General features: G+C 37.2%; 1 protein-coding gene and 1 long non-coding RNA gene across 3 annotated transcripts; one reads left to right on the plus strand and one right to left on the minus strand.

The window, feature by feature from the left end:
• The first annotated feature begins 3980 nt into the window (after positions 1–3980).
• On the plus strand, positions 3981–44888 carry gipc3 (GIPC PDZ domain containing family, member 3). Its single transcript, XM_061883330.1, has 6 exons — positions 3981–4268; positions 20315–20500; positions 20597–20777; positions 40563–40672; positions 43380–43461; positions 44053–44888. Exons 1-6 carry the CDS (start codon positions 3981–3983, stop codon positions 44202–44204), a joined length of 999 nt encoding a protein of 332 aa, XP_061739314.1. The 3' UTR covers positions 44205–44888.
• On the minus strand, positions 10593–58629 carry LOC133540598 (uncharacterized). Of its 2 annotated transcripts, XR_009803675.1 has the most exons (4): positions 51160–58629; positions 51015–51080; positions 44009–44164; positions 10593–11137 (listed from the first exon to the last, which is right to left on the minus strand). It is a non-coding gene; the product is annotated as an uncharacterized LOC133540598 (long non-coding RNA). The 2 variants fall into 2 exon arrangements; XR_009803676.1 differs by lacking the exon at positions 44009–44164.
• Between the last annotated feature and the right edge of the window lie 4010 nt (positions 58630–62639).

The raw sequence follows: 62639 nt of genomic DNA on the forward strand, positions 1-62639 counted from the left end.
TGTGATTACAAGTGGAATTATTCATTACTTATCGTGTTAAGCAATGTCAGCTCAGATTTATCGGAGAGCCAGATGCAGTCATCAAAAGAGCCACATATGGCTCTAGAGCCATAGGTTCCCTACCCCTGGATTACGCCATTACTAAAATAACCGATAGTTGCAGCTCGATACGCAGCTAGAAAGCAAAAACTGTGTATGAGACATTTATCTATTTTAAAGGGGAACGGCACTTAAAAAAAAAAAAGCCCATCAAGACAGAACACGTTTTTCTTTTTATATGCAATCGTAAGTCGTAAAACACGACAAGTACACTATTCCGCCCTAAAAGCCCTCTTAAGAAACGTCCAATTTACATGTCGTATCTTATCAACAAAGTATTAGCGATATTATTATAACCGCTAACACAGACCAACTACTTCTAGTGGCGTCGTGATATCAGAGCGCTAACTAAATCGCGCTGCTCTATTGATATGTTGAGCCGGTGAGCTGCTGCATGGCTTCTGAGTTGGTGAAAGTTCATTCTTGACTATGTATTCTGACTGTCATCTGGATAGTACAAGGTTGTTGCCATAAATCGAGAAGTTGGTCAACTTTGACGTTCAACTTAGACCATTTAGTAGTAGATTGGACAGTACAGTACATATTCCGTACAATTGACCACTAAATGGTAACACCCGAATAAGTTTTTCAACTTGTTTAAGTCAGGGTCTACGTTAATCAATTCATGGTATAAATATATACTATCAGCATAATACAGTCATTACACAAGTTAGTCATCAGAGTATATGCATTGAGGGTTTGGTTGATATCAGCACTTCAGTCATCAACAATAATATCATCTGAGAAATGGCCATTGAAACCGTGTAGGTCTGACTTCGTAGGATATGTACAGCGAGCAGTGAACATAGTGAGCTCAGAAAGCATAAGAACAAGTATATACATTTGATTATTTACATTTAATTAATTACAATCTGGGGAGGTGGGATGTGGTGGGGGGAGCATGTTAGTCCAGGGTTGTAGCTGCCTGGAGGTGGTCTTTTAGTGTGGTTTTGAAGGAAGGTAGAGATGCATTTGCTTTTACACCTGTTGGGAGTGCATTCCATATTGATGTGGCATAGAAGGTGAATAGCGAAAAAGACACAAAATTAGCGCTTGTTCGCGGCATTTTTATAACTTTGTGAGGATTAAGATTAATTTTCATCTTAACGGGAAAGATAGAAACATCCCATCAGTCGGCATCGCAGTGAGAGTAGACATTGTACAGTAACTGATTTAGTTTAATTTGTTCGTTGTTTATGTTTCTTGTTCTAAGCTCTGGAACACTCTGCCGCTCTTAAGACCCACTTTTATTCTTTGGCTTTTAACACTACGTGAGTTGTGTGGTCCTCTGTCCTCTGTTGTCCTCTGTGTTTTTTATACACTTTGATTTCTATTTTACTGTTTTAATTGAGTTTACCCTTTAAAATAGTTTTTAATCATATTTGTTTTTATATTGTTTTTATTGGTTTTATATTCATTTATTTTTTGTTTTTATTCAGTCATTGGTGGAGCATAATATATATATATTTTTAATATATATATATATTTTTTACAATTGTTTTTAACATGGCTGTGCAGCGCTTTGGAAACGTTATTGTTGTTTAAATGTGCTATATAAATAAAGTGGATTGGATTGGATTGGATTGTTCAGCACTTTGCAATGGTGCTCTGTTAATCCCACAGCTTCTAATATGTGTACTGTACTTCATCCTCCTTATACTCAGGCTCAAAAATAAGGTTTTAGGTCATGAAGGAACTCTCCTGACGGAATAAATAAAGTACTATCTAATCTAATCTAATCTAATCTAATCTAATCTAATCGAATCAAGTGTCCCAAAGTAGTCTTTGTTGTCTATACAGCGGTAGCGCAACTGTAAAACCGCATGTTGTTGAAGGGAAATTAATGCGTAGGCTGGAAATGAGTAACATATGTAGATATTACATGTTATTATAAATATGACTTACTACATACTTTTTACTACATACTACACACTGTTACTACATTATATAAAATGTTGGAGGTTTTTGGATGTTTTTTAGAGCGCTACACAGGCGGAATTGAGCGAATGCCGTTAGCTCCATTGTTAGCTGACTTTTCTAGGGACTTTTTGCTAGTGTTTATTTACAAGGTAGAATGCATAAAAACTAGAGATGTCCGATAATATCGGCAGTCCAATATTATCGACCGATAAATGCTTTAAAATGTAATATCGGAAATTATCGGTATCCGTTTCAAAATTATTGGTATCGGTTTGAAAAAGTAAAATTTATGACTGTGTACACGGACATAGGGGGAAGTACAGAATGCCAATAAGCCTTTGTGTGCCGGCTAAATCACATAATATCTACGGCTTTCCACACACACAGGTGAATGCAAGCATACTTGGTCAACAGCCATACAGGTCACACTGAGGGTGGCAGTGTAAACAACTTCCACACTGTTACGAATATGCGCCACATTGTGAACCCACACCAAACAAGAATGACAAACACATTTCGGGAGAACAGCCGCACCATAACACAACAGAACAAACACCCAGAAACCCTTGCAGCACTAACTCTTCCAGGAAGCTACAATATACACCCCCAGCTATCCACTAAACCTCCCTGCCCCCCCTACCTTAACCCCGCCACACCGAACCCCGCCTACCTCAACATCCTCTTGCTCGCTCAGGGAGAGCATGTCCCAAATTCCAAGCTATTTATTTGAGGCATGTTAAGAAAATAATGCATTTGGTGACTTCAATAATAAATATGGCAGTGCCGTGTTGGCATTTTTTTTTCCATAACTTGAGTTGATTTATTTTTGGAAAACCTTGTTTAATTCATCCAGCGGAGCATAACAACAAAATTGGGCATAATAATGTGTTAATTCCACGACTGTGTATACCGGTTTGGTTGATGTCGGAATCGGTAATTACTGTGCGATACTACCCGTCGAGTGCAATACGTCCGACACTGATTGTTATTTATTACTTCGGTACTCTTGTCTTGTTCTGTACATTGTACAGTGTTTTGTATTTCTATAGTGTTTCGCATATTGTACAGGATTGCTTATTATTTTTAGTGGATAGTAGTCTGTTTATTTCAATTGTTAGTTTTATTCCCTTATTACTACCTCTTGTGTTATTTATTTCACCCCATATTTGTTCCCACTACCGCACCTTAAATTGGAGTCTTAAATCTTGTTATATGCAAATATAATGACAATAAAGTCCATTCTATTATATTTTTATTCTATTCTAATTAAGAGTTGTACAATATCGGAATATTGGATAGCGGCAAAAAATTCATTATCGGACATCTCTAATGAAAACATAAAAATGTGTTCTCGTCTTAAAAGGGGATCTTAACTGCAAAATTCCCCAAAAAGTGCACAGTTTTTGAAGCAGGGTTTGACGTATGATATACGTACCCCGGGGTCACATGCTATGCGACTTTTTGAGAAAAACTGAGTTCAATTATAATTATTATTATTATTTTTAAAGGCAGAAAGGTAATGTCATGGCCAGTTGGTGGCCAAGGATTCACCCCAGCAACAGAGAAGGCACCTGTACCCTCTGAGCAAAGATATCAGCTTACTTCCTGTTCTGGGGCGATTGTTTCCAATTTTGCAGCCGTAGTCGCATCATTAATACACGATTCTTGCATTTTACACACTCCAGCTGCAGGCTGATTGGAGAATGTTTGTTAAAAAAAACGTTTAAATTGAATGTGTTTGTGTTCTCTCAGGTGCAGATGTGACACATACAAACGGCAACTCGCAGGGCGTCGGGTTTCTACACGGACGTTCGTGTTACCAACTATCATCACTAATTCATCCGCGCTCTTCTCCCCGAAGCTTTGGGCGGTCGGGCAACTAAATAAGGGGGGAGGTCAGTGTATTTTTAATCTTTATGCCAGAGCAGTTGCACCATCAGGGCTCCCTGAGGAGTGCGCAGATGCAGAACAGGGAGGCTATGAGCCCGCAGGACTCCAAGGCAGCAGGGGCAGAGGCCATGGAGGGTAACAAGGCCCAGAGCCCAAGTCAGGGGTCTATGGAGCCCACGGCCCCGCCGCTCCCTCCCTCTTCGCCGCCGCCAACGGGACCGCCGGAATACCCACGGCCGAGGCTGGTTTTCCACACTCAACTGGCGCACGGAAGCCCGACAGGCCGAATCCATGGGTTCACTAATGTCAAGGAGCTGTACGCCAAGATTGCTGAGGTTTTCAACATCTCTCCCTCGGAGGTACTGGACTGGTTATGTATGCAACCTGTATTGTTACTATATTTCATTCAAACTAAATTCAAGGGCTTTCTTTTAGAACAATGGTTCTTAACCTGGGTTCGATCGAACCCTAGGGTTTCGGTGAGCCGGCCTCAGGGGTTCGGTTGACTCATAGTGTAAATAAAAACTTCTCCCTATCGGCGCATTATGGATACGGCAACAGCAGAAGTCACACTGATTTTCAGGTGTCTAATTTGTTGTGAATTCATGCACTGTGTTGGTTTTGTTTCTTTTAACAAGGTGATGGTCATGCATGGATCATTTTGTGCACCAGTACAAAAAAACATATAACTTTGTCTTGTATTTGAAAATGTATGATTTTTTTTTCACTAAAGAAGGGTTTGGTGAATGTGCGTATGAAACTGGTGGGGTTCAGTACCCCCAACGAGGTTAAGAACCACTGTTTTAGAACATTCCGACACCTGCAGGTGGGTCAGTTTCCACAATTACCTTCACATGCGTCATCTTCAAGGTTTGAAACTCAGGACGCAGGATGTAACAATTACCGATACAATGATAAACACGGTGACATTCTCAATGGTTAGTATTACCGTTTAAAATGTCAACCATCGAACGATTGTAACTGATTACCACACGTTAAAGAACTTAGTGCCCATTTCTTAGAGAAGCTCGATGGCCTGCTGATCGCTTGCTATTAATCAATCAATCAATCAATGATTATTTATATAGCCATAAATCACTAGTGTCTCAAAGGGCTGCACAAACCACAACACAAACCACAACGACATCCTCGGTAGCTGGCTTGCTGACGTGCAAATTGCTTGCGAGCTTAAATGCTTACATGAGTACAAGAAACATTTAAGTTTTAAAAATTAAAATTGGTTAAAATATGACAGTGTGTGTATAAGTACTTTTTAACAACATTCAACAAGAGTGATAATATTTACAACCGTGATCATTTTGGTCACATTAAACATGACATTTTTGTATCGTTACATCCCTACTTACTTACCTTTCACATTTGTACGATACCAGTACTCAACGGTACCACTTTTTGCTACTTTTATGTGGAAATAAACAAAAAAATATTTATGTATATTTTGTAATATTGAGTTTTTTTTATGTAACATCTAACAGTGAGCTGATAATAATAGCTGTGATGTCCATTTGTTATATCTTGTTTTCTTACACTTCTCAGTCTCATTTGCAAGTATTATATAGTACAGTGGTTCTCAAATGGGGGTACGCGTACCCCTAGGGGTACGTGAGATTTTTTTTTAAATATTCTAAAAATAACAACACTTCAAAAATCCTTTATAAATACATTTATTGAATAATACTTCCACAAAATATGAATGTAAGTTCATAAACTGTGAAAAAAAATGCAACAGTGCAATATTCAGTGTTGACAGCTAGATTTGTGGACATGTTCCATAAATATTGATGTTAAACATTTCTTTTTTTGCGAAGAAATGTTTAGAATTAAGTTCATGAATCCAGATGGATCTCTATTACAATCCCCAAAGAGGGCACTTTAAGTTGATGATTACTTTTATGTGTAGAAATCTTTATTTATAATGGAATAACTTGTTTACTTTACAACAAGTTTTTAGTTATTTTTATATCTTTTTTTCCAAATAGTTCAAGAAAGACCACTATAAATAAGCAATGAGCAGTTATACAATTTAGTAAATCAGAAACTGATGACATAGTGCTGTATTTTACTTCTTTATCTCTTTTTTCAACTAAAAATGCTTTGCCCTGATTAGGGGGTACTTGAATTAAAAAAAATATTCACAGGGGGCTACATCACTGAAAAAAGGTTGAAAACCACTGATATAGTAGACTGCATTACAGATGTGACATTATTGAACGGATCAAGCCTTTTGAACAGCTCTCTGAATAAGAATCATCTTCTTTAGCCAAGTGTGTAACACACTAGGAATGTGACGTGATTCTGTGCTCTTTTTTTTAAATCCAAAAAACAAGAAAAAACACATCAACGAAAAGGGAGCGAAATACCGTGACAGCCATTTGCGGCACCATCTTGGTATGAAAAAAGGTGCAGACATTAAAGAAGACAAGGACTTGAAAGACAATAAAAGATCACAGAGATGATTAATTGATTAATTGATACTTTTATTAGTAGATTGCACAGTACGGTACATATTCCGTACAATTGATCACTAAATGGTAACACCCGAATAAGTTTTTCAACTTGTTTAAATTGGGGTCCACGTTAATCAATTCATGGTACAATGAGCTGACATTTCAGAGGAACTATTTCTACATACAGCTACAAAAGTAAAACACAACAAATAATAAAATACATATATACATTTTCTGTTCCCTTATTTGTGTGTTTTTTTTGTTGTAAAAATGCACATGTGCTACTAAGTTTTTATAAGTTACAGAAAATTATAAGTAGTGCTATGATAGTCACTATCAAAGCATGGGGATATGGCACCTTTTAATGGAATATTTACAATAAAAACACAACAAAAATTGAAATATATTTAACGTTTCAGAATAAACCCCACAAATCCAGTACCAGTGGTTTACATTTAAATTATTTGTATCGATATCTTATATCATAACTGCTACCAGTGATTGTTAAAAATAAAAAAAGAACTACAATAATAAACCAGTCTTTTGAACGGCTCTTTGAAAGGAATGGCTCCTCATGAATTGATTAACGTGGACCCCGACGTAAACAAGTTGAAAAACTTATTCGGGTGTTACCATTTCGTGGTCAATTGTACGGAATATGTACTGTACTGGGCAATATACGAATAAAAGTTTCAATTAATCAATCAATCAATCAATCAATCAATCAATCAATCAATCAATAAAGATCTGACCCCCCTTCAAAGAGACATAAATCCTATCTCCACTTTGCATGCAGTGCAATGTATAGGCAACAGAGCTATAAAGATGGCCGATACGTTGGAAGTAAAGTTTCAGAATGTTGCTGCAAAACTGAAGATAGGATTTTCATTTTTGAAATTATATACTACGAATTCATGGCAAGGATGCATTTTTGTTCCCAGTTTGTCTTTGGTGTGTTTTCATAGTCAGGAAGTAGTAGTTAACGTACAGTTCGTACCAGCTGTTTGTTGTAGTTATAACAACAATTTTGGAAATATGGAAAATGCCACGTAAAATTGCTAATGCTAATTAGTAGCATGTATATGGTTTCCATCCATTTTCATTCACACTCACATTCACACATCCAAAGCCTTGATTTTGAGCACTTTATGTCAGGCATGCTTGCTTTATTGGCATAAAAAAATGGCCACCTACTAATTCACCTGTTTGCACGCCAAATGCTTAAGTTGGTGCATAGTCACGTGCAACAAAGGTATCAAAATATGGTAGTTTGATTTTTCATGAATCAATACTTGCTAGTCCTGAACAAATTTGGTACAAAAGTACTGAAATTGGTACTCATCTTTACTCAGGACTAGGGTTGTACGGTATACAGTATAGTACCGCGATACTAATGAATAATTTTTGGTATTATACTGCCTCTGAAACGTAACGGTTCCGGACCACCCCACGCCGGCGTCGAAGTCACTCGTGACATTGTTGGTTTACGAGCAGAGGAGCATGTTCGGTCGCACACAATCACGGAATACTTACAAGCAGAGACAGTGTGTAGACAGAAAAGGGAGAACGAACGTATTTTGCCTTAAAAGCTATAACACTGAAACGCCTTCTGGAAGAAATGCTTTAAGACATTGGTGTCAAACTCTGGCCCGCGGGCAAAATCTGACCCGTCGTGTAATTTAATTTGGCCTTTGAGGCAATAACAACTTAGCATTAGAGCTGGCCCGCCGGTGTTATACAGCGTCAGTGCCGCTGTAACACCGCATTCACCGCTAATACTCATACTTGCCAACCCTCCTAATTTTCCCGGTAGACTCCCCAAGTTTAGTGCGCCTCCCGAAAATCTCCCGGGGCAACCATTCTCCCGAATTTCTACCGATTTCCACCTGGACAACTATATTTCAGGCACTGCCTTTAGCGTCCTCTACAACCTGTCATCACGTCCGCTTTTCCTCCATACTAACAGCGTGATACATAATATTTGTGGCTTTTACACACACACACACACACACACACACACACACACACACACACACACACACACAAGTCAATGCAACGCATACTTGGTCAACAGCCATACAGGTCACAATGAGGGTGGCTGTATAAATAACTTTAGCCACATTAAACACGAATGACAGACACATTGCAGGTGAACATCCGCACCGTAACACAACAGAACAAATACCCAGAATCCTTTGCAGCACTAACTCTTCCGGTAAACTTCCAGCAAACTGACCAATATTTAACGTTTTATTCCTGCATTTTCTCTTGCTACTTCAAGGCTTGAATGTTTGGTTCATTCATTATTGTTATTTTATTTTCAAATTTACTATTAGCCTGTGGAAACATTTTTAAATTTACCTCAGAAGATTGCAAATAGAAAAAAAGGCATTACATTTTTATTTAAATTTTATTTGATATGCCATTTATATTTTTTTATTATTATTATTATTATTATTATTTCAAACTGGATTTTGCATGTCACGAAAGTTATATAAGCCTTGCTTGTTCAATATTTAATGCAAAAATTGTTTGGGTCCCTATTAAAAGGTTAATTTGTTCAACCTTGGCCCGCGGCTTTGTTCCATTTAAAATTTTGGCCCACTCTGTAGTTGAGTTTGACACCCCTGCTTTAAGACATGGTTAGAGTGTGAATGATGTCTGTCTACCTGTTTTGGCCCTGTGATGAGATGGCGACTTGTCCAGGGTGTACACTGCCTTCTGCCCGAATACAGCTGAGATAGGCTCCAGCACCCCCCGCCACTCCGAAAATGGATGGATGAAGGGATAGCTAGCTAGGGGCTAACGTCCATCCGCCGTCGGCAGTGTTTTATCGACTTCGAAATCTCTACTCCTCGCCTCCATGGCGTCAAATAAAGTAAGTTTCTTACAAGTATCATCCCTTCACGATGAGGAATAGCTAAACATGTTTCACTACACACCGTAGCTCACCGGCATCAAAATGTAAACAAACGCCATTGGTGGATCTATACCTGACATCCACTGTAATGATATCAAGTACAGGCACGTATCTAGCCGATTGTCACAGTTAGTTTGTGACGAATCCCAAGATGCAGAGAAAGAGGCAGGCATTGAATGAGAAAACATGATTTAATATAAATACTAAAACAAGAACTGACCAAAGGGGTACAACAAAAAGCGCGCACGAGGCGGATAACCAACTAAGAGAGCTAGCATAGGAGCTAGAAAACAAAAGGAACTTAGCATGGAAGCTAGCAAAAACAAAAATAGGCCTAGCGTGGAAGCTAGCGGGGAGCGAGCAGGAAAACAGAAGTTGTACTTGTAATATGAAAACTAACTGGAAGCAGGGGAAAAAAAAAGTAGGCTACAAACATCTAACAAATATAGCTTACCGCTACGCTGCAAAGACACGACACGTACGACACGACAGGAGCGACATGCAATACGTGACAATAATCCAGCACTGATTGGAGGAACAAAACAGGTACAAATAGGATCGGGCTGATTGACACCAGGTGTGACCAGGTGCCAATCAGCCACAGCTAAGGGGAAACAGCGCCCAGGGAGAAACACAGGAAACAGACAAAATAAGAGCGCTGACAGGAAACACTACACACACACAGAGGAAACAAAGACACATACAGAGGGAAAAACTCAAACATAGACTAACTGTGAGGGGCAAGACTGACACCGATACTACTATGATTATGTCGATCATTTTTGGCATCACAACATCTTCTTTCGTTTAAAAAAAAATGTACATTATGTTTATAAACTCAAGAAACATTTCCCTGGACACATGAGGACTTTGAATATGACCAATGTATGATCCTGTAACTACTTAGTTGGTATCAGATTGATACACAAATATGTGGTATCATCAGAAACTAATGTAAAGTATCAAACAACAGAAGAATAAGTGATTATTACATTTTAACAGGAGTGTAGATAGAACATGTTGAGAGAGAAAGTAAGCAAATATTAACAGTAAATGAACAAGTAAATTATTCATTCGTTTTCTACCATTTGTCCTTAATAATGTTGACAAAATAATAGAATGCTAAATGATACAATATGGTACTGCACATGTGAGCAGACTAATTATGAGCCTTTGTTTGTTTACTTACTATTAAGACAAGTTGTCTTGTATGTTCACCATTTTATTTAAGGACTTAACTGCAATAAGAAACATGTTTAATGTACCCAATGATTTTTTGTTAAAATAAAGCCAATAATGCAATTTTTTTGTGGTTTCCTTTATTTAAAAAAGTACTGAAACGTCTCAAAATAATTTCAGTACCGGTACCAAAATATTGATATTGTTACAACACTACTCAGAACACAATAACTGTTATTTATTGTTAAATAAAACATATGTACTGTACACTTATTGACTATAACCTAATGTTACAAAAACTAAAGCAAGCGCTGCATAAAAATGTCTGCCGTTAGCAAAAAAGTGTGCGAGGTTAAAGTTTGCAGGGGTGTACAATGATGGTAATGATAGAGGAGTTCCACAAGAGCTCTCAAACAAAAATACTGTGTTAAGTAACGCGTGATAAGCCGGAAACTCTTCTACATTAGTTTCATGCATTGACTTATAAATAAGGTCATGCACTTCCCATAATGCAATATTTTTGCCTTGAACGTGATTGTGCTATTCAAACTTACCAGCAAATGATTTGAACCATAAGCTCTATGAGGTGGACGTCCAGCAAATATCAGGCTGGTCAGCCATTTTTCATCAGACAAATTTGCAGAATTTGTCTGTCCGCTCCCTAGAAAGACATACATAATATGTTTTTATTGTGATTCTAGCAGGCTAAAATGCTTGATTTAGCACAGGGGTCGGGAACCTTTTTGTCTGAGAGAGCCAAGAAGCCAAATATTTTAAAATGTATTTCCCTAAGAGCCATATAATATTTTTTTTAACACTGAACACAACTAAACGTGTGCATTTTTAAGTAAGACCAACATTTCCAGAGTATAGTAGGTCTCTTATTCTTTGTAGTAATATTGTTATTCTGAAGTTAACTGTCGAGGATGCATGGCCTGCGGGCCTGCAGCAAAGCGTGATGTTGCCAGGACCGGCCTCGAAATCAGCGACAGGTACGTAGAAGGCCCACCTGGGCCTTTTTATCAAATCACCTGTCGCTCTGTTATAAGCAGCAGCCAGGAGGAGAGACAGGGTTGGGACTGGAGCCAGAGCACGAGTGAGGACGAAAGAGAAAAAGACAATTGCTAGAAAGCAACTGAGAGAAAATATTCCTTGGCCAAATTATTGAGAAAAATTTAAATAAAACAATATTGTAACAGTAACAGTACACCAGGGCAAAGCATACTCCAATCAGCAGAAGTCCTGTTATCATTATTCCGAATATATACAGTCATAGTCAAAGGTTGAAATGCACTTGTGGAGAACATGATGCCGTGGCTGTTTTGAGTTTCCGGTGGTTTCTGCAACTCTTATTTTTTGTGATAGTGATTGGAGCACATACTTTTTAGTCACTAAAAATATTCATGAAGTTTGGTTCTTTTATGAATTAATTATGGGTCTACTGAAAATGTGACCAAATGTGCTTGATCAAAAGTATACATACAGCAATGTTAATATTTGGTTACATGTCCCTTGGCAAGTTTCACTGCAATAAGGCGCTTTTGGTTGCCATCCACAAGCTTCTGGTTCAATTTTTGACCACTCCTCTTGATAAAATTGGTGCATTTCAGCTAAATTTGTTGGTTTTCTGACAAACTTCATGAATGTTTTTTTGTGACAGACAAGTGTGTGCTCCAGTCACTCTATCACAGGGAATTGGGAGTTGTGGAGATCGTTGGAGACTCGGGACGGCCATGACATTATGTCCTTCACAGGTGTATGTAAACTTTTGACCACGACTTTAGATGTCTTCAATGTCCTCGACTGAAAGAATTGCAAGGCACACGACCCTCCATTTCTGTCTAGAGTCCATCTTGTATCCAGCAACAAACGTCCCATCAGGACAATTGGTTCCCAGTAGGATTGTACAATATATCCGTACTGATAAAGAACCGCAGTACGAATGAATTAAAAAAGGTATTTCGTTGCTTCTGAAAAATACAGTTGTTGTTTTTTTGGGACATCACAGCACATCGTCGTCATGTCGTAAGATTGCTGCTAAAACGAGCAGATGCGCATATTAGACAAGGCACACGCACTTACAAGCAGAAACAGTGTGGAGATAGAAAAGGGAGAATAGATGCATTTTGGCCAAGGAACGATAACGTTGAAGCCATTGACACTCCGCAAGAGGTGCTTAGCTCTTGCTCTGGTTAGCCATTAGCGAGTTAGCCGTTGGCTGTCTAGCGGCTAACGTCCATCCACAGTCAGTAATGTTTTAGCTACTTATAAATCACTATTACACGCTGCCATGGCGACAAATAAACAAAGTTCCTTACAAGCATCATCCTTGCAAGATGAGGAATAGCTAAATATGCTTTACAACACACTGTAGGAAAATACAATAGCTAACCGCTGACAGCAAGCTGGCGCTCCTTAATGTAAACAAATACCATAGGTGGATCTATACAAACATCGACTGTAACGATACCAAGTACAAGAGTCGTATAAAGTCGATACTACAGTGATTTGGTCTATTTTTTTATCACCACATTTTTTGTTTTTTTATTGTCAATAAACCCTGGCATGGTCTGGACTACAGGCAGGCCAGTCCAGTACCCGCACTCTTTTACATTGAAGCCACGCTGTTGTAACACATAGCTTGGCATTGTCTTGCTGAAATAAGCAGGGGCGTCCATGATAATACTGCTTGGATGGCAACATATGTTGCTCCAAAACCTGTATGTACCTTTCAGCATTAATGGTGCCTTCACAGATGTGTAAGTTACCCATGTCTTGGGCAGTCATACACCCCCATACCATCACAGATGATGGCTTTTGAACTTTGTGCCTATAATAATCTGAGTGATTCTTTTCCTCTTTGTTCCGGAGGACACAACGTCCACAGTTTCCAAAAACAATTTGAAATGTGGACTCGTCAGACCACAAAACACATTTCCACTTTGCTTCAGTCCATTTTAGAAGAGCTCAGGCCCAGCGTTTCTGGGTGTTGTTGATAAATGGCTTTTGCTTTGCATAGTAGAGTTTTAACTTGCACTTATAGCGACAAACTGTAGTTACTGACAGTGGTTTTCTGAAGTGTTCCTGAGCCCATGTGGTGATATCCTTTACACACTGGTGTCGGTCTTTGATGCAGTACCGCCTGAGGGATCGAAGGTCGCTTATGTTCAGTGATTTCTTGAGATTCTCTGAATCTTTTGATGATATTACGTACCGTGGAACGTGAAATCTCTAAATTCCTTGCAATAGCTTGTTAAGAAATATTGTTATTAAACTGTTCGACAATTTGCTCAGACCTTTGTTCACAAAGTGGTGACCCTCACTTCATCCCTGTTTGTGAATGACTGAGCATTTCACCCACCTGTTCCCAATTAGCCTGTTCACCTGTGGGATGTTCCAAATACGTGTTTGATGAGCCTTCCTCAACTTTCTCAGTCTTTTTTTCCTCTTGTGCCATCTTTTTTTAAACATATCGCGGGCATCAAAGTTTTCCAGTTCGAACGTTAAGTATCTTGTCTTTGCAGTCTTTGGCCGTGCGCAACCCGAGGGTCCCTGGTTCAAATCCCACCCAGTACCAACCTCGTCACGTCCGTTGTGTCCTGAGCAAGACACTTCACCCTTGCTCCCGATGGGTGCTGGTTGGCGCCTTGCATGGCAGCTCCCTCCATCAGTGTGTGAATGTGTGTGTGAATGGGTAAATGTGGAAGTAGTGTCAAAGCGCTTTGAGTACCTTGAAAGTAGAAAAGCGCTATACAAGTACAACCCATTTATTTATTTATTTATTTAACCCTAAAATAGGATCTTGGTGGTCTGAAGAACCCCCAGGAGGGCAAGCCCCACACTAACCAATAATAAATAAATTACTTATTAACATTAACGCAACTTCTTGAACATAAAAAAGCATGAGAATGTTTTATATTTTGAACGTTATTTTTAACACTGTGATTACAAGTGGAATTATTCATTACTTATCGTGTTAAGCAATGTCAGCTCAGATTTATCCGAGAGCCAGATGCAGTCTTTAAAAGAGCCACATATGACTCTAGAGCCATTGGTTCCCTACCCTTGATTTAGCAGCAGCTTTTGCAAAAATGTGCTCATAAATTGCAATGTCTCCCCCATAACAATACATCATTTTGGGATTTTATGAGTTTGTTTTCAGTGTTCTTTGCAACTGAGAGTCTGACAATTATTTTTTAAATCAGATTAATCACACTTAAAATTTTTGATCAATCACAGTAAATTACTTGCCTACAATGATTTAAATTAATTGTTTAGAAAAACTTTCAGAAAATATTTTTATAATGTAATCCATAAACATTTTTTAAATGTCTTTCTTGCTAAAAGTTGTATCAGGGTGTATTTTGGAGTGAAACTTGCCACCAGTCGGAGTCTCCTCACTCCCGTATGCATTGACCTGATCACTGACCGTAAAACAACCAGTGCCAATGTTCTATCGATTTTGGCAACCGACCGACAAACGCAAATATTTCAACTGTTATCCGTGAACAAAAAAATACCCATCCAAAACAGCTTCATCATGGAAACATTGTTACTCCTCAATTAAGTAGTCAGTTTAAATTATATTGCATTCATTTTATCGTCTACATCAGTGGTTCTTAACCTGGGTTCGATCGAACCCTAAGGGTTCGATGAGTCGGCCTCAGGGGTTCGGCGGAGCCTCCGCCACTGAAGTATAGACACATCCGAATTATCGTGTAAATAAAAACTTCTCCCTGTCGGAGTATTATAGATACCCCCAAACAATGTTCCCTCTAATTTTTCATCTGATTTGCAGGTTTTTTGATTGATTGATTGAAACTTTTACTAGTAGATTGCAAAGAAAGAGAATACATTATATGAAACAGTACAGTTTACACAGTACAGTACATATTCTGTACAATTGACCACTAAATGGTAACACCCGAATAAGTTTTTCAACTTGGTTAGGTCGGAGTCCACGTTAACCAATTCATTGTAATGTGTGTAAGGTGTGTAATTTGTTGTGAAATCATGCACTGTGTTGGTTTTGTTCTGTGAACAAGGTGATGTTCGTGCACGGTTCATTTTGTGCACCAATAAAAAAACATACGTTTTTCTTGAATTTGGAAAAAAAAAAACTTTTATTTTTCACTAAAGAAGGGTTCGGTGAATGCGCATATGAAACGGGTGGGGTTCGGTACCTCCAACAAGGTTAAGAACCACTGCTCTACATGTCTATTTTCGTTTTAATCACAGTTGAAAAAGCAATATTAATTTTGTAGACAATTACATCATGAGGTAGTTCACAATGTAAATTAACGGACAGTAGGCATGTTGACAAATACAGCGTGAGGAAGATTACAAATTGCCGTTTAGATACGTATTTAAGTTGCTCAATAACAGACAAAGTTAACCCGTCTTCGCTCTGAATGGTCTTTTGTTGGCCCCACTATGGACTGGACTCTCACTATTATATTAGATCCACTATGGACTGGACTTTCACAATATTCCGCTAGACCAGGGGTCAGCAACGCGGTGCCCGCGGACACCAGGTCGCCTGTAAGGACCAGATGAGTAGTCCGCTGGCCTGTTCTAAAAATAGCTCAAATAGCAGTACTTACCAGTGAGCTGCCTCTATTTTTTCTTTTTTTTAAATTTACTAGCAAGCTGGTCTCGCTTTGCTCGACATTTTTTAATTCTAAGAGAGACAAAACTCAAATAGAATTTGAAAATCCAAGAAAATATTTTAAAGAATTGGTCTTCACTTGTATAAATAAATTCATTAATTTTTTTTACTTTGCTTCTTATAACTTTCAGAAAGACAATATTAGAGAAAATATACAACCTTAAAAATGATTTTAGGATTTTCAAACACATATATGCACCTTTTTACCTTTTAAATTCCTTCCTGACAATTTAAATCAATGTTCAAGTAAATTTATTTTTTTTATTGTAAAGAATAATAAATGATTTTTTATTTAATTCTTCATTTTAGCTTCTGTTTTTTCAACGAAGAATATTTGTGAAATATTTCATCAAACTTATAATGATTAAAATTAAAAAAAATAATTCTGGCAAATCCAGAAAATTTGTAGAATCAAATTTAAATCTTATTTCAAAGTCTTTTGAATTTCTTTTAAAATTTTTGTTCAGGAAAATCTGGAATAAATAATGATTTGTCTTTGTTAGAAATATAGCTTGGTCCAATTTGTTATATATTATAACAAAGTGCAGATTGGATATTAACTTATTGAAAACATGTAATCAAAATTTAAAAATTAATCTTAATCAGGAAGAATTAGTAGTGATGTTCCATTATTATTTTTTTTTTTTTTCAAAAAGATTCGAATTAGCTAGTTTTTCTATTCATTTTTTTCGGTTGAATTTAGAATTTTTAAGAGTCGAAACTGAAGATAAACTATCTTTCAAAATTTAATTTCAATTTTTTTCGTGTTTTCTCCTCTATTAAACCATTCAATTAAGTGTTCTTTTCATCATTTATTCTCTACAAAAAACCTTCCGTAAAAGGAAAAAAAATATACGAGGGAATGACAGACAGAAATACCCATTTATATATATATATATATATATATATATATATATATATATATATATATATATATATATACATCTGCAGTCCTCTCCAAGGTTTTTCATAGTCATTCACATTAACATCCCACTGGGTTGTGAGTTTTTCCTGGCCCTTATGTGGGATTTGAACCGCGGATGTCATTGTGGCTTGTGGAAGCCCTTTGAGACACTTGTGATTTAGGGCTATATAAATAAATATTGATTGATTGATTGATTGATTGATTGAATGGTACCCATCTCTACTTGTAATAGTAGAATGTGGTCCACAGTGGTTTGACTGGTGAGACCCGTGTATCATGATTGATGTTTCCAGTTCAAATCCTGTTTACAATCAGTATACCCAGGTTTCTATCATTGATTGATTGAAACCTGGCGAAAACATAACCTCATTGAAGAAGGTAATAATTGCAATTTCACTGTGGCAGAGTTGTTTCATATCCAAATCGGCGTTCCGAAAGTTGAAGATGCATTTGTTTACATGGTTATGTAATTTGATAGAACCCACTATCGAGTTACGCACCCGGTTGCTTTTTTTTCAAAGAAGCTGCTAAATTCGACAGAACACCGCCTTTCAGTTAACCATCCAAAATAGTTTCCGTGTTTAATCTGCGTTTATACCTGAACAATGTTCATGAACATTTTTGGTAGGATTAATCGCTCAGGTTAAATCATTAACTTTGGCATGTCTGGTTCTTGCACATTGCTTTTTGTTCAAGTAACTATTGAGCGTTGATCGCAGTGATCTTTATTGGTAAATGACAGAGAGTGAGAGATTTTCGACGCAAGTCAATGTCAAAAGGGAAGTGAGGATGTTTTGTTTACTCCATTACCCAGAACCAGAAGAGGGTCTGAGGAAATGTGAGCGTTCTGCTGGAAGAATAGAGATGTTGTCCTAGTTTGTCTACACAAAAACAAACATAACATCTTGGTGCAGGCGGCTTTTGTGATAGCGTTTCTGTTCTCAGTCATGCATTCATCTGTGTATGTGTGTGTTTATGTGTGTGAGCGCGCATTTACTGTGTGTGATTGACGGTAGGGGGAAGTGGGTCATTAAGGCGTTGTTTTTGTTTAATTTTGGGCATTGATGGAATTTGCGTGAATTGGTGCGATTGGAACATCACAAAATCCTGAAGGATCTGATAAGCAAAAGCAAAAGGAACACATTAAACCATGAATTGATTTAAGTTGAAAAACTTATTCGAGTGTTACCATTTAGTGGTCAATTGTACGGAATATGTACTGTACCGTGCAATCTACTGATAAAAGTTTCAATCAATCAATCAATCAAATTACATTGTGTATCGTGAATTATAGTGACTCTACACTCACGCATATAAATACAACTGAATTCAATCGAGTGGGCTTGTCCAGAGATGGACAGTATGTTTTAATCTGCCCAGCAACAAAGCAGTAAATCATCCACAATGCCAATCAGTAGCATTATCCAATCTAGAATTATACCTGAAGGACATACACGTCTGCAGATTAGACCAATTGCATTCCTCAACAGCCAACCTTCATGTTCTTATCAGGAGCCATGATTATGCTGTCTCGATAGCCAAAGGTTTCACAAGATCCATTACACTAATTGATGAGTATAAACTTTTCTGGATATTTTAAAAATACCTTCCATAAACAACAAAAATCTTGAAAAAACCCCCACCAAAAACTAACTGTGTACATTACAGTCTTGACGGATCAACATCCGAACTCTAATTAATGAGAACATCTATGAGGCCTCCAAGAGAAGTGAGAATTCATGATGGTCAAAAGATAAGCAGTCGCTTCTCTTTTTTCTCGTGTGAACTCAACAACAGCAGATGACTTTCCAGTGCAAAGACATGACAAAGAAGACCTTGAACTGTAGTCAGAGTCTCGTATCGCGGCGAACAATATCAGAGAGGAAGAACACCAGGTCAGATAACAGCTGACTGTGGTTATCTTCGATTTCCTTTATGGCTGAAGAAATGGTGGTGCGATATAACCTCTCGTACAATTATCCAACTTTACTGGAAGAAACTATTGATTACGCTCGAGTCTATGGGAAAATGTTCCATTGGAAGTACTGCATTAGGAAAGCAGCCATTAACAAGTCTGTCTTTGACTTTCTACGGACTTTTGAAATAGCAATCAGACAAATGCATAATTGGGACCGAATTGTATATTTGTAATGCACTAATATACAAATATACATTTAAAGGTATGGTTATTTTAGAACTTGTTTTCACCTCATTAGGCTCTCATACCAAGGTCATACATTGAAGTGTCTATTTGTTTGAATGTGGCGCCCTCTGCTGTTCAATCAGTATATAGCATTGCTGGAGATGTTCTTTTATACAGAGCATCATCCAGTAACTCGAATAGATTGAAATAACTGAAATAATTACAAGTAAATAAATTTAAAATAAAACTTAAAAACTGAAGTAAAACTAACTAATATTAACTGAAAACAAAACACGAATGAAAATAAGAAAAAAATGTGTTTAACAAAATAAGTAAATAAGATAAATCAAGACTGGCCATTTTAAATGGGGCTCTTCTGTTGCATCTCATTAGTTTAGGTCAGGGGTTGGCAAAATTCATCAAACAAAAAAAAAAACTGTCTGCTAACGCAAAACATAAAGCTTACAAACCTTTAAAAGTTGAATTTTAATTTTTTTTTTATTTTACTGTCCATTAAGTATTAAATTGAGAAATGAGAGTTATATTGCTTGGGAAGTATTCATGGTTAACTGGTGAGATTAAGTACATGAAACATATACAAAAACAACAGAGAATATCTTCATTTCATAGTTATATTGTGGTTTTATTTTGCTATGGTTGTAGCCACCAAACAATAGTGAGTAATTGAGTAATCAAAGTAATTTCAATTGGTTTGGTTAACCAAGTAATTGCATGAACAAGTATTTTAGGGGAAATAGTCGACCTAAACATTTATTTTTTCTGTTTGCCACAAAAACTTCCATGTTTTTTTTAAATGAATACACATCATCAACACATTTTACAAATGTGCATTAATAAGTAAAAAAAAAAAAGCTCTACACACCACTGCTCTCATGTGAGTTCTATTGCAATGTTGATGTATTTAAAGTTCCTTTTTATTAAGTGCACTGATTAAATAAATAATCAAAGCAACAGAATATAAATTAAAGCTTTTTTTCTAATCCATTCAGTGCACTTTATAACTTGTTATTAATCGTACTTCATATTCATATTGTTTTCCATCAACTCTAGCATGTCAGTGATTGCAATTCCTGCTTCTCAGATCCTCTTCTGCACCCTCAACTCCCACAAAGTGGACATGCAGAAGCTACTAGGGGGGCAGATTGGACTGGAGGACTTTATCTTCGCTCACGTCCGGGGGGAGACAAAAGAGGTGGAGGTGACAAAGACGGAGGACGCGTTGGGCCTCACCATCACAGACAATGGAGCCGGATATGCATTCATAAAGGTCAATCACGACAAATAAAACACTTAAAATTTGGCTTACACGATTAAAAAATTATGAAATTATTTAAAAAACAACAAATTATATTGTTTCCCGCAGAGGATCAAAGAAGGGAGCACCATAGATCGGCTGAAGGCAGTGTGTGTTGGGGATCACATCGAGGCCATCAATGACCAGAGCATTGTGGGATGTCGACATTACGAAGTGGCCAAGATGCTGAAAGAGCAACCAAGAGGAATTCCTTTCACTCTTCGACTGGTCGGACCCAAGAGGGCCTTCGGTGAGACAATTTTGTATAAATTTCTTTTTAATATTCTAAATGTATCGCTTGGCGGGCATCGTGATGCGAGTGGTGCTCTTCCTGGATGAAGATCGGGCTCGGACACAGCGTACAGGTAAGAAATAATGATTTATTAAAACTAAAAACAGACCAGGAACAAAAACACTAAGGCAGAAAAGGCAAACAAAGAGCTACTAGCATGTGAGCTAGAGAAACAAACAGAATTCTTGCTCGAGGCACAACAGGCAAAACAAAATGCTAGCATGAGAGCTAGAAAACACAAAAGGCTAAGCACGGAAGCTACAGGTAGAGGGTCCAAAAACAGGTAGCCGAGTCGTCACTAGAGAAACACAAACTGTACGTACAAAAAAACTACGAGGAGAGAACGGGTGAACGGAAAGGGCAGGCTTGAATACAGAACGTGATTAATGAACACAGGTGTGCGTCAAGGCAGGTGAAAATTAAGTTACCATGGTGACAAAAACAAACAAGGAAGTGCACAAACTAAGAATCGGAAGAGTTCAAGAACAAACAAGATACACAAAAGGACTCAAAAACCAAAACTATATATGATCCGGCCGGCGGATCATAACACTAAATACTGACAATGATTTATATTAGAGCATGATATAGGATAATTTCAAGGTTAGGTAAAGTTATGCATCAGTGTTTCAGCATTCTGTTACCATGTCTTCTTTCAGTATCCCTTTGTTTTATTTCATCAGCTGAGCAGGAAGAGGAAGAGGAAGAGGGTTCTTGTGATTGGCCCCTTGCTAACTAATTAAAGACAACATTCAGACTTGGAAGTATGGATGGGTATCGTGTACATTTTGATCACTAATAGTACCAAGTCGGTACTTTTAAAACTGTGTTGTGCTTAAACAGCGTCCGACCGGCGCCTAAAACCTGGAAAACATCCACAGTAAATGAAAACCTGTAGTTTTTACAGTAAAAGCAAAACAAAAACTGGCAGCTCATTTATCGTTGAAATAAAAGTGGTACAGATTTTTAATTCACAGTAATTTGGTGTAAAAACCAACATATATTTTATGGTAAAATTCTGGTAAATGATGTGTCCATTTTTTCCTCAGTTTTTTTTCCACTGCATTGTAAAAAACTGGAAGCTCAGTCACGAGCATTTCACTGTTTAAAATAACTGGTACTGTTTTTCCACATGCAGTAACGGACTGTAAAAAATGACTGTAGATTTTATTATGATACTGATTTTCAGTATATAGTATTTTTACAGTAAATTTGGCAAAATATTTTAGAGTAGGCAGCTGACAGCTCTGTCGCCAGAATTTTACCGTACAGATAGTAGTCAGTACCGATTTTAAAATTACAGTAGTATGGTGTAAAAACCAATGTAAGTTCTACAGTACAATTCTGACAACTGACTTGCCAGTTTTTTTGTTTTTTAATTTTTTAACTGGCAGCTCAGTCAGCAGAATATTACCGTAAAAATAAAAGTGGTTCTCTCTTTTCATTGACAGTAATGCACTTTAAAAGCAAATACGGTACATTTTAGGGTAAAAAAAAAAATCCTGGCAACTCTGTTTCCACAATTTTACCATATAGATTACAATGCTATCGGTCTCTGAATATTTTCATTCATCCAGGTCTTTTGTTATCCCAGGGCATTCAATTGATCGCAACTGGACTGTTTGGTTTGTCGTAGAATACTTTGTGTCTCTCCGAGAAGGCTTCATCAGTTCATGCTCATAGATTTAGATTGGTCAGATCTAGTCTTAGACTTAGATTGGTCAGATCGTGTCTAGCGGCTGGTGCCAATACCTCAGTAGGGTTCATCAGTTTATGCCCATAGACTTAGATTGGTCAGATCTTGTCTAGCGGCTGGTGCTAAAACCCCAGATATTTATCCTCCAAAACCCCAAATATTTATCCTCGAAAAACCAGGAGTGTGTGCTTGGGCAAGGATGGTTTCGCCCTATCGTAGTGACCAAAACAACTGCTTTGATGCAAATAAGACAATTCTACTGTGAAAGCTAACGACAGTCGTTGAAGTGTAATTTCCGCTCAGTAGCATTGAGGTATTGTGTGGCAGAACGATTGTTGTAGATCGACGACTACCAGTCAAAAATAATCACCCAAGTTAGCATTCCATTCAGTTGTAAACAAATGGCACAAATGGAATTCTGGTCACTTTCTGTGACCAGCATGTTTCTAACTCATGTTAATTGTTTATTAATTGCAGAATCTTTAAGGAATGTTTGAAAGGACAGTGTTTTGTGTGGGAGATAGGTGGTGTCGTAGACAACCTCCTCTGTTCAGGGATGTTTTTTCAACCTTGACATAGTTGGCTTCCCTCACTCTTTCCATCTGTCCTCCCTGTTCAAAAATTTGTACCTTTTTGTTTTCAAAACGAGTGCTGTTTCTTCCTGAGGTGCAAGTAGACAGCTGAGTCTTGGCCTGAAGAGTTTGCCCGTTTATGTTGTACAATGTGTCGTCTTAGTGGTTGTTTTGTTTCCCCAATATATGAATCAGTGCATTCATCATTACACTGGATAGCATACACCAGATTTTTTTTGAGGGTGTGGGGTGATCGGTCTTAAGGATGCACAAGTCTCGGTCTGAGGGTGTTGCCTGGTTTGAAGTGTACTGGGATGTTGTGTTGGTTAAAAATTCTTCTGAGTTCCTCAGATAGACCTGATACATATGGAATGACAATATTTTTGCGTTTGTCACCTTTTTCCTCCTCATCCACTCTGTTCTTGTTACTTCTGGAACTGGATGCACTATTCACAAATGACCAGCTGGGATGACTACATATTTTGAGGGAGTCCCTCAAATGCCTATGCACTTTCTCTTTGGCCTGTAGGCTAATATGAACATTATCAGCTCTGTTTTTTAGGGTTCTGATAACACCCAGTTTGTGTTCCATTGGGTGGTGTAAGTAAAAAAAATAGGTATTAATCGGTATGTGTGGGTTTTCGGTAAACCCCAACACGAAGGCCCCTGTTTTCTCCAATGTGGACATCACAGTCTAAAAAAGGTAAATTACTGTTGTTGATATCCTTACGTGTGAACTTGATTTCTTTGTCTACTGAGTTTATGTGCTCAGTGAAGGCTTGCACTTCTTGGTTTCTGATTTTTACCCATGTGTCATCATTTAAATGTAATATGACTCGGTGCTGTTTCCTAAAAATAGCTCAGAGCTCTCTTTTCAATGTCCTCCATGTAAAGGTTTGCTACTATTGGCGATACAGGTGATCTCATGCCACAACCATTGTGATGTTGTGTTAAGGCACAACTCCATTAAAAGGCAAATATGTTCTGGGTTTAGTATGGATCCATCCTGTAAGGTGTGATTAACTAGTAGACAATACCTCAATGTCTCATCCATGGTTGGAATACAGGTGAAAAGGGAGGTGAGGTCCAATTAAACTACAGTTTCATTTTTTTCCAGTTTTACGGAGATCTCTGATCTGGGCTTCACGGTGGAAGAGGGGTTAATGCGTCTGCCTCACAATACAAAGGTCCTGAGTAGTCCTGGGTTCAATCCCGGGCTCGGGATCTTTCTGTGTGTAATTTGCATGTCCTTGCCGTGAATGCGTGGGTTCCCTCCGGGTACTCCGGCTGCCTCCCACTTCCACAGACATGCACCTGGGGATAGGTTATTTGGCCACACTAAATTGGCCTTAGTGTGTGAATGTGAGTGTGAATGTTGTCTGTCTATCTGTATGGGCCCTGCGATGAGGTGGCTACTTGTCCAAGGTGTACGTCGCCTTCCGCCCGATTGTAGCTGAGATAGGCACCAGCGCCCCCCGCGATCCCAAAGGCAATAAAAGCGGTAGGGAATAGATGGATGGATGGATCGATCTCTGATCTTCACTACAAAGTCAATTGAGTCTTGGACATAATGTGGAGTTTTGCCAACCAAAAGTGCTAAGATGTTGGCCACATACTTAGCAATATTATATGTCACAGAATTAATGCTGCTGACAATAAGTCTGAGGGGAGTCCCATCTTTGTGTATTTTTGGAAGGCCATACATGCCAGGGATGGTTTCCTGTGAGTATATTGGGGTACCAAAATTCCCGGTTGATGACTTCCAACTTTTGTAAAGTTTGTAAGTACTCAATGATTTTCCTCTTGTACCCACTTGGGGGTACGTTTTGAGTATTTAATATGTGTTAGAGGAGTGTAAGCAATTGGTTTTGGTAGTCAGTTGTGTCGAGAATTACTGTGCGTCTCCCCTTATCAGCTGGCAGGATTGTGATGTTTTCATCCTTGCCAAGTGATGTTACTGACTTCCTCTCCTCAAAACGAGAGGTTTGGGGGTGGGAGCTTGGCATTAGTAAGAGCTGCCATCACTTTTGGCTGTATTTTCTCCCCTTTGGTTTCTGTTATGTTGTTTTTCCTAAAGGCTGAACCTGTCGCTGTGATCAAATCAACTGTAGGAAACTGATGTGGAGTCATGGCAAAGTTCAACCCGTTCGTCAATACATCTTTTTCTGATTGGGTAAGATATCTGCTGGAAAAATTCTTTACCCATCTATTGTGTGATTCAGTATAACTCTTCGGGCCAATAATGATGAACGCACTGATTCATTTATTGGGGAAACAAAAAAAAGAAACTAGGCTGACATATGGCACAACTTAGACGGACAAACTTTTCAGGCCAAAACTGAGCTGTCTACCTGCTCCTCAGGGAGAAACAGCACTCCTTTGACAACAAAAATGTTTCTCGACAGGGAGGGAGTAAGGTACAAAAGAGGAGTGAGGGAAGCCTCCTGTAACCTGACTCTCGAAATCCTTGTAGTCTGCTGAGCTCCACACAAGGATCTTGGCTCAAGGGCATTGTAAACTCCTTCAAAGGTAGCAAAAAATAATGAACCAATCATGATCGCCGGGCGGGATTCCATAGATGAGACGCAGCGCCGAAGTGACTGTTTGATTCAAACAACAATGGCAGCACACAGCGAGGAGTTGTTGTCTGACATTGATTCTGCTATTGCGGTTGTTTTGCGACATTGATCGTCTACTGACATTGCAGCGTTATTTCAGTAAAAGTTCTCTAACTTTTCGCTCTGTCGTTATCCAATATATCTGCTGTTCTGTTTTGGATTTCCCAGCAAAGCTGTCATCAGTGTCACGGGTTGATTTCGATTTGAGTGGTTGAAGTATCACGTCATTCAAGATAACGGAACAGTCGTTTAAAGTTTAAAGGCCTACTGAAACCCACTTCTACCGACCACACAGTCTGATAGTTTATATATCAATGATGAAATATTAACATTGCAACACATGCCAATACGGCCGGTTTAGTTTACTAAATTACAATTTTAAATTTCCCGCGGAGTTTCCTGTTGAAAACGTCGCGGAATGATGACGCATGTTTGTGACGTTATTGGTTGGAGGGGACATTTCAGCCCAGCACCACTTACTGCTAAAAGTCGTCTCTTTTCATCGCGCAATTACACAGTATTTTGGACATCTGTGTTGCTGAATCTTTTGCAATTTGTTCAATTAATAATGGAGACGTCAAATAACAGTGCTGTTGGTGGAAAGCGGTGGATTGCAGCTGCCTTTAGCAACCGAAACACAGCTGGTGTTTCTTTGTTCGTTGTGAAGCTTTAACACAGAGCGGTCAAGCGAACATGTTTCTCTACGTCAACCAGCAAGTTTTTGGATGGCAAAATTGTGATATTAAGTCGGCACTTACCGGAGACTTCAGTGGATTATGCGACCTTATCCTGCAGCTCAAAAAGGCAGCTGTGATCTTGGCTCCTCGACTTCTCTCAGAGACACTGGCGTTCACCGCAGCCATCCGACTTTCAAGTATGACTTTATAATCTGACTAAAATACTATTAACACAATAAGCAGATAAGGGATTTTCCAGAATTATCCTAGTAAATGTGTCTAGTTACATCTGAAACGCTCCCACTGCCGCCGCCTAGAGCCGTCGCCTTTTTTTTTTTTTTTTTTAGTGCTTCACTCTAACTTTTCTCATCCACGAATCTTTCATCCTCACTCAAATTAACGGGGAAATCGTCACTTTCTCGTTCCGAATTGCTCTTACTGCTGGTGGCTCACATTATAAACAATGTGAGGATGTGAGGAGCCCTCACACCGGTGACGTCACGCGCACATTGTCTGCTACTTCCGGTACAGGGAAGGCTTTTTTTATTAGCGACCAAAAATTGCGAACTTTATCGTCGATGTTTTCTCTACTAAATCCTTTCAGCAAAAATATGGCGATATCGCGAAATGACACATAGAATGGACCTGCTATCCCCGTTTAAATAAGAACATCTCATTTCAGTAGGCCTTTAAGTTCAAGTAACACACACACTTAGTTTGGCAAAATTATTCTCTGCATTTGACCCATCACTCTGGGAGGTGAGGGTTTATTCAATCACATACATTTTTTTTACAAGGTCCCGCCTTCTGAAATACATCTCCTATTGAGAAGTCCCAGATCCTTGTGTGGAGCTCAGCGAACTACAAGGATCTGACGAGAGTCAGGCTAAGCCATCGATGTCATGGTTGAAAAGCCACCCCTGAACAGAGGAGGTGATCTGCGACACCACCGACTCCAAGATACAACACCGTCCTTTCAACCATTTCTAAAAGACTGCAATATATCTGCACCTTATTGCTTTTACCCAGCACTACTATGAACTAATGCAACAAAATTTCGTTCCTACCTGTACTGTAAAGTTCAAATTTGAATGACAATGAAAGGAAGTCTAAGTCTAAGTCTAAGTCTAAGTATTCAGCCTCCAACAAATAACAGTTAAACAGAAGGTGACCATAATGCCATTTGTTTACAACTGAATGGAATGCTAATGTGGGTGATTCAGACTTTTTTGGACTGGTAGTAGTCGATCCACAGCGATCGTTCTGCCACATACAATACCTCAATGCTAACGAGGGGATTTTACTCTTCAACGACTGTTGTTGGCTTTGACAATAGGATTGTCTTGTTTGCATTAAACCAGTTTTTCTCAGTACATTAGAGCGAAACCATTTTTGCGCAGGCACACCCTACTGGTTTTTGCAGTATAAATATTTGGGGTTTTGGCACCAGCCGCAAGACTAGATCTGACCAATCTAAATCTGAGACTAGATCTGACCAAACCAAGTCTCTAAGCATGCACTGATGAAGCCTAGTAGTATTGGGACCAGCCACTAGACTAAACCTGACCAATGTAAGTCTAAGACTAGATCTGACCAATCTAGGTCTATGAGCATGAACTGATGAAGCCTACACGGATTGCAGGCGAAACATCTTCTAAGACAAACCAAACAGTCTAGTTGCGATCGATTAATTCCCTGAGAAAACAGTGGTATTGATGATCAATTGACAGTAATTTGGTGTAAAAACCACTACAAATTTTATGGTACAATTCCGGCAACTGAGCTGACAGTTCTTTATGTAAAATGTAAACAATTTTTTTAGAGTGCAGTACTGAAGAGGTAATGGCATCAGCCGCTAGACTAGACCTGACCAATGTAAATCTAAGACTATATATGACCAATCTAAGTCTATGAACATGAACTGATGAAGCCTACTCGGATTGCAGGCGAAACGTCTTCTAAGACAAACCAAACGGTCTAGTTGCGATCGATTAATGCCCTGATAAAACAGTGGTATTGATGTTCAATAGACAGTAATTTGGTGTAAAAACCACTACAAATTTTATGGTACGATTACGGCAACTGAGCTGACAGTTATTTACATAAAATGTAAACAATTTTTTAGAGCACAGTACTGAAGAGGTAATGGCACCAGCCGCTTGACTAGACCTGACCAATGTAAGTCTAAGACTAGATCTGACCAATCTAAGTCTATGAGCATGAACTGATGAAGCCTACACAGATTGCAGGCAAAAAGTCTTCTAGGACAAACCAAACAGTCTAGTTGCGATCGATTAATGCCCTGAGAAAACTGTGGTATTGATGCTCAATTGACAGTAATTTGGTATAAAAACCGCTACAAATTTTATGGTAAAATTTTGGCAAGTGAGCTGACAGTTCTATAAGTTAAATGTAAAAATTTTTTAGAGCACAGTACAATTTTCTATTTACAGAATTGCTCAGTTAAAAACAACGACCAGAAATTTTATAATAAAAATGGCAGCTTAGTTGACAGAATTTTTCTGTAAAAATAAAAGTGGTATAGTTTTTCCATTCACAGTACGCTGAATAAAAACAAGTACATTTCATGGTAAAACAACTGCCTGCTCATTTGCCAGAATTGTACCGTAAAATGTACGGTGGTTTTTACAGGAAATTTCTGTGAATTAGAAATCGGTGGCGACTGAGCGAACTGGCAGATCAGTCGCCAGAAGTTTACCGTACAATCTACAGTTGTTGTTTTTACAGTGCACTAGACATGCACCTGGGGGTTAGCGGGATAGGTTGATTGGCAACATTAAAATGGCCCTAGTGTGTGAATGTAAGTGTGAATGTTATCTGTCTATCTGTATTGGCCCTGCGATGAGGTAGAGACTTGTCCAGGGTGTACCCCGCCTTCCGCCCGATTGTAGCTGAGATAGGCCCCGGCGCCCCACGGGACTCCGAAGGGAATAAGGCATACAAAAATGGATGGATGGATAGTGTAAATGTAACCTTCGATTAAATATGATGCCGGTTGCCAAGGCCCTGCCTCCAGAGAAGAGCCTTTTTTTAAAGACACATGGTTTAAGAACACAGGAAGTGATTCTGGTTTTAGATCAACCTAACTGCAAACAACGGCATTTAGATATGTAACGATTACTGGATGGTGCTCTTCCAAGATGCAGTCGGGCAACGGACACAGCGTGGAGGTAAGAAATAAGGATTTATTAACAAAATAAAACAGACTATGGAACAGAGACACTGACACGAGGCACAAAAGGCAAAACCAACAGAACTAGCATGGGAGCTAGACAAAACAAAAGCGTAGCGCGAAAGCTAGCAAGAACAAAGGAGGTTTTTTACCAGAATCGGGAATCAACGTAGTCGCAAGTTGCATGCAGCAAAACTTTACGAGGCGAGAGCGAGTAACTGAAAAGGCAGGCTTAAATAAAGATGGTAGTCGACAAACAAGTGTCAGTCAGGAAACAAGTAACAGGTGGAACAAATCAGAAACTATGGTAACGGAACAAACAAGGAAGTACACAAAACAAACTCAAAATCCAAATAACGTATGATCCGGGTAGCGGATCATAACAAGTTAATTACAAACAATAGATACCATCTGCAAGGCGGAAAAACAGGAAGTGAGGCTGGACCTCAGCAACACTTTGATGTCAGACAAAAAACTTAATTTGTGGCGGCATGTACTGTCTCAAGTGGGTTTTACGTCAGATAGACAGAAGCCTCTTTTTATATAGTCCATTTTCAAGGAGAGTTAATTATATCTGCACATGAATATCACACTTTCATGTCCGAAGACTATACAAACTGTTTCTAGAGCATACTTGAGTTTAGTGGGTGATATTAATATTGTATTCCAATCATGCACACACAAATGTACAACATTTCTTTGAAGGTCATTTCACCCCGCAAGAAAAACAACTGCAGACTGGATGATGTTAGGGAGTATGCATTAGTGTGCAGCATAAAAATGAAGACGAGACCAAGTTACACGTTTGTAGCGCTGTAAGGACACACTTTGATGAATTACCTTCCTTGGCAACCTAATCCTGGCCATAAAAACATAACAACACGACCCTTCAAACATTTAGTTTATTTACAAAATCCGTCGCCATGTAGGCGTCTGTCTCCCTTTCCCCTTCTCATAAATGCTTTCATCGAATGGCAAAGTGGCTTCATTTATTGCATTCAATCTACACACGTTAGAAAGGAAGCGAATGAAAAACTTGGAACCTCCTCAGCCTTTGTTAGCTGATTGGAAATTACCGGTAAGTGTTTTGCCGCTGACCTGGCTTCCTAAAGCCACAGAACAAGTCATGTGACTACTGGAAACAAGGCCACTGTAGTGCCAACATGTCCGCCTGTTCCTATAAGACAGGGGTCACCAACCTTTTTGAAACCAAGAGCTACTTTTTGGGTACTGATTAATGCGAAGGGCTACCAGTTTAATACACACTTAAATAAATTGCCAGAAATAGCCAATTTGCTCAATTTACCTTTAATAAATAAATCTATATATATATAAAAAAAAGGGTATTTCTGTCTGTCATTCCGTCGTAGATTTTTTTTCCTTTTACGGAAGTTTGTTTTGTAGAGAATAAATGATAAAAAAAACACTTGATTGAATGGTTTTAAATAGGAACAAAACACGAAAAAAATGAAAATACAATTTTGAAACATAGTTTATCTTCAATTTCGACTCTTTAAAATTCGAAATTCAACCGGAAAAAAATGAATACAAAAACTAGCTAATTCGAATCTGTTTGAAAAAAATAAAAAGATAATTCATGGAACATCATTAGTAATTTTTCCTGATTAAGATTAATTTTACAATTTTGATGACATGTTTTAAATAGGTTAAAATCCAATCTGCACTTTGTTAGAATATATAACAAATTGGAACAAGCTATATTTCTAACAAAGACAAATCATTATTTCTTCTAGATTTTCCAGAACAAAAATTTTATAAGAAATTCTAAATACTTTGAAATAAGATTTAAATTTGATTCTACAGATTTTCTAGATTTGCCAGAATAATTTTTTTGAATTTTAATCATAATAAGTTTGAAGATATATTTCACAAATATTCTTTGTCGAAAAAACAGAAGCTAAAATGAAGAATTAAAATAAAATGTATTTATTATTCTTTACAATAAAAAAAAAAAAAAAAAAAATTACTTGAACATTGATTTAAATCAGGGGTGTCAAACTCAAATACAGAGTGGGCCAAAATGTAAAACTGAACAAAGCCGCGGGCCAAGGTTGAACAAATTAACCTTTTAATAGGGACCCAAACAAGTTTTGCAGTGAATATTGAACAAGCAAGGCTTATATAACTTTATAGTGACATGCAAAATCGTGTTTCAAATAATAATAACAATAATTAAAAAATATCAATGGCATATAAAATATAATTTAAATACAAATTGGATGCCTCTTTTCTATTTGCAGCCTTCTGAGGTAAATATCAAAATAAACTTTTTCCACAGGTTAATAATAAATTTGAAAGTAAAATAACAATAAGGAATGAATCAAACATTCAAGCCTTGAAGTAGCAAGAGAAAGTGAATTAATAAAACGTAAATTATTGCTCAGTTTGCTACACTGATTGGCTTTAACAACGTTTATACAACCTAATAGTGCAAAATCAACTTTCAAAAAACAAACGAAAAAACATCACAGAAATAACATTTAAATAAAAAATGTAATGCGTCTTTTGTATTTGCAGCCTTCAGAAGTAAATATCAACATTAACTTTTTCCACTAGCTAATACATTTGAAAATAAAATAACAATGAGGTGGTCGGGGTTGGGTGTGGCGGGGTTTGGTGATAGCGGGGGTGGATATTGTAGCGTCCCGGAAGAGTTAGTGCTGGGTATTTGTTCTGTTGTGTTCTCGTTGTGTTTCAGTGCGGTTGTTCTCCCGAATTGTGTTTGTCATTCTTGTTTGGTCAGGGTTCACAGTGTGGCGCATATTTGTAGCAGTGTTGAAGTTGTTTATACGGCCACTCTCAGTATGACTTGTATGGCTGTTGATCAAATGTGCCTTGCATTCACTTTTGTGTGTGTGTGTGTGTGTGTGTGTACAAGCGGCATATACTATGTGACTTGGCCGGCACGCTGTATGTAAGGAGCAAAAGCGGACGTAACGACAGGTTGTGGAGCACGCTAAAAGCAGTGCCTTTAAGGCACGACCCCAATATTGTGGTCCGGGGAGAAATTCGGGAGGAGTGTTGTCCCGGGAGATTATCGGGAGGGGCACTGAACTTTGGGAATCTCCCGGGAAAATCAGGAGGGTTGGCAAGTATGAGTATAAGCAGTGAATGCGGCGTTACAGCGGCACTGCCGCTGTAGAATACCGGCGGGCCAGCTCTAATGTTAATTTGATATTGCCTCAAGGGCCAAATGAAATTACACGGCGGGCCAGATTTGGCCCGTGGGCCAGAGTTTGACACCCATGATTTAAATTGTCAGGAAAAGAGAGGAAGGAATTTAAAAGGTAAAAAGGTAAAATCGTTTTTAAGGTTGTATTTATTCTGTAAAATTGTCTTTCTGACAGTTATAAGAAGCAAAATAATAAATAAATGAACTTATTCAAACTAGTAAAGACCAAGTCTTTAAAATATTTTTGGGGATTTCCAAATTCTTTTTGAGTTTTGTCTCTCTTATAATTAAAAATGTCGAGCAGAGCGAGACCAACTTGCTAGTAAATAAATACAATTTTAAAAATAGAGGCAGCTCACTGGTAAGTGCTGCTATTTGAGCTATTTTTAGAACAGGCCAGCGGGCGACTCATCTGGTCCTTATGGGCTACCTGATGCCCGCGGGCACCGCGTCGGTGACCCCTGCTATAAGCTGATCACTCGTTGTGCTTGAACAAGCGGGTGTAATATGTCAATCAATCAAATGTAGAGCGGATATGCAAGTATTCCATAAATCTGTTAAATTTGTTATTTCGCATTAAAAAGGGCCTGACCTATGAAACACGTGCAAAACTGATAGCGCAAGCTCGCGCGCAGAGCATACTTGCCCACCCTCCCGATTTTCCCAGAAGAGTCCCAAATTTCAGTTCCCCTCCCAAAAATCTCCCGGTGCGACCATTCTCCCGAATTTCTCCTGATTTCCTTCCAGACAACAATATTAGGGGCGTGCCTTAACCTTCTTCTTGTGTTAGCTTTCTGTTACCATTTCTTATGTTAACGGGTCATCTTTTGACCCATGTCTTAAATCAGCTGTAAAATACACTAAAAACAATTATCTTTCATCCAATTTGTTTCTCATCTCTTGGTTACCTTGTTAGGTTTCCCTATCTATGAAAATATTGTTTTTAATATTTTTGGTGTGGGCCATTGGGCCTTTTTTTTGTCAGTATACTCCTCGATTTCAATTTTTAAAAAATGGTAAAATGAACCTCGGCTAATTGTATAAATAAATAAAGGGTTGTTGTGTTACCTGACTATTACTGAGGGGTATTAGAACATGTCTCTTAAATACATTTGTTTGATTTATTTTTTCATTTTAATAATTTCAACTATAGTAACATCTATGGCCAGGGTCACCAACGCGGTGCCCGTAAGGACCAGATGAGTCGCCCGCTGGCCTGTTCTAAAAATAGCTCAAATAGCAGCACTTACCAGTGAGCTGCCTCTATTTTTCAAATTGTATTTATTTACTAGCAAGCTGGTCTCGATTTGCTCGACATTTTTAATTCTAAGAGAGACAAAACTCAAATAGAATTTTAAAATCCAAGAAAATATTTGAAAGACTTGGTCTTTACTAGTTTGAATTAATTCATTTATTTTTTTACTTTGCTTCTTATAACTTTCAGAAAGACAATTTTAGAGAAAAAATACAACCTTAAAAATGATTTTGGGATTTTCAAACACATATACCTTTTTACCTTTTAAATCCCTTCCCCTTCTTTCCTGAGAATTTAAATCAATGTTCAAGTATTTCTTTTTTATTGTAAAGAATAATAAATACATTTTAATTTTATTCTTAATTTTAGCTTCTGTTTTTTCGACGAAAAATATTTGTGAAAAATTTCTTCAAACTTATTATGATTAAAATTCAAAAAAAATATTCTGGCAAATCTAGAAAATCTGTAGAATCAGATTTAAATCTTATTTCAATGTGTATTTTAACCTATTTAAAACATGTTATCAAAATGTGTAAATTAATCTTAATCAGGAAAAATTACTAATGATGTTCCATGAATCCTTTTTTTAATTTTTTCAAAAAGATTCAAATTAGCTAGTTTTTCTCTTCAATTTTTTCGGTTGAATTTTGAATTTTAAAGGGTCGAAATTGAAGATGAACTATGTTTCAAAATATAATTTTAATTTTTTTGTGTTTTCTCCTCTTTTAAACCGTTCAATTAAGTGTTTTTTTCATCATTTATTCTCTCCAAAAAAACCTTCCGTAAAAGGAAAAAAAATGTATGACGGAATGACAGATAGAAATACCCATTTTATATATATATATATATATATATATATATATATATATATATATATATATATATATATATATATATATATATATATATATATATATATATATATATATATATATATATTATATATATATATATATATATATATATATATATATATATATATATATATATATATATGTATATATATATATATATATATGTATATATATGTATATGCATATGTATATATATATATATATATATATATATATATATATGTATAAAGGTAAATTGAGCAAATTGGCTATTTCTGGCAATTTATTTAAGTGTGTATCAAACTGGTAGCCCTTCGCATTAATCAGTACCCAAGAAGTAGCTCTTGGTTTCAAAAAGGTTGGTGACCCCTGATCTATGGTGTTACGCGTCAATCTCGACCCATACATATTTACTTCAAGAAAAATGCTAAAAAGTATTTTTTTCAGCAACAGAACTTCAACATCAAACAAACAACAACCAATCAAGCAAATCAAACCAATAGAAATAGATGACTAGTTCCAAAACTAATAAAAAACAAAACTCGAGTAAAAGTCTCTGTGTGCAAGAACTTGCATGTGTATGTGTGTGTGTTTAGATGCATGTTGTCAGGCTTGCCCCTGACAGTCTGTTTGTGTTTTAGTTTTTCCTCTGTGTGTTTAGTATTTCATGTCCTTAGTTCCTGTCAGCACTCTTATTTTGTTGGTTTCCTGTCTTTCTCCCTGAGTGCTGTGTTCCCCCTCAGCGCCGGCTGATTGGCACCTGGCCACACCTGGTGTCAATCAGTATGCTCCTATTTAGACCTGTCTTCCCATCCAGTCACTGCTGGATTATTGAATTGTCAATGTCACTCTTGTCGTTGCTACCTGTCGTGTCGATGTCATCGTTACAGCTACTACCTGTCCTACTACTATTTGTTCTTGTCGTCGTAGCGGTAAGCTGTTCCTTTTAGCCATTTGTAGTTTGTTTTCTCCTAGCTCTTTTGTTTCGTGTTTTCTTGTTAGCCTTTAGCTGTTTCCAGTTTTTCTGTTTGCTACCCGCTAGCCTCCACGCTAAGTCTCCTTTTTGTTTTCTAGCTCCCATGCTAGCTCTCTTAGTTTGTTGTCCGCCCACGTGCGCGCTTTTGGTTGTACCCCTTTGTTTGGTTTTGTTCTAGTATTTTATATTAAAACCATGTTTCTTTATTCAATGCCTGCCTCCATCTCTGCATCTTGGGGTTCGTCACCAACTAACTGTGACACATGTGTGGCAAAAAGTTACACTTTTGGTGTGTTCTTTGCAGAGATATTTCTTGCAGTTGAAGCACAATATGTTTGTCTTTCTCTCCTTACTGCCTGGGCAGACCTGACACCTCTTTCTTTGAGAATCAGGTGGCCTGAGTGGAGTTGTGGCGCTCGCTGTTTTGGTTGGTGTTGAGGCAGAGCTGGCTGAGGAGGATGCTGGCGCGGATGCTCTTTGTGTTGCTGATGAAGTGGACAGAGTGCTAGGCAAGCTCTGCAGCTGCAGCTGCACGGTCTCGGGGCTCCCATACCCTTTGCTCAATATTGACTGTGCTGAAAATGTTAATTTCTCCTTGGGGATTATTAAAGTATGTCTGATTCTGATTGACAAGGGAATTTCCCGCTCCTCAAGAAACATTTTCTCGTTTGTTTTTTTTGGTTGAGTTCCACCTTTTGGTGGATGTGGGTCCACAACACAAATGCATGACATGCAGACATATCAAGATTGTTGTAAAACACAACCATTGGCCATCTCCTGGTCATTCGCTGGCAAGTAAACATTATATATAGGGCGGTATAGCTTGGTTGGTAGAGTGGCCGTACCAGCAACTTGAGGGTTGCAGGTTCGATTCCCGCTTCCGCCATCCTAGTCACTGCCGTTGTGTCCTTGGGCAAGACACTTTATCCACGTGCTCCCAATGCCACCCACACTGGTTTAAATGTAATTTAGATATTGGGTTTCACTATGTTAAGTGCTTTGAGTCACTAGAGAAAAGCGCTATATAAATATAATTCACTTCACATAAGTAAACATTGATTGATTTGATTGATTGAAAGTGTAATTTGCAGTCAGCTTGTCCAGGTAGTCCACTCCTCCTTTGCTTTTGTTATAGTCGAGGATAATTGTGGGCTTTTTGTCACTTCCTGAATGATGCATCTTTGTGAAGAGTAGACATAAGCATCACATTCTGTTTTTTTTTCCGGAGAATATGAGACAACAGTGGTGGTGTCTGTAAAAGCAAACTTTGAGGAGGAGCCCTGTCCTCACCTGCAAGATTTCATCATGCAGCACAGGTTTATTTTTCTTCACTGTGCTCACCATGGTAACTATTAGGGGTGTGGGAAAAAATCGATTCGAATACATTGTGCGATTCAGAATCGATTTTTATTTATTGATTTTTTTTTTTTTAATCAATCCAACAAACCACTACACAGGAATACCATAACAATGCAATCCAAATTCCAAAACCAAACCTGACCCAGCAACACTCAGAACTGCAATAAACAGAGCAATTGGGAGGAGACACAAACACGACACAGAACAAACCAAAAGTAGTGAAACAAAAATTAATATTATTATTCGAATACGAATCGAATGGAATACGTTGTGCAATTCAGAATCGATCCTCATTTAAAAAAAATTGATTTATTTATTTATTTATTTATTTTTAATCAATCCAACAACCCACTACACAGCAATACCATAACAATGCAATCCAATTCCCAAACCAAATCTGACCCAGCAACACTCAGAACTGCAATAAACAGAGCAATTGAGAGGAGACACAAACACGACACAGAACAAACCAAAAGTAGTGAAACAAAAATGAATATCAACAACAGTATCAATATTAGTTATAATTTCAGTATTGCAGTGATTAAAAATTCCCCATTGACATTATCATTAGACATTTATAAAAATAAAAAAAAAGAACAATAGTGTCACAGTGGCTTACACTTGCATCGCATCTCATAAGCCTGACAACACACTGTGTCCAATATTTTCACAAAAATAAAATAAGTTATATTTTTAGTAGTTAGCGTGCATCTGTGGGAACTGTGAGTAAGAAGCTTACAACAACATTGTCCTTTACAATTATAAAATCTTTTAAAAAAAAATCTACTACTCTGCTAGCATGTCAGCAGACTGGGGTAGATCCTGCTGAAATCCTATGTATTGAATGAATACAGAATCGGAAAAATATCGGTTTTGAATCGCGTTGGATCGAAAAAATTTATATATTATCGAATCGTGACCCCCAAGAATGGATATTGAATCGAATCGTGGGACACCCAAAGATTTGCAGCCCTAGTAACTATCCTCCTGAAAAGTTCTTGTCCTTCTTCTCACCACCGGTGGCCTCTTCATCAGACTCATCAGATACATCTTTGTCATCTGGATGACACTCCACATTGTCTTCCTCCTCAGAAACCTGTTCATCCGTATCACTATGCTGCTATGTGTCCTCTACCTCATTTCCACCAAAAATATTATCCAGAACTTCTCTCACTATAAATAATTTTTTCATTTTTGCATGCTGCAAGTTGGAGATGTGCACTTTGCAATCACCAACTTTACACTGAATTGACCTCACATGTTTGTTTGTTTTTGTACGGGATAACAAGGTAAAATGAGAATCCACTAAAGCTCACCTTATTGGAAGATGAGCTGACTGTCAGCGTGTACCGTTTTGGCTCTAATTATTGCTTTATAATGTTATTTTTATAACTGGGTCGAAAACGACCCTAACAACACTAAGGGCATAATATCAACCAGAGCATTTTATAATTTAGTGAAAAAAAATAAAAGTTTTATTTTGTAGTTATTCGATTGCCGGTCGGACGGGTTTTCACGGGACACATTTCCTGTGTTGTTATTTCCCGGCTATGGAGATGGTGCTCCAGTAGTGATTTAAGTAAAGTCTGAATGTCAATAAAACAGTTAGCTCCATTTTTTGACACTCCTTCCACTCCCGTCCTTGCACGCTACACCGCTACAACAAAGATGACAGGGAGAAGACGCTGTCAAAGGTGAGCCACGTAAATAAGACCGCCCACAAAACAGCGCATCCGGAGGCGACTGTCAGAAAGCGGCTTGAAGATGATCTGTAAAACATAATCTACCCAACATTTTGACCAAAGAACCACCATTATATGTTTTGTTGACCACATGGAAGTGTTTTTCGTTAAGAAAAAAAAAAAATAATACGACTCCTTTAATGCGCCCTATAATCCGGTATACCTAATATAAAAGGAAAAAGATCAAAAATAGACCATTCGTCGGCAGTGTGCCTTCTAATCCGGTGCGCCCTATGATCTGGAAAATATGGTATATGTATTACAGAGTAATTCTATTAGTAATTGCATTCCTTTTTTTGCTTAAGTAACAAGGGACTATAATTAATTACTTTTCAAAAGTAATTTTCAGAACACTGGTCTTAACAGGCATGTGATGTTTGGTTTGAACTAAACCGTATGCGCGTAAAAAAAAAAAAAATATACCGATATATATCATTTATCGTCATTGGCCTAAAAATACCGTTACATAAGTGCTCATATTAATGAAATAAAAATGTTGGTGTTGTTGCTTTAGCATCACTCAGCCATATTATTTCATTAAACACCCTCGTCCCAGGGAGAATGCTTTGCGTAAATCTTTTATTTATAGATCTGTATCGCTCTGGAATAACCTGCCTCGAATTCTCACCAGCATTGAAAGTAAACAGGTTGTTAAAAGGAAAGTTATATTTTATCTGAGTCTTTAAATTAGTTTGCTTGTTGATGATTTTCTTTGGTTTTGTATATATATATGTATAAATATATAGTTATATTTATATGGTAATTATTATTCTGTGACTGTAAATTGTTTCCTTGTTTTCTTATTGATGCTTTTATTTTTTTCTGTATTGTGTCGTTATAATTATATGCTTTTACTTGTAATTTTATTGAGTTGTGGCGACCAGCTAATGGGGATCCTTAATAAAAATCAAAAATAAAAAAAAAACTGTAAAGTGAATGCAAATGTCAGGTCACGTGTGTAGCTTTACATTGCTCATGAAGAGTTAGGGATAAGAAGAATCCACAGCCATGCGAGAGCCAAATAGCTTTCTTCTGTCTTGTGTTTCTTCTTGAGTATAAATCAACAATAAAGTAAGCCTCGTCATAGCAACAGTCATAACTTACTGGCAAACAGTTGCACACCGTACACACTGTGACATACTAAAGATTAGCGCTGTTGACATTGGTAATAACGACCCCTGAGTGCTCCCTGCAGTCATTTACTGTAGAATTAGTAATGCTTCATCTTTAACTCAAATTAGTTTGAAACATTTCTGACGGTTTCTTGTGTTTTACTGAGAAACATCGCTGAGCATTCATTTACCAGATGTCTCCCTCGGGGGATACCAGACGTTTTTTTTTGTTTTTTTTAAATATGCTGCCATAAAAAGCACAACATATTTTTCCCTTAAAAGACAACGATTCATCAAAAGTCATGAGTTATTGCTATGATGGTCTTTGTGTAAGGATGTTATGCAGTTTTTACAGGTAAACATGCTGAGGTTAAATGTGTCTTTGTTCGGAAAATCAATTACTATGAGTAAGATTTGTTCTCTTGCAGGGCAAATGTTCTTTGGGAAACTGGAGAAGTTTTAATGCGTGGAGAGTTCCAGCTTTGATTAAATTAACAATGTGTGTGTCTATCTGCAGACATGATTGGAATGAGGACCAAAGCGCCGAAGTCTAATGAAGGCAAGATGGTCAATGGAAGGGAGACTTTGCGTCTCCGTTCAAAAGGTTCCGCTACCGTTCAGGAAGTGGTAAGTTTGCAGCATAATGGCCACTTCATTTTCTGGTCAACACACACACACACACACACACACAAACACACACACACACTGATTTCCATCACTTCAAAGTGATTACATTGACGTATTGTTCATTGATTTCCTGCAGACTTTCCGCCAGTCACAATTACCCTGACATGTTTGTTCAGCTAACTTTCAGCGAAACTAAACAACAAAGTCAAACTATGTGAGACTAAACTTGTCTTACGGTAACAAACAGCTACCCAGAGAAAAATTATTTTGCAGTATTGAGTTAGAAGTGTTAGGCAAAGCAGACTGAATGAATGGAGTTTTAAATTGCCCAAAATTGATCAAAATGTCTTTGTTTGTTCAGTATATTCAGACATTTATAATAACATCAATTAACTAATATATATATTTTTTTAATCTGTCCTGTCCAGCCACATCGGCAAACCATATTGTTGATGTAGAAGCCCATATCTGCTGTACAGATTTACCGTAGAATATAAATGTGTTGGATACTTCTCCTGTTGCCCTATTTGTATTAGACTTCACTAATTGTTTGGATATATTTTGTGTTTGGATAGGAGGCGATTGAAAGAAGAAAAACAGACAGAAATTGTGGGGGCAAGAGAGGGACAAGACAGATAGAGACAACAACTAAACAAAACAATAACAACAACATAACTACCTCAGCAGTTATCATATATACAAATATGACACCAGTAATTACAAAGAAAAACAAATTAGTGAAGTCGATAGTGATGCCACTGTATTGACAGTGAAAATGATACAATTGAAAAAATAGTAATACTAATAGTAGTACCAGAAATTATAATGAATAACGATATTTGCCATTATCACCATACACATTTTTTTTCATACAACATTATTCAGAATTACGTCTTACATACGCTACTGACATGCTCGCATATAAACCAGTGGTCCCCAACCTTTTTGTATCCGCGGACCGGTCAACGCTTAATAATTTGTCCCGCGGCCCGGGAGGGGGTGGGGGGCGGGGCGGGATCCTTTTTTTTTTCTTTTTTCTTTTTTCTTTGTCATGAAAAAGGGACGTTTTTGTCATGAAAAGGGGAGGTTTTTGTGTTTGGTGCACTAATTGTAAGTGTATATTGTGTTTTTTATGTTCATTTAATTAAAAAAAATAAAAATATATATATATTATTATTATTATTTTTTATTTATTTATAAAAATTAATAAAACATTATTCTGCGGCCCGGTACCAGTCGGGGTTGGGGACCACTGATATAAACAACTGAAATGTTTTTCTCTCAAACACACTACTGAAATGCTCTCACATAAACTCCCTAAAGGCCCCTCATAGGACGATATTAACCTTTCAGACAGACAGACAGATGAGGGTGGATTAGCCAAAAATTTAACTCAAGTAATAGTACCGTTACTTAGAGTAATATATGACTCAAATAAAATCAAAAAGTATTCATCTATCAGGGAAAAAGACTACTCGAGTGAGTAACTTCTGATTTATTTACTGGTAGTAGCTATTTTAAATAGTACTTGTATATATGTGTGTGTATGTATATATGTATATATATATATATATATATATATATATATATATATATATATACATAAATATATGTATATATATATGTATATATATATATGTATATATATATATATATATATATATATATATATATATATATATATATATATATATATATATATATATATATATATATATATATATATATATATTAGGGCTGTGAATCTTAGGGTGTCCCACGATGCGATTCAATATCGATTTTTGGAGTCACGATTCGATAATATATCGATTTTTCCGATTCGATTCGATTCTCGATTCAAAAACGATATATTTCCGACTCAAAACAATTCTGTATTTATTCAATACATAGGATTTCAGTAGGATCTACCCCAGTCTACTGACATGCTAGCAGAGTAGTTGATTTTTTTTAAAAAGCTTTTATAATTGTAAAGGACAACGTTTTATCAACTGATTGCAATAATGTAAACTATTAAACAAACCAAAAATATGACTTATTTTATCTTTGTGAAAACATTGGACACAGTGTGTTGTCAAGCTTATGAGATGCCATGCAAGTGTAAGCCACTGTGACGCTATTGTTCTTCTTCTTTTTTTTATAAATGTGTAATGATAATGTCAATGAGGGATTTTTAATCACTGCTATGCTGAAATTATAACTAATATTGATACCGTTGTTGATAATATTCATTTTTGTTTCACTACTTTTGGTTTGTATTGTGTCGTGTTTGTGTCTTAATTGCTCTGTTTATTGCAGTTCTGAGTGTTGCTGGGTCAGGTTTGGTTTTGGAATTGGATTGCATTTTTATGGTATTGCTGTGTATTGTTATGTTGGATTGATATACAAATTTTTTTTTTTTTTTAAATCGATTTAAAAAAAAAAGAGAATCGATTCTGAATCGCACAACGCATTCGATTCGATTCATATTCGAATCGATTTTTTCCAACACCTCTAACATATATACATATATATATATATATATACATACATATATATATATACACACACACACACACACACACACACACACACACACACACACACACACACACACACACACACACACACACACACACACGCACACATACGTAGGAATACACACTCCACCTGATTGTACACATTAATAATCTTATTTTACATCTTAAAGATCAGTACATTCTTCTTACAGCAGAGTGAGTTTGAAGAACAAGCCACCATGAGAGTGGACGACCTGCTGGAGAGCTACATGGGCATCCGAGATTTAGAGCTTGGTAGGACTATTTACTAGTTAATGGGCAGAGTTGCTCATCTTTTGGCTACATGCAAGTTGGCTACTTTCATCTTTTTACAGAGAAGCACAGTAACACCTCAGGATACGAGTGCCCCGGTTTATGAGTGTTTCTGGATATGAGCTGTCGGTCAGCTAATTGTTATGCTTTCGTTTGCAAGTGAGGGTCACTGTGAACCCTGTAAAATCGGATTAAACCATCCGGTCTTACTCATTAGCATTAGTTTATCGCCATAATATGGTAACGAAGAAAGTATGTGTAAAAATATGGAGAAGTTGCTGATGGCGTGTTTGACGGAGAAGGTAAATGCTGTACTTTCATAAAACTACTGTAATTGTTTGTAGTACATATTGTTGTATTGTTTCTCACACACTTCTTTTGTAAAAGTAGTTTTTTCCTTTTTAAACTGCATGTATCGTGTTAAAATTGTGCCGTTTCGACCAGTTAAATGTATTTCAATGGGCAAATAATCTCGTATCCCGAGGTACCACTGTACTACTTTGTTCAGAGTGACGAAAGAGTTACTGACCTAAAACGTAAATCGAGACCTGTGCATCCCCGTCTTTTCTGCAGCTACCACCATAGTTGAGGCCGGCAGAGACAAGAAGAACCCTGATGAATTTGCAGAAGCTTTGGACTCGGTCCTGGGAGACTTTGCTTTTCCTGACGTGTTTTTGTTTGATGTCTGGGGAGCAATTGGAGACGTCAAGAATGGCAAGATTTAGATTTTTATTTAAGACAGTGGACTGTGTCCTCCGGCACATCCAATTATAAGAAGGCATTGTAGCCTTCTCGTTCCTTTACATGCATTTTTAATGCATTCATACATGTTTAATGCTTGCATATATTTAACATTTATGCAAGGATCACTTTCTTCTCAAACCATGGCAGGGACTAAACTGAATGTTTTGGTGTGTCGGCACATTATCGCTTTAGTCAACGTTTACATTATCAATACATAATAAGAGTAAAGTTAAAGGAAAAGTACACTTTTTGGGCGAATTTTGTCTATCTTGTGAGACAAGAAACTAACGTCTTTTCCTTCTCTGTACGTTCTAAGTCAGGAGTGTCCAACTCAAATACAGAGTGGGCCAAAATTTAAAACTGAACAAAGCGGCGGGCCAAGGTTGAACAAATTAACCTTTTAATAGGGACCCAAAAAAGTTTTGCATTGAATATTGAACAAGCAAGGCTTATATAACTTTATAGTGACATGCAAAATCAAGTTTCAAATAATAATAATAATATTAATAATAATAATTCAAAAATATCAATGCCATATCGAATGAAATTTAAATAAAAATTTAATGCCTCTTTTTTTATTTGCAGCCTTCTCAGGTAAATATCAAAATAAACTTTTTTCACAGGCTAAAAATAAATTTGAAAATAAAATAACAATAATGAATGAATCAAGCATTCGAGTCTTGAAACAGCAAGAGAAAGTGCACGAATAAAACGTTAATTATTGCTCAGTTTGCTTAGCTGATTTGCTTTAACACTGAATATGGAAAAAGCAACGCTTATACAACTTAATAATCTTGATAGTGGTGGTAGCGGAGGGTGTATATTGTAGAGTCCCGGAAGAGTTAGTGCTGCCAGGGGTTCTGGGTATTTTGTTTATGTTGTGTTACGGTGCACACGTTCTCCCGACATGTGTTTGTCATTCTTGTGTGGTGTGGGTCCACAGTGTGGCGCTTATTTGTAACAGTGTCAAAGTTCTTTATACGGCCACCCTTAGTGTGACCTGTATGGTTGTTGACCAAGTATGCATGCATTCACTCATGTTTGTATAGAGTAAAAGCGGACGTGACGACAGGTTGTAGAGAACGCTTTAAGGCAATGCCTTTAAGGCACGTCCCCAATATTGTTGTCCGGGTGGAAATCGGTAGAAATTCGGAAGAATGGATTCTCGAGAGGGGCACTGAACTTCGAGAGTCTCCCGGGAAAATCGGGAGGGTTGGCAAGTATGAGTATTAGTGGTGAATGCGGCTGTATAATACCGGCGAGCCAACACTTATGTTAATTTGATATTGCCTCAAGGGCCAAATGAATTTATACGGCGGGCCAAATTTGGCCCGCGGGCCAGAGTTTGACACCCATGTTCTAAGTAGTGAAAAACTGCTAGTGCGAGGCAGCTAACAAGTGGATTCATATATTCCGACTACAAAGCGCTAAAAAAACATTCAAAAAACCACCAACAACACCGTAGGTTGCATATCAATCGGGCTATATCGACATTGTTATTGCAAGAGCTAACATCAAGGGACTACCTTTCTGGCATCGTGACACCTTGCTCACACTGCTCCTCCGACCACGAGCTTGAGCTGCTAACAATGTTAGATGCAATCGGCCATAAAATAAAGCAGAACTATTGCCCTTAAATTCGAAAAAGTTTATGTTAGATTATAAAATTATACATCCACCTTTGCAGTAGAAAGTTGTAGCTACCAACTTAATACTCTATAGCAAACAATAGAACGCAGTATTTGAGCATCGCAACATGGCTCTTGACTATGAAGCATCTTTTTTTGCAGCCCTTTGAGACACTAGTGATTTAGGGCTATATAAGTAAACATTGATTGATTGATTGATTTTTAATCCGTGGAGTGAGTTTTATTTTGATTTTAGCAGCTAAAGAAGAGCAATAAGTGCTGAAAGATACAACTATCGCATCAGTCGGCATCCCAGTGAAAACGGACATTGTAAGTCACTTTATGTTTTTTGCTGAAAGTGTAAGACAAATGGTTAATTCTACGCTATGTTTTTCTTGTCGTTATTTATACTTTCTGAATAATTAATATGATAATATTGTATTTATGTTGCAATTGCCGTTTTGGCGTCATATGCTCTGTTATTTGTTTGGATCAGGGGTGTCAAACTCATTTTAGATGGGGGGCCAAATAGAAAAAAAACTCTACTCTCAAGTAGTAAAATCACGGCACTATAACTTGAAAATAGACAACTTCAGATTGTTTTCTTTGTTTAAAAAAAGAATAAGCACATTCTGAAAATGTACAAATTATAATGTTGTTGGGTTACATTTTTATTTGTTGTTATTTATACTTTCTAAATAATTCATGTGATAATGTTCATCAGTCAACTCATTGGTGTTCATTTTCAATCTATCAAAATAAAATAAAAATAACATCAAAATCTAATTAAAGCAAGTTATTTATGCACTTTGCTTATTTTCCACAACTGGTGCATTAACATCATGTGGTTTATTTTTATTTTTTTGCATATGTAGCATCATCTACAAAGATACAAAAAATTGCTATTGCGACATCCAGTGGACACATTTAGAACAGCAGTTTCTTTCATTCAAAAATGTCGACCAAATTTTATACTCATCCCGCGGGCCAGATAAAACTGTTCGTACGTTTGACACCCCTGTTCTAGACTATATTTCATGCATCTCTCACCTGGTAGTAGACAAATGTGGCCATGGACCGACAAGCTGGTCCACTTTGACATCCCCCAGAGATGGAAAAAGACACGCTAGTTGCTGCTGCAACTCTTTAAACTAGAGATTTTCAAAAACATCGGGCTGCTGATATCATCAGCCGATAAATGCTTTAAAATGTAATATCGGAAATTATCGGTATCGGTTTCAAAAAGTACAATTTATGGCTTTTTAAAACGCCGCTGTGCTGAGTGGTATACGCGCCAATTAACCTTAAAGGCACTGCCTTTGCGTGCCGGCCCAATCACATAATGCCTACGGCTTTTAGCACACACAAGCGAATGCAACGCATACTGGGTCAAGAGCCATACAGGTCACACTGAGGGTGGCCGTATGAACAACTTTAACACTGTTACAAATATGCGCACACTAAACAAGAATGACAAACACATTTCAGGAGAACATCTGCACCGTAACACAACGGAACAAATACCCAGAACCCCTTGCAGCACTAACTCTTCCAGGACGCTACAATATACACCCCCCGCCCTCCTCGACCTCCTCATGCTCTCTCAGGGAGAGCATGTCCCTAATTCCAAGCTGCTGTTTTGAGGCATGTTAAAAAAAAAAATGCACTTTGTGACTTCAATAATAAATATGGCAGTGCCATGTTGGCATTTCTTTCCAAAACTTGAGTTGATTTATTTTGGAAAACCTTGTTACATTGTTTAATGCATCCAGCGGGGCATCACAACAAAATTAGGCATGATAGTGTGTTGATTCCACGACTGTAAATATCGGTATCAGTTGATATCGGAATCGGTAATCAAGGGTTGGACAATATCGAGATATCGGCAAAAAAGCCATTATCGGACATCTTTACTTTTAACCCTTTGTGAGAATTGCGAATGAATCTTTATCCAAACGGAATTATGTGAGCGTCCCGTCTGTCGGCATCCCAGCGACAGTGGAAATATTACAATGTTTGTTATATTATGGTTTATTATGGTTAGCTCGTATGTTTAGCACCTAGCAATGCTGGTTATGCTAGTTTTTCAATAAAATACATCCGTTTAGCACTCGGCTTCTGAAACTTATTCGTCATCCTCTTTTGGTTCGGCCTGAAAAATATAAGGTTCTGGATTATTATTTTTCCCAAAGTAATCGTTATTGGCGCTCAAAAAGTCAACTTGATTCGCATTGTTGTTGATGGGGAAGGGATCTGTAGTTCCTAATGCTACGTCATGCGATATACGTTCACGTGACTGGCTTCTTCATTATCTCTCAAAATGGCTCGGGAATCTCCATGAGATTGATACTATTTCGATCATATCTTTTCATCTGAAAAACAAGTCTTTTGGTGTCATAAATCAGGTTTATATGTCACTAGCTTCAAAATAGAGGCAACTTGTTTTTCCACTCCACTGCTACTTTAAGAGACTGATTAAAATGTATTAAATTGATGTGTTTTGGTGTCTGCTGGAATTTTTTTGTTAGTTTTTTTGTTAAGGAAATATATTACTATTATATATATCATACATGAAATGCATTTTGTTTTGCATTTCATGTATTTTATTTTAACTGTATTTGTTTTTCAACGTACAAATAACATTTTGTCAAATGATCATTGGTTCCGTGCGGGGGCCTTGGAGGCCACGGGCACAACGTTGGCTGTCCCTGATTGTGTTTACTTTAAGCAGTGACGTGCGGTGAGGTTCATGGCTGGTGATGTACTGACTTAATCACAGTCAGATTTGTAAATATATGAACCCTACAGAGCAGGAGTCACCAACGCGGTGCCCGCGGGAACCAGGTAGACCGTAAGGACCAGGTGAGTCGCCCACTGGCCTGTTGTGAAAATAGCTCAAATAGCAGCACTTACTACTCAGTGGCCAGTGGTTAGAGCGTCCGCCCTGAGATCGGTAGGTCGTGAGTTCAAATCCCGGCCAAGTCATAACAAAGACTAAAAATGGGACCCATTACCTCCCTGCTTGGAACTCAGCATTTAGGGTTGGAATTGTGGGCTAAATCACCATAAATGATTCCAGGCTGCTGCTCACTGTTTCCCCTCACCTCCCAGGGGGTGATCAAGGGTGATGGGTTAAATGCAGATAATAATTTCGCCACATCTAGTGTGTGTGACAATCATTGGTAGTTTAACTTGAACTTAACTTACCAGTGAGCTTCCTCTATTTTTTTAATTGTATTTATTTACTTGCACGCTGGTCTTGCTTTGCTCGACATTTTTAATTCTAAGACAGACAAAACTCAAATATAATTTGAAAATCCCCCAAAATATTTTTAAAGACCTGGTCTTCACTTGTTTAATTAAAATCATTTATTTTTTTACTTTGCTTCTTATAACTTTCAGAAAGATAATTTTAAAGAAAAAAATACAACCTTAAAAATGATTTTAGGATTTTTAAACACATTTACCTTCTTACCTTTTAAATTCCTTCCTCTTCTTTTCTGACAATTTAAATCAATGTTCAAGTATTTTTTTTATATTGTAAAGAATAATACATTCATTTTTATTTAATTCTTCATTTTAGCTTCTATTTTTTCGACGAAGAATATTTGTGAAATATTTCTTCAAACTTATTATGATTAAAATTCAAAAGAAATATTCTGGCAAATCTACAATATCTGTAGAATCAAATTAAAATCTTATTTCAAAGTCTTTTGAATTTATTTTAAAATTTTTGTTCTGGAAAATCTAGAAGAAATAATGATTTGTCTTTGTTAGAAATATAGCTTGGTCCAATTTGTTATATATTCTAACAAAGTGCAGATTGGATTTTAACCTATTTAAAACATGTCATCAAAATTTTTAAATTAACCTTAATCAGTAAAAATCACTAATGATGTTCCATAAATTCTTTTTTTTATTTTTTCAAAGATATTTGAATTAATTATTTTTTTCCTTTTTTTTTTCGGTTGAATTTTGAATTTTAAAGAGTCAAAATTGAAGATAAACTATGTTCCAAAATTTAATTTTCATTTTTTCCTGTTTTCTCCTCTTTTAAACCGATCAAGTAAGTGGTTTTTTTCATCATTTATTCTCTACAAAAAACCTTCCTTAAAAGGAAAAAAATGTACTATAAAATGACAGATAGAAATACCCATTTTTATATATAAATAAAATAAATTAAATAAATTGCCATATATATACATATATATATATATATATATATATATATATATATATATATATATATATATATATATATATATACATATATATATATATATATATATATATATTAAAGGTAAATTGAGCAAATTGGCTATTTTGGCATATATATATATATATATATATATATATATATATATATATATATATATATATATATATATATATAATTATTAAAGGTAAATTGAGCAAATTGGCTATTTTTGGCTATTTATTTAAATGTGCATCAAACTGGTAGCCCTTCGCATTAATCAGTACCCAAGAAGTAGCTCTTGGTTTCAAAAAGGTTGGTGACCCCTGCTATAGAGTATCTTATTCACCATTTGATTGGCAGCAGTTAACGGGTTATGTTTAAAAGCTCATACCAGCATTCTTCCCTATTTGGCACTCAGCATCAAGGGTTGGAATTGGGGGTTGAATCACCAAATATGATTCCCGGCCGCTGCTGCTCACTGCTCCTCTCACCTCCCCGGGGGTGAACAAGGGGATGGGTCAAATGCAGAGGACACATTTCACCACACCTAGTGTGTGTGTGACAATCATTGGTACTTTAACTAAATGTAGCAGGTACTTTAGCTAGTATAGTATAGTATAAATAAATTACAATTATTATTAGCATTATTAGCGATAATACTGCTAACATATGTAGAAAATAACAAACATGACAGTACACAGTGTTGTCACCATGACAGGTGTAACCGCGCTCCAGCGGCCGTGTTCATTAATTTTCTTTACTGTAGCATAAAAAATGCAGATGGCCTTAAAAGGCCATAATACTCAGTCACCATATTTAAGTACCCAAAATAAAGACTCGACATAAATATAAATTCAATCGGATCAGAAACATTGGAGGAAACAGGATTAAAACCCGATGCTAACTGCACATAGAAAATACATGGGTACGGCTAGTAGCTACTATTAGCAAAAAAATTCACTTACCAACTCGGTTTAATATCTCAACATCGACACACTCTTTCGTCGCAACTCGGCCCTGATGCTCGGCACCTATAAGTTTACAATTAGTTGTAAAATGTCGGACGGTTGTTTTTACAATATGCAGGCAAACAACAACTTTAAAACATACCGGCTTCAGATGTCCCCAGGCTTAGCCGAGTAGTGCAAGAGTGATCTCTGGGATCACTAGCGCCCTCTACCACCAGGAGGCCGGAGAAGAGGTGCCTCACATAGTGGGTCTTCGCAGCACAAGAAATACGTTACACACATACAGTTGTTGACAAAATACACTGTACATTATATACCTCAGCTGACTAAACTATGGAAATGTATAATATAATTCATATAGCAATACGGTCTCACTGCACAGCAGCCAGCAGTTAGCCGAGTCATTGCGTAATCCATGGTGACGGGAAGGCTCAGTTGGCTGTGACTCACGGCAAGTAATTCTCAGTATTTGAACGGCAAATGTGAAAATTAAGCGATTTTGAAAAAAAACATTTTTTTAAATTGGTGAACTTAAATGGAAAATAACTTTATAGTATAATCACTGGATACATATAACAATATTATTACTTTTTTTTCTTTTTGCCATCATGGACTTTAAGACACCACTTGTGTTATTTTACTCCCGAACTCAACACTCCCAATATTTGTTTTCCTCTTCTGTATTCTTCTTTATTTACTTTTTGAAATAGTCCTGTATAGAATCTGGCAGAAAAGCAGTGCAACAGGAAAAGTGATCTCAATCAGGAAGTCTGATAAGCTAAAGTAAAGCTTTGTTGTTGTTGTTGTTGTTGCTGATGACAAGCAATGATTGAGAATGTTTAGTTTAAGGCTCCTGGAGAATTAGAGAAATAAAACTCAAAATTCTATTAAAAAAAAATGGTATATTTGTGTATTGAAGAAGCAGCAAGAAGCTCTTCAGAGAGTAAAAATATTCCAACTGTATTTTTAACATTGTTTTGTGTCCTTCAGCAACATACTATAGGTTTGTCAATCTCTACAATGGGAAAATAGGAGTAATACCATGTTATTTGTGATGTGTAATTAGGGATTTAACGATATAAAAATGTCATATAACTGTAAAAAAAAAAGCATGATCATGGTTATTATTATCATGTTTAAAAAAAAGATCATAGTTATCATTATCGTGGTGAAAATAGGATCACGGTTATCCTTATTATCATGCATGTGCTCAAAAATTACTTATACCCACAAAAAATTGTTGAACCGAGTTGTAATAAAAACAATTATTAACACACTCTTTGGCAGAATGAATATTAAGTATTTTCCAACTTCTTACAAGCCATAATATTTTGATTTGAGTGTTCAAATATGTTTACCATCTTCTGTTTTAATTGTCAAATATATGGTATTTCCTTGAATTGCTGCTGGGGCGCTAATTAATTTAAAACCTCTTCTCACTCCTGCGCTTACTAAAGGCATGCGGTAAAAGTAAGCATGCGCTAATTATTTTAAAACCTCTTCTCACTCCGGCACTTACCAAAGGCATGCAGTAAAAAATTGAGTGTCATGTAAGCCTGGACCTTAAATCCTACTGAATAGCTCTTAATCTTCTTCCCTTTATGTGATTTCAAATTACCGGTATTGAAATCAGCCTCCTACATTTTGAAAATGATGACAGGGGAAGTGTCACTCGTGACGTCACGAGTTTGACCAGGCGGTAATACTAAGCATGCGCTAATTATTTTGCGAAGCGAGTTTGACCCGGCAGTAATTCAAGGCAGGCACATACTATATGCCCTGCGGCAATTCAAGGAAATACGGTAAGTGTTTCTCAACGATTGTCCCGACCAATTTACAGAGCTACCAAATCTGTCAGTAAGTCACTTCCTGTTGTGCCAATAGAGTACAGCCTGTTGGTTCATTGTGCATATTTAAATAGCTTAGTTGTTCAGACAGCATTGTTTGTATAAGTTTAGATTGGGGTATGACGTTTGTAATGGGGTAAGAAGGTGATGTCTGTTGTATTCATGTTAGCATTTAAGCTTAGAAGCGATTACCAGAATGAAATAAGCAGAATGTCTGAGTTTGTGCAGCAATCAATCATGGTGTCAGGTTCAAACACTGATGACATCTATTAAACAAGACAAGAAACAAGGAATTAAACAGAGACAGAATTCAATTTAGCTCAATTGAGGAGAAATGTCTGGTCTTCACTCTTTGTACAGTTCCACCACGCTCTGACGAAAGATTGTACGCAAACTCTTTTATTTGGACTTTCCCTGATTACGTGGTAATAGCTGTTTCTATGGGAGGGGGGTCGTAAACAGCCATCGCCTTTGATTACAAAACAGTTCAAAGAAAAGGTTGTAAAACAGTTCCTCCTCTCCGCTTTGTAGATAGCGGGTAAAGACAAAATCTTCCTTTGGATTACAATATATCAAAGAAACCGACGCCTTCATGTCGCTCCCCATCCTACACAGTGGAGTTTTACAAGCCTTTTGCTTGGTCGGATCAAAGACAGCTTATGTCCTCTCGCAGGGCGAGCTGAAGTCAATGTAACACAAAGTTTTGTGTTAACTTAGATACAATTATTTAACATTTTTTACTTTTAAACCGTCTAAAATTTTACCGCGGTTTATCATGATGCCGGTAATCGTCTTTATTGTTACCTATAACTTTTTGACTCTTTGACATCAGTTTTCCGCTGAAGATTTACTTCGACACATACATGGATGTAATTATAAACGGTAATAATGTTAACCGCAGTAACACTCCTGATAGTTAGTATTAACAGTGTTTTGAATCAAATTGATCAAAAAACATTTACTTCGATAAACTCTTGGACTGATCGATGCTAGCTCGTTAGCTTAAATGTTAACATGAATACATGAGACAATAATGTCTTTCCCCATTAAGAAACAACATATACAATCTAAATTTATATAAACACATTTATGTCTGAGCAACTAAGCTATTCAATTGTGCACGTTATCTTAGCACAGAGTGTTATATTTATACTCACCCGCCATCAGTGTGTGAATGTGTGTGTGAATGGGTGAATGTGGAAATAGTGTCAAAGTGCTTCGGGTCCTTAAAAAGGCAGAAAAGCGCTATAAAAGTATAACACATTTACATTTACATTTCAGAGGAATACGAGACCGAGGTGTTATTACGGTGCTTTCAAGGACCGCTGAGTAGAATAGGATGCCACAACACCCGTTAGAAAACTCATAATAAAAACACAAAACATGAAAGTGGGCTTTCTAAGTCTATCTAAAGTTGGTCAAGTCCGCTAACTTTTTGTAACTCAACGCCCAAAAAACGGAAATGCTGATTATCGGTCCTGCTAGACACCGAACTCTATTTAATAATACAACTCTAACATTTGACAACCAAACAATTAAACAAGGCGACACGGTAAAGAATCTGGGTATTATCTTCGACCCAACTCTCTCCTTTGAGTCACACATTAAAAGTGTTACCAAAAACGGCCTTCTTTCATCTCCGTAATATCGCTAAAATTCGCTCCATTCTGTCCACTAAAGACGCTGAGATCATTATCCATGCGTTTGTTACGTCTCGCCTCAACTACTGTAACGTATTATTTTCGGGTCTCCCCATGTCTAGCATTAAAAGATTACAGTTGGTACAAAATGCGGCTGCTAGACTTTTGACAAGAACAAAAAAGTTTGATCACATTACGCCTGTACTGGCTCACCTGCACTGGCTTCCTGTGCACTTAAGATGTGACTTTAAGGTTTTACTACTTACGTATAAAATACTACACGGTCTAGCTCCATCCTATCTTGCCGATTGTATTGTACCATATGTCCTGGCAAGAAATCTGCGTTCAAAGGACTCCGACTTATTAGTGATTCCCAAAGCCCCAAAAAAGTCTGCGGGCTATAGAGCGTTTTCCGTTCGGGCTCCAGTACTCTGGAATGCCCTCCCGGTAACAGTTCGAGATGCCACCTCAGTAGAAGCATTTAAGTCTCACCTTAAAACTCATTTGTATACTCTAGCCTTTAAAGACACTCCCTTTTTAGACCAGTTGATCTGCCGTTTCTTTTCTATTTCTTCTATGTCCCACTCTCCCTTGTGGAGGGGGTCCGGTCCGATCTGGTGGCCATGTACTGCTTGCCTGTGTATCGGCTGGGGACATCTCTGCGCTGCTGATCCGCCTCCGCTTGGGATGGTTTCCTGCTGGCTCCGCTGTGAACGGGACTCTCGCTGTTGTGTTGGATCCACTTTGGACTGGACTCTCGCGACTGTGTTGGATCCATTATGGATTGAACTTTCACAGTATCATGTTAGACCCGCTCGACATCCATTGCTTTCCTCCTCTCCAAGGTTCTCATAGTCATTATTGTCACCGACGTCCCACTGGGTGTGAGTTTTCCTTGCCCTTATGTGGGCCTACCGAGGATGTCGTAGTGGTTTGTGCAGCCCTTTGAGACACTAGTGATTTAGGGCTGTATAAGTAAACATTGATTGATTGATTGATTGATTGATTTTTGAGTGTATTCAATAAGACCTTGATAATAATGATACCTGTGATCAATTTGGTCACAATAACAGTGGTATGAAATTTGTATTTGGGTACATGCCGAGACACTTTGTATGTGAGTGAACTCAAACACATCTCAAATCCAGAATAAAACACTTGATATCAGTTTATGCATTTCACGGACACAAACAAACGGAATGATCTCAGTGTGCGGTCTTTAATAGGCAGCGACATCACTTAGTACATGCACTGCAATACACAGCTCTACTTGGAGTCGGACATAACACAGTATAACAGCAGTATTCTCCACAAACGTGGTTTGCAATTCTAGTGTGGCTTAACAGTGCTCAGCTCTCTTACAAATCTCGTTATTTGAGATCATGGAAATTATTTATAGTCTCCAAAACACAGGGCTGTTTGCAGGTAACGACAGACCTAAATCTTCCCTGTCTGAACCCTCACACAGGGATTTATCGGGTTAATATAACGTGCCACAAAAAGCTGTTTACCACTTCCAACACACATATTTCCTCGGCCAAAGGCATGTTTTCTGAGATATTAACGCCAAAGGTACTAAGTCTCTTTTAGTGGCACAATATAGAGCAGGGGTCACCAACCTTTTTGAAACCAAGAGCTACTTCTTGGGTACTGATTAATGCGAAGGGCTACCAGTTTGATACACACTTAAATAAATTGCCAGAAATAGCCAATTTGCTCAATTTACCTTTAATAAATAAATCTATAGATAAAAGAAAATTGGTATTTCTGTCTTTAATTCCGTCGTACATTTTTTTTCCTTTTATGGAAGGTTTTTTTGTAGAGAATGAATGATGAAAAAACACTTAATTTAACGGTTTAAAAGAGGAGAAAACACGAAAAAAAAATGAAAATTAAATTTTGAAACATAGTTTATCTTCAATTTCGACTCTTTAAAATTCAAAATTCAACCAAAAAATTGAGAAAAACTAGCTAATTCGAATCTTTCTGAAAAATTTTAAAAAATAATTTATGGAACATCGTTAGTAATTTTTCCTGATTAGGATTAATTTTAGAATTTTGATGACATGTTTTAAATAGGTTAAAATCCAATCTGCACTTTGTTAGAATACATAACAAATTAGACCAAGCTTTATAATCATTATTTCTTCTAGATTTTCAAGAGCAACAATTTTAAAAGAAATTCAAAATACTTTGAAATAAGATTTCAATTTGATTCTACAGATTTTATAGATTTGCCAGAATAGTTTTTTTTTTAATTTAATCATAATAAGTTTGAAAAAATATTTCACAAATATTCTTCATTAAAAAAATAGAAGCTAAAATGAAGAATTAAATTAAAATGTATTTATTATTCTTTACAATAAAAAATAAAAAATACTTGAACATTGATTTAAATTGTCAGGAAAGAAGAGGAAGGAATTTATAAGGTAAAAAGGTATACCGGTATGTGTTTAAAAATCCTAAAATCATTTTTAAGGTTGTATTTTTTCTCTAAAATTGTCTTTCTGAAAGTTATAAGACGCAAAGTTAAAAAAATAAATGAATTTAATTAAACAAGTGAAGACCAAGTCTTTAAAATATTTTCTTGGATTTTCAAATTCTATTTGAGTTTTGTCTCTCTTAGAATTAAAAATGTTGAGCAAAGCGAGACCAGCTAGCTAGTAAATAAATACAATTTAAAAAATAGAGGCCGCTCACTGGTAAGTGCTGCTATTTGAGCTATTTTTAGAACAGGCCAGTGGGCTACTCATCTGGTCCTTATAGGCTACCTGGTGCCCGCGGGCACCGCTTTGGTGACCCCTGATATAGACATTTTCACGGTCGGCAAATTCTGAACCACAAAGAAAGTCAGCTGGAGAAATAACACTTAGCTGAATGCGATATGAAATGAGAACATTAGGTCCGAATATAGCATATTCAGTCACAAAAATACATGGGTATTGGAAGAAAACATGCATACAGTATGAGCCTGTGTTTCCCTAACATTGGTCATGCTACATTCACATTTATTAAATGCATTTATGACAATCGTGCATACTTGCAACAGGAAATAGCAACTTGATATTGGTTGATATAAATACTTTATATGCTTACAGTAGTACAGTGGCAACTTTGCAAAGAGGGCTTTATAATAAGCTGGATCCATTGTGTAGGAAACCTACTTCTATTTAATACAGAACAATGAGCCATATGTGTCGCTAATTAGTGTTTTCTGACTTTATTTGATTGTGTTACGGCCAATTAGGGGTGTCCAGATACATCTTTTTCCAGACATTTGAACCTTGAATGGTAAAGTATCGTCCAATACGATATTGACACGATATCATATCAGCACGAATCATACACACTTTTGTTATTTTGTAGTGTGGAATGTTATTCAGCAAAACTATGGTACGTATGAAAAACACTAACCAATTTATTATCAACCGTTTGTAATGGACTTATGCCGTCTTTAAAATGAAGTAGAGTGGCAATTTGTTTTGGTGATACCTCGTGGCCACATTAATTCATCAAGTAAAGCTCATGATGCAGACGTTAAAGGATGCAGACACATTTGTTACTGGATACTTTCTAATACACTTCTGTCTTGGAGACTTTTAATGTGTAAGTAATGTGCAATTATTTAATACTTTTTATATTGACAAATGTGCTGTTTTAGACTGAAAAAAAAAAAGAAAACGATTTTCGAATGCATCACGATTCTTATTTGTAGCGATCTTTAATCGATTAAAAAATAAATAAATAAAAACATTGATTTTTTAGTCTGTCCTGTCCAGCCACTTTATTACATGTTTGTTTAGAATTTTATTTAACAAAATCTGTTTTATTTTAAGTAATATAGAAATGTATCAGACTGTCTATCTATTTCATGGAGGAATGTCGTTCATCATAGAACTAGCACTCAATGTTATTAAAAAATAAGCATTGATTTTAATCCGAGAATCATTTTGAATCGAGAACTGATTCTGAATTGAATCGTTACACCAAGAATTGAATGGAATCAAATCGTGTGGTGCCAAAAGATTCGCAGCCTTCATGTTTAGCTTGTGTGCTATGGTATGTTTAGCTGTTGTGTAGCTGCTATCTTCTTGTAGCCTATGAGGTTTGTGAAAACACAAAATAAGGTAGGATATATATATATATATATATATATATATATATATATATATATATATATATATATATATATATATATATATATATATATATATATATAATATACATATATATAAAACATTTTAGAATGTTTCAATTTTAATTTTAAAGGTAGGTAATAAATGCGATTATAATCACATAAAATGTATATACGCAGATTAATGACGGAATTTATTTAAATTGCATTTGTGACCAAGTATTGAGGTATTTTTTAGTTTAATTGAAATGGTCACGTTAACTGAAATCATGCAAGCGAGTTTATACTACTTGTAACAAATTCAAAAGTTTGACCAATCTGATTTTTTTTTTCAGAATCAGAACCAGAAAAGTTTTTATTGCCATTGTTTGAGAACGGGTTCACCAACTAGGAATTTTACCTGGCGCAATCGTGCAAGATAAAAGACATATAACACAGAATAGAATAACATGAGCTGTAACTGAGCTATCAGATCTTGTTATTGTAAATTTTTCAATATCGTTTGACAGCATTACTAATAACATCTCGATGATAATAATAAATGTAATATTTACGATCTGCCGAGGGTCAATAAAAAAGGAGTTATGGGCCAAAATTGGCCCCCAAACCGCACTTTGGACACCACCGATCTAAAAGTGTTTTAAACGTAAATTAAGTTCATCGTAGGGTCCCCTTTACCATGATCATGAAATTAAAGGTATATTAAAATTATTCCAAGTTTATGGCGTACATGTTGGTGTGTATTGTATTACCTTACTCTGATGACTTGCGTTCATTGGACTCAGACAGGATGTACATTAGTTGCTGATAAGTTCCACAACTTGGAGGAGGAAACAAAGTCCTCCCCCAATTCCCATACCAGAAGAACCTGGTAAGTTTTTCATTTTCTATTTGTCCAGCTGCCAAACTTGTTTTTATACTCTTTAGAATTGTCAGGCTTGCAACCCTGACAGTTTGGTTGTGTCTTAGTTTTTTCCTCTGTGTGTGTAGTATTTCCTGTCTTTAGTTCCTGTCAGCGCTCTTATTTTGTTGGTTTCCTGTCTTTTTCCCTGAGTGCTGTTTCCCCTCAGCTGCTGCTGATTGGCACCTGTCCACACCTGGTGTCAATCAGCCCGCCCCTATTTTTACCTGCTTTTGTCCTCCAGTCAGTGCTGGATTATTGTCGAGTTCCGTATTGTCGCTCTGTCGTGTCGCTTCATGTCGTGTCATTGCAGCGTAGCGGTAAGCTATATTTCGGTATCTGTTTGTAGCTTACTGTCTTTTGTTCCCTGCTTCCGTTTTGTTTTCATTCTACAAGTAAAGACTTCTTTTTTCCTGTTTGCTACCCGCTAGCTTCCCCGCTAGGCCCTTCTGTTTATGCTAGCCTCCATGCTAAGCCCTATTTTCTAGCTCCCATGCTAGCTCTTTTAGTTTTGTTATCCGCCTTGTGCGCGCTTTTTGTTGTGCCCCCTTTGTTCTTGTTCTAGTATTTTAAACATGTTAAACATGTTTACCTGCAAAATGCCCGCCTCCTTCTCTGCATCTTGGGGTTCGTCACAAACTAACTCCGACAAGAAGAAATACATTCCAGGCTAACTCTGTCGCTAGCTAGCTTGACTAAGCTAGTTTTCTGAGACACTTATTTTGTTAGCGCAGGCAGAATAGAGCAGCACTTAATTGTGAAGACAAGAATATATATACAAAAGAGACAAACAATTATGTAAAATATATGATCTGTATATATATTACAGAAGCTTCTCAAATTCCATGCCTGTCTTTTTTTCTTCTGAGCTCGCACCAGCTTGCGTTCATTTCACAAAACCCTTTGTCGCCGTACATGTCAATCAAAAGACAAATGTGACATCTTAGTGAAGATGGATGACACAGAAGGTATGAGGTGTATTTCCTAATGCCTTGCTTTTACCCAAAAACACCCTCTGCGAACGCCCGGCAGCTTGCGATCGATGTCTTAGATGCAAGTTGTATTAATCCAACACAGTGGACCCTCGATTTACGAACCCCTCTGTACACAACATTTTTGAATTTATGAACCACAGACGGACAAAATTTATTTGTTTCAGTGTACCCCCGTTTCATCCAACTATTGTGTGCCCAGCAGCAGAACCGTTGTGGGCGGGCATATCATTCTCCTGCTTACTTCGTCAACATAGCAACGTTGTCATTAGTTACTTAACTAGTCACTACTTTGTGTACTTTTAAGTGTTTCTAGCATTTTTACATTGTTTTTCTACTTTTGCTAACACAATATGAGTCCAAAGAAAGCAATGGTGGTTTAAAACATACAAGTAGTACCAACAGCGTTGTCGACACTGCCTCGTCCTTACCCTTTTATTCCACTAAGTGCCAAGAAAATTACCCAGCAAGGTAAGGTGATTTAATTTTATATTCATAATCATTGTAGCGACCTGCATGTTACAGTTAAGGAGTTTAGGCTTTCAAACTGTGAGTGCACCACAGGGCTAGTGGCGGTGTGTGTGCATGTCTGTTTGGCGGCTGTGTAAAAGGACAATTAGGCGTGTTGTTTTAGTTTTGTTATCCGATAGTAGTTTGATCCATCACTGTCTTGTTATGACACAATGAGTCCAAAAAAAGCAATGGACATGTGATGTGTGGATTGAAACATACAAGTAGGATCAACAGCGTTGTCGACATCGCCTCATCGCTACCCTTTTATTCCACTAACCGCCAAGAAAATTACCCAGCAAGGTCAGGTGAATTTATTTTTTTATTCATAATCGTTGTAGCGACCTGGATGTTACAGTTAAGGAGTTTAGGCTTTCAAACTGTGAGTAAACCACAGGGCTAGTGGCGGTGTGTGTGCATGTCTGTTTGGTGGCTGAGTAGGAGGACAATTCAACTTGTTGTCTTAGTTGTTTTATCAAATAGTAAGGTCTTCCATCACTGTCTTGTTATGACACAATGAGTACAAAGAAAGCAATGAACATGTGCTGCATGGTACAAGTAGTATCAACAGCGTTGTCGACAATGCCTCATCCTTACCCTTTTATTCCACTAACCGCCAAGAAAATTACCCAGCAAGGTCAGGTGAATTTATTTTTTTATTCATAATCATTGTAGCGACCTGGATGTTACAGTTAAGGAGTTTAGGCTTTCAAACTGTGAGTGCACCACAGGGTTAGTGGCGGAGTCTGCGCATGTCTGTTTGGCGGCTGTGTAGGACAATTAGGCTTGTTGTTTTAGTTTTGTTATCAGATTGTAGGTTGATCCATCACTGTCTTCTTATGACACAATGAGTCCAAAGAAAGCAATGGACATGTGATGTGTGGATTGAAACATACAAGTAGGATCAACAGCGTTGTCGACATCGCCTCATCGCTACCCTTTTATTCTACTAAGCTCCAAGAAAATTACCCAGCACGGTCAGGTGAATTAATTTTATTATTCATAATCATTGTAGCGACCTGCATGTTACAGTTAAGGAGTTTAGGCTTTCAAACTGTGAGTAAACCACAGTGCTAGTGGCGGTGTGTGTGCATGTCTGTTTGGCGGCTGTGTAAAAGGACAATTAGGCGTGTTGTTTTAGTTTTGTTATCAGATAGTAGGTTGATCCATCACTGTCTTGTTATGACACAATGAGTCCAAAGAAAGCAATGGACATGTGATGTGTGGATTGAAACATACAAGTAGGATCAACAGCGTTGTCGACATCGCCTCATCGCTACCCTTTTATTCCACTAAGCGCCAAGAAAATTACCCAGCAAGGTCAGGTGAATTTATTTTTTATTCATAATCGTTGTAGCGACCTGGATGTTACAGTTAAGGAGTTTAGGCTTTCAAACTGTGAGCTACACCACAGGGCTAGTGGCGGTGTGTGTGCATGTCTGTTTGGCGGCTGAGTAGGAGGACAATTCAGCTCATTGTTTTAGTTTATTTAGTTTTATTAAATAGTAATTTTATCTATCACTGTCTTGTTATTATAGTTTGATGTACAGTGCCGTAAAGTGTATAAACCTTGACTAAAATATGGATTTTTTTTTTC

This window comes from Nerophis ophidion, linkage group LG22, assembly GCF_033978795.1.
Source record: "Nerophis ophidion isolate RoL-2023_Sa linkage group LG22, RoL_Noph_v1.0, whole genome shotgun sequence".
Taxonomy (NCBI): Eukaryota; Metazoa; Chordata; class Actinopteri; order Syngnathiformes; family Syngnathidae; genus Nerophis; species Nerophis ophidion.

Coding starts and splice junctions, on each gene's coding strand:
- gipc3 (XM_061883330.1), top strand. CDS start 3,981: ATGCAGAACAGGGAGGCTATGAGCCCGCAGGACTCCAAGGCAGCAGGG. Junction 40,673..43,379: donor CCGCTACCGTTCAGGAAGTG/GTAAGTTTGCAG, acceptor TTCTTCTTACAG/CAGAGTGAGTTTGAAGAACA. Junction 43,462..44,052: donor CATCCGAGATTTAGAGCTTG/GTAGGACTATTT, acceptor TCTTTTCTGCAG/CTACCACCATAGTTGAGGCC.